This window comes from Colossoma macropomum, unplaced genomic scaffold (assembly GCF_904425465.1).
Source record: "Colossoma macropomum unplaced genomic scaffold, Colossoma_macropomum, whole genome shotgun sequence".
In the NCBI taxonomy this organism is placed as follows: Eukaryota; Metazoa; Chordata; class Actinopteri; order Characiformes; family Serrasalmidae; genus Colossoma; species Colossoma macropomum.
This window is the reverse complement of record NW_023494791.1, coordinates 20,788,636-20,858,177: the sequence shown is the minus strand read 5'-3', so window position 1 is coordinate 20,858,177 and position 69,542 is coordinate 20,788,636. Positions and strand designations below refer to the sequence as shown.

At 37.9% G+C, this 69,542-nt stretch overlaps 9 protein-coding genes across 14 annotated transcripts in view; 8 read left to right on the top strand and 1 right to left on the bottom strand.

Moving 5' to 3' along the window:
- Positions 1 to 4,684, top strand: part of gsto1 (glutathione S-transferase omega 1) — a 5,026-nt gene extending 342 nt beyond the window's left edge. Inside the window, exons 2-7 of the mRNA XM_036574330.1 lie at positions 18 to 63; positions 1,624 to 1,732; positions 1,875 to 2,097; positions 3,143 to 3,244; positions 3,410 to 3,516; positions 3,952 to 4,684. Coding sequence (XP_036430223.1) covers positions 33 to 63; positions 1,624 to 1,732; positions 1,875 to 2,097; positions 3,143 to 3,244; positions 3,410 to 3,516; positions 3,952 to 4,102 — 723 coding nt within the window. The 5' untranslated portion in view covers positions 18 to 32 and the 3' untranslated portion in view covers positions 4,103 to 4,684. The remainder of the gene's footprint in view (positions 1 to 17; positions 64 to 1,623; positions 1,733 to 1,874; positions 2,098 to 3,142; positions 3,245 to 3,409; positions 3,517 to 3,951) is intronic.
- Positions 4,685 to 4,897: 213 nt separating this feature from the next.
- LOC118810514 (inositol 1,4,5-trisphosphate receptor interacting protein) lies at positions 4,898 to 11,499 on the bottom strand. The gene is made up of 2 exons (XM_036574329.1): positions 11,149 to 11,499; positions 4,898 to 8,607 (listed from the first exon to the last, which is right to left on the bottom strand). Exon 2 carries the CDS (start codon positions 8,591 to 8,593, stop codon positions 6,980 to 6,982), a length of 1,614 nt encoding a protein of 537 aa, XP_036430222.1. The 5' UTR covers positions 8,594 to 8,607; positions 11,149 to 11,499; the 3' UTR covers positions 4,898 to 6,979.
- Positions 11,500 to 18,313: 6,814 nt separating this feature from the next.
- Positions 18,314 to 20,397, top strand: calhm3 (calcium homeostasis modulator 3). The gene is made up of 3 exons (XM_036573463.1): positions 18,314 to 18,600; positions 18,763 to 19,018; positions 19,951 to 20,397. The coding sequence occupies exons 1-3, from the start codon at positions 18,314 to 18,316 to the stop codon at positions 20,395 to 20,397; spliced, it is 990 nt and encodes a 329-aa protein (XP_036429356.1).
- Positions 20,398 to 22,890: 2,493 nt separating this feature from the next.
- Positions 22,891 to 29,393, top strand: calhm1 (calcium homeostasis modulator 1). Its single transcript, XM_036573567.1, has 2 exons — positions 22,891 to 23,483; positions 28,944 to 29,393. Exons 1-2 carry the CDS (start codon positions 22,935 to 22,937, stop codon positions 29,391 to 29,393), a joined length of 999 nt encoding a protein of 332 aa, XP_036429460.1. The 5' UTR covers positions 22,891 to 22,934.
- A 352-nt stretch (positions 29,394 to 29,745) lies between these two features.
- LOC118809945 (calcium homeostasis modulator protein 2-like) lies at positions 29,746 to 34,148 on the top strand. 2 transcript variants are annotated; one of them, XM_036573462.1, is made up of 3 exons: positions 29,746 to 29,915; positions 30,460 to 31,084; positions 32,865 to 34,148. In XM_036573462.1, exons 2-3 carry the CDS (start codon positions 30,539 to 30,541, stop codon positions 33,279 to 33,281), a joined length of 963 nt encoding a protein of 320 aa, XP_036429355.1. In that variant the 5' UTR covers positions 29,746 to 29,915; positions 30,460 to 30,538; the 3' UTR covers positions 33,282 to 34,148. The 2 variants fall into 2 exon arrangements, with proteins under 2 accessions (XP_036429355.1, XP_036429354.1); XM_036573461.1 differs by having other exon boundaries at positions 30,278 to 31,084.
- Positions 34,149 to 36,386: 2,238 nt separating this feature from the next.
- On the top strand, positions 36,387 to 43,368 carry si:dkey-51a16.9 (RING finger protein 122). 4 transcript variants are annotated; one of them, XM_036574326.1, is made up of 8 exons: positions 36,443 to 36,939; positions 37,501 to 37,571; positions 37,801 to 37,961; positions 40,640 to 40,790; positions 40,994 to 41,036; positions 41,109 to 41,150; positions 41,346 to 41,428; positions 42,550 to 43,368. In XM_036574326.1, the coding sequence occupies exons 3-8, from the start codon at positions 37,922 to 37,924 to the stop codon at positions 42,668 to 42,670; spliced, it is 480 nt and encodes a 159-aa protein (XP_036430219.1). In that variant the 5' UTR covers positions 36,443 to 36,939; positions 37,501 to 37,571; positions 37,801 to 37,921; the 3' UTR covers positions 42,671 to 43,368. The 4 variants fall into 4 exon arrangements, with proteins under 4 accessions (XP_036430218.1, XP_036430219.1, XP_036430220.1 ...); XM_036574327.1 differs by lacking the exon at positions 37,801 to 37,961 and having other exon boundaries at positions 36,445 to 36,939; XM_036574325.1 differs by lacking the exons at positions 37,501 to 37,571; positions 37,801 to 37,961 and having other exon boundaries at positions 36,387 to 36,584.
- A 4,722-nt stretch (positions 43,369 to 48,090) lies between these two features.
- LOC118809944 (ATP synthase membrane subunit DAPIT, mitochondrial-like) lies at positions 48,091 to 50,509 on the top strand. Of its 2 annotated transcripts, none has more exons than XM_036573459.1 (4): positions 48,091 to 48,174; positions 48,506 to 48,603; positions 49,318 to 49,412; positions 49,755 to 50,509. In XM_036573459.1, exons 2-3 carry the CDS (start codon positions 48,517 to 48,519, stop codon positions 49,402 to 49,404), a joined length of 174 nt encoding a protein of 57 aa, XP_036429352.1. In that variant the 5' UTR covers positions 48,091 to 48,174; positions 48,506 to 48,516; the 3' UTR covers positions 49,405 to 49,412; positions 49,755 to 50,509. The 2 variants fall into 2 exon arrangements, with proteins under 2 accessions (XP_036429352.1, XP_036429353.1); XM_036573460.1 differs by having other exon boundaries at positions 48,108 to 48,174; positions 48,509 to 48,603.
- A 3,526-nt stretch (positions 50,510 to 54,035) lies between these two features.
- On the top strand, positions 54,036 to 54,458 carry atoh7 (atonal bHLH transcription factor 7). Its single transcript, XM_036573458.1, has one exon. The coding sequence runs from the start codon at positions 54,036 to 54,038 to the stop codon at positions 54,456 to 54,458; it is 423 nt and encodes a 140-aa protein (XP_036429351.1).
- Positions 54,459 to 58,177: 3,719 nt separating this feature from the next.
- Positions 58,178 to 69,542, top strand: part of pkd2l1 (polycystic kidney disease 2-like 1) — a 12,107-nt gene continuing 742 nt past the window's right edge. Inside the window, exons 1-14 of the mRNA XM_036574319.1 lie at positions 58,178 to 58,563; positions 59,024 to 59,137; positions 60,525 to 60,652; positions 61,410 to 61,663; positions 63,855 to 64,079; positions 64,182 to 64,410; positions 64,508 to 64,678; positions 64,809 to 64,990; positions 65,124 to 65,244; positions 65,527 to 65,625; positions 65,745 to 65,866; positions 65,944 to 66,061; positions 66,264 to 66,379; positions 67,965 to 68,112. Of these exons, the coding sequence (XP_036430212.1) occupies positions 58,272 to 58,563; positions 59,024 to 59,137; positions 60,525 to 60,652; positions 61,410 to 61,663; positions 63,855 to 64,079; positions 64,182 to 64,410; positions 64,508 to 64,678; positions 64,809 to 64,990; positions 65,124 to 65,244; positions 65,527 to 65,625; positions 65,745 to 65,866; positions 65,944 to 66,061; positions 66,264 to 66,379; positions 67,965 to 68,112 (2,319 nt within the window). The 5' untranslated portion in view covers positions 58,178 to 58,271. The remainder of the gene's footprint in view (positions 58,564 to 59,023; positions 59,138 to 60,524; positions 60,653 to 61,409; positions 61,664 to 63,854; positions 64,080 to 64,181; positions 64,411 to 64,507; positions 64,679 to 64,808; positions 64,991 to 65,123; positions 65,245 to 65,526; positions 65,626 to 65,744; positions 65,867 to 65,943; positions 66,062 to 66,263; positions 66,380 to 67,964; positions 68,113 to 69,542) is intronic.

Genomic DNA, 69,542 nt, shown 5'->3' with positions numbered 1-69,542 from the left:
TTACTTTCATCTTCCAGATCCAGACAGTAATTATGGCTGCGACTCAGAAATGCTACGCTAAAGGTAAAAGACTGCAGAACAGGGAACTTACTTCTTTACTACTCTCTCTCTCTCTCTCTCTCTCTCTCTCTCTCTCTCTCTCTCTCTCTCTCTCTCTCTCTCTCTCTCTCTCTCTCTCTCTCTCTCTCTCACATACCATGCGGGATTGAAACCAGTTGTTCTGGCCACTGAAAGTGCCTCATAACGGTCCGCTGAGAGGATGCGATGCGTACGAGTCTGTGGAGAGTGTGGAATCTAAAAGCACTAACAGTTCATTTTTAACACCTGTAAAAAGTGGCAGCGTAGAAAATGTTCTGAGAAATGTGTGGATATTCTGTCAAACACGGACTCAAGATAACAACTATGAGAGAAAAAAGTGTGTAGATATTTAACTCTCCTCTGCTCTGATGCGGTCACCCTGTGTATTTCATGCTTTTTCTTTCGAGTTAATCACCTTTACACAGTGAAACGGTTGCACTGACTTAATTATTTGCTGAAAAAAACGAATACAAATCTAGTAAAACTTATTATCTTATATAAATCTAGTTAATATCAGTTCATTTTTCGAAGTCTTACAGGCTGAAGAGTCCTTTGCCCAAAATTCTTCCCAGCATTCCTAGCGGTTTTGTTGGTTTTATTTTTATTTCTTGTTTTTCTAATAATTCTCTTTGTAAAATGGTATTTTTGTGTCATAGCGTACTTTTGTGTTAAATATTGAGTTTGGATGCAGTTTACTGGTTTTGTTATTTGTGTTCAGCATTGACCCGTGGTGTGGTAACAGGCTAGTGTTAAAGTGTGAGAGAGGTTAGAAGTGACCGATTGAAAGTCCTATTTACCCAGTATTAACGTCGCTGTATGAAACAATTGATTTAATAAAATGGACGTGTTTTAATTAGCTAGATTATTTGGTAACTATACTAATTCAAAATCTCAGAGTTTGAAACAGTAGAGTGCTGCCAGGTCAGTGGGCACCATTGTAATGACTTGGCTATTTGAGTCATCCTTGCTGCAAAAGTGTGAATCACTGACAATTAGAAAGTAAATATAACTCATAAAGTTATGCATGAGTTATGCATAAGTTATGCAAGTGAACTAATTGAAGTTTACAGTGTACAGCAAAAAACTGAACATAGAAAGTATATAAAATTTAAAAAAGCAGTCTTTGAAATGTGTTTAAGTGATGCTAATTGTAAAAGATGCATATTTTGCATGTGTCAAAAATTGCTTTCATAATGTTAAATGACTTAAGACTTCTTCATCATGACTCAGCTGAATAGCCCACCTGCATGGAGGAACACCACCTGGGTGGGGTTATTCTGCAGAGTCATAGTGTACATAGTGGCGGACTACTTGAGTTAAGCCTCCAGGGAGTCTTTCTGTTGATAAGTGTGTGATCAGGCCTATTGCATGGTCACTACAGCTGGCTTCACACTGGCTGATGATTCAATCTAAGTCAAGTATCATTTTGAAAAATTAAACAACTTTGCATATTTCGAGATATATTTATTGTTCAAGAGCTCAGTGTTGTTTGGAACAGTGTGAAGATTAGGTTATTCAATTCTTATATTGATTTTTGTTCTACAGGAAGCTGTGCTCCTGGTCCCGTACCCCAGGGCCAAATTCGGATCTACAGCATGAGATTCTGCCCTTTTGCTCAGAGAACCAGACTGGTGCTCAAAGCAAAGGGTATTAAGTAAGTTCACATGTATTTTTTAAAGAAATAGTGCATAATATTTGGTGTCTGTTAGACACTAATTAATAGATCTGAACAGATGTTTGTTGAGAAAGCAGGACTTGCCTACATTTTATATTAACTGTCCACAATTTCAATCCAGCCATGAAACAGTGAACATTCATTTGAAAGAGAAACCTGAGTGGTACCTGGAGAAGAACCCCCTTGGTTTGGTGCCGACATTGGAGCTCCCCAGTGGTCAAGTGATCTATGAATCGCCGATCACATGTGAATACCTGGACGAAGTGTATCCTGGGAAAAAGCTGACACCCTCTGACCCCTTTGAGAAAGCCCAGCAGAAGATGCTGCTGGAGGAGTACTCAAAGGTAAGCCCACTGATACCACCATGCAGGGACTAGCAGGCATAGACAAAACAATGACAAAAGCAAATAAAAAGTTACTATATTTTGATAGATTTTGCTGTCTGTGATTTCAGTTTTCTTTCCTGCTGATTTACGAAGTGTTTCACTTGTCAAATTTTCCTCCTATGAATTAAGCTGGAATGTATATACTTAAAGCAAGCTTAAAGTTGCCCACAGTTGCAATATATCACCACTAGATGTCACATCATTTATGTGATTAATCTATTATCATTCTCAAAGAAATTCACAATGAATATAAGCAGTGTGAACAGACTGATTATAGACGAGCAAAATCACTGCAAGGCCAGATGTGATTCTGACTGAGGCACAGAAACTGACAGAAACAATTCTGTTCTAAAACATACACAGACACAGCCCAGCCTTATTATACAGAAGATTAAAATGAATGCATTTTGGAAGTAAATTGTACAACTGGAAGTGCTGAAGATGAAATCACTTTATCATCCATTATCTACACTTTGGCTAAGGGATGTTGCATTGTGATAATTTCTCACAAAGCCAAATTAGGGTGCAAGAAGAAGGCACAGGTAATTGTTTAGGACAAAAATTTGTTGTTAAAAAAGGGTTAATCCTGCCCCTTTTAAGACACCCTGTCATATGAGGCACCAGCTATAATGACAAAGGCCTCCAGAAACCACAACAGTCCACCAGGGAGTCAAAAATTAAATTTTGCTTATTAATGCTTGGGAGAACAGTTTACCCTTCCCCCTTCTAACAGTGATCTTAAAAAAATTTACATTGAAAAAACTGTATATTCATGAATAAATGAGATACCGCAGAAGAAGCTCCTGTTTTAATCATATGACTAATTAATCATACACTGTAATTTTAAAATACAAATAATAGTCTTATTTCATCCTCCTTTCATTATTTTTTTTCTATTTAGAAATATCTTTTAAGGCTGATAAAAGTGAAACCATTAGAGATGAATATGAAATGATGTAAAAACAGAAATAAATGTCTGTCTCACCCATTCTGATTGTTTCAGATCATTCCATTGTTCTACAAGATCCCTGGAAGCAGGAAAAACAGTGAGGATGTGTCTGCATTGGAGGCAGAACTGATGGAGAAACTCTCCAAACTGAATAAGGTAACTTGAAATATTCAAACTACAAATGACACCATTTTGTGAAAGACAAATGTCAGATGTTCATGTATACTCACATTAGCGAAAGCTACAGATGTGTATATTTGCTTCTCACTAGCATGGAATATGAATTCTAACCTGTGAATTGTGCCTCTCTCACTTTGCCAGGTTCTTGTGAACAAGAAAACCAAATACTTTGGTGGTGACTCAGTCACTATGATTGATTACCTGATCTGGCCGTGGTTTGAGAGGGCCGAGGCATGGCAGCTGAATCAGTATGTTTTCTTTACTACAAGATTTAAACAAAAAGCTGGCATTTGTGTTGCAAGACTTGAATACAAGACCACAAAGAGAGCAAACAAGCTCCTTTCATAAAAGAACAACTGTGCAAGTGATCTAAAGCACAGCCGTTGTATTCCCTTTGTGGTGGCAGTTATAGGGCAGGTCTCTTATTCAGAAATAGTGCAAAGTCATCACAGAAGTGCTAAGTTGAAAAGTCAACATGGTCAGTGACTCACCTAGGGCTGGCTTGACTCCGCGGTGAGCCAAATCCATGAAGGTTGCGTAACATTTATGCGCTGTAACTCAGCACCTTTTTACTTTTGTAAATATGCATTTGGAAGGTGTATAGATTTGTCTGTACAGTACATGACAGTATATGCATGTGGTTTCTGAAAGCTGTGCATATAAAGACACTCTTCTTTTTCCAGGTGTCTGGACGGCACTCCGGAGTTGAAGAAATGGATTTTGCTCATGCAAGAGGATCCAACTGTGAAGGCCATCATGTTCGACGCAGAAACACACAAAGCCTTTTTCAACTCATACATGGCTGGAAATCCCAATTATGATTATGGTTTATAGATTTATGTACATACTGAAGTTGATGTGACCATCATGTTAATTTTGTAGTCAAATTTTTCCACTTTCCAGTCATATTGAGGATGATATGCTCTGTATAGCATTAGAAAATCAGAAGGACAGCAATAATGGAATGGCAATATTGGCATATAAACAGTGTGTTTTTGGTGCTTGTTTTGCTCTTTGGAGGTGTGGAAATGTTTTATCCTTTCAAGCATCTACATGTTCTGGTCTTAAAGCAAATAAATTTTGTATAACCAATAATGTCGGCAATGTTAAATAAATGTACTTTCTATAGGCAGATGTACTTTGGCTGAACTTATAATCCTTTACTTTTATAACATTCATCACAAAAAGTGCAATAGATTTTTATTACACTAGGAAGGAGGAAAAAAACAACTATTCATTATTTTTGCATTACTCATTATGCAGTAAGTGGCAGGTGTGTGGCATTTGGAGAAACTAGACAAAAAGAAGGAAAACAACATGTACTGTGTATTATGTATTCATGTTGAGCTTTTAATGTTTTATACATTTTATTGCAAATGATAGGAATATAAATTACAGACATTCTTGTAACCTCAACATCAGGTTTGTTGTTGAATTCTCTCATCATCTGCAAACTTTCTCAAGGCAAGTTCTTCATTCCCTAAAGCTTAGTCATGTGTTTGGTTTTCTCTCTTCCTTTTTTGGTTTATGGCTACTGATAGGAAAGAAAGATTAGGCGACAAAGACTCTTTACCATACAGTTCCCACTGCAAAATAAAACCCCCTAACTGAAGAAGCAGTTTCTATATATAGTATTGCTTGTATATATTTCTAAAAATTACTGCAATTCTAAATCTTAATTTACAAGTCTTGTTTGGTATGGACCCATGAACGATGCCCAGCCCTGTGTATCACTTTATCTCATGCAGTATGTCATGAGACAGAATTGGTATGACTGGAATGTGGTATGAGGAGTCTTAGTATGTTTAGATAAGAAGGACTCAATGCCCTCCATGTCACCTTCTAAACTTACTCTGGCCTAATAAGTCCTTAGAAATGATGTACATGTCCTCAACTTTGTCAGAGCATACTCCTGGCCATAGCCAAAAACCCATGAACACAGTCAAGCTTGTAAAGTCTGGTCATATTTAACATGTAATGTCAATATATATTTGTGCCTTAAATCTGGCTTATTCTAACATCTATTTGTTCAGCTCTTCTAATACTGTCATTATCGTGTACTAGCTATACATATACATTCTCTTTTGTACATGTATGATCAGTCCACCATATCTAGGAAAAAAAGGTTCAAAATTGTGAGACACAGTGCTTGAAGTTGGCTTTTTTAGGAGATAACTTTTCCCCTCTCAATTTCTACAATCAAGATCAGGGCTGACAGAGGGCAAACATCAATGTTGACTGTTGGTCAGCCAGGCTCCTTTTTACTTCATTATCCACTAGGGAAATGCTGTTGATGGTCTAACCTGAGGTTATCACTAAGGCTTGGTATAGAAATTCAATACTATTATGGTGTCGTCCTTTTTACTTATTACTTCACCAATACCAACTTGCGGAAGATTCCATGTCGTTCAGTACTAAATTTCATTACCTAATTAGTCTTTTCAGCATCAATGAGGGTTCAGGAGTATCTATAGTCCATCATGGTCAGTAAATACACTCACTTTCAGTTTGTAATTATTCAAAAACTATAAGAAAAACAAGTGTTCAAGAACTGGTGTCAAAGTTAAGGTATCAGTACTGTTACAGGCAGTGAAGATTTTGAATGATACACAGCACTACTTATCACTTGTGCATGCGTGACACTCCTACAATACTGCATACCACAAAGGAAGGTACATTCTAAACACTTCTTTGTATATTCTGATCCCTCTTACAAGCCTTTCAGAGTGGCAGCAGCTGTCCACTCTTTGGGCACAAAAAAATCCAGCTGTACTGTACAAGTGCGCTGTCCAATGGTAGACGGACATGGATAAACTCTCTTTTCAGATTGTTGTTTCCTCCTGAGGTTTCTTCCCCATCTTGTGCCAGAGTTCTTCTCTGCTATTGCCACTGACTTTTAGCAAGTCAATGGCTTATCATCTGATCCAAGCACCTATGTTTTATTCTTACTTCAACTTCATCTGTGATTATAATTTCTGTCCACTGTCCTCCTCATGTGCTTATGGATTTTTATTTTTTGTTAGTGGAGCTCCTCACCAGACCAGGTTAAATATTCCTCGCTGTAGTTAAGTGTGCAGCTGTACTGGATCAGGGGTTTATAATGTTAAAATAAAGCTCCAGTGATCACCCATGTTTGTATCTGTGATTGTATTCCTGAGCCCCTGCTAGGTGTGCCAGTCAGGGCTTGGTCTGGGGCTGCTTTGTTTCAATGTCTGTAGTAAAAAGCTCTACACAAAAAAAAGTGACTTGACTTGACTTGCTCAATGGGTGTGTCAGCCCTGGACCTCTGTAAACTTTCTATAAAAGCTCTTTATAAATACATTTGTACATCCTGCATTTGTCAAAAGGAATGTTCCTACACACAAGTTACAAAAGCAGTTTAAAACCGGAAGATAACCTTTATGCTGATGATGTACTATAATACTAATTTTCAAACTCATTATTGCATGTTTAATGTGACACCACATCTAAATATGCATTTGCCCTATATATGTGCATGTGGTTCATTAGGTACAAACCCACATTAAAAGCTGCCTAACAGTAAACGGAATGCCATCTTAATGTAGAAATCTACTAGACTAATTCTTTCAGTGCCAAAAAAAGCTATTTACACATGTGAAAAAAATCACTCTGCAATTATGGTCTGAAAGTCCCCAGGACTGAACACTGAGCTATTGAGTCTGGTAATTTCCATCAGCGCAGTGCGTCAGTCTATGACTCAGTTGGTGAGCTGAGTTCATGATAGATGTCGCCATTAGGAAAGTGAGGGGTGTACTCTTGAATAAGCACTGGTGCATTTCTGAGCATCTCCTGAAAATGCTCCACCATCTTTGCATATATTTGCCTCTGCAACACCAGAGGCCTGAAAAGATTTATAGGTTCTGTGGTCAGGAACATTGTAGGAACCCCAATGGCAGCTGGGACGAGATGATTCCCGACGATAATATGACTAAGTCTTTTTTCTTGCAAGCTTTTTTGTAGGAAGCCCAACAAGTCCTGCAACCGCCGGTCCAGACACTGTGGTTTCCATGCTGAAGGTGATTTGCGCAGCAGCAGATGCAAGAGAGCAGTTTTTAAATGGTAGTTTGTGAGAGCACTTCTACCTGTCAGGCCTGTCTGCTTCCTGTGTAAGAAAGACGCAAGCTGAAGGCACCGGAGGTGGCAAGAGTTGTCTGGAAGGGTCTTTGCCATGTGCTTAAGCAGGTTTCTCTCATAAACAGTGAATGAAAGATGCCAATGTATGTCTGAGATATTGGCAGTATCTGAAGGACAATGAGAGATGAAGTAGGCGTCGGTGTCCTCAAGCTGAATAGCAGGTGTAATGTTTAGAACAATAACCTTTCCTGACCTGAACCTGACCTTCAGCGCCCCAGGGAAGTCTAGGTTGCGGAAAGTGAGCTCAAACTCGTACTTATGAGAGATTCGTCCCCATGCTTTGGTCACCGAGATCTGGAACCACTTCATGACTTGATCTTTAGACAGATAAGGAGTGTTTCTCGAGCACAGCAGCTCCTCCAAGGCATGGTCGTCAACTTCACTGCTTTCGTTTCTGTTGTGAAGCAGGCACAGCATATCCTCGCCGAGGTTGGTTGTGCCACAGAGGCAGTCTGGGCAATTCCCACTAATTTTTGTCAACTTAATCCTGCCACATCCTTGCAGGTCCAGTGGAATATCAGAGTATGCACCACACCACAGCTGGAACTGGAAAGAGTAAGGCTCTGGGGTTGCAAAAGGCACGATCAGATCACACATGAGAGGCTTACATACTCTCCAAGACTCAAATATGCTGCCCACTCCAACAAAGTCCTCAAGCTCCATATCAACCTCACGGTCACAAATGCTCCTCAAAGCCTCCAGCAGGTCATCTGCAAAGCCCTCAACAAACTCCCGCACCCTCCCGCTCTCGTGGATAAAGGGGTGGAAGCTGGTCTCGCAGAAGTTGCTTAGGACACCTTTATCTAAAGTCACAACCTTAGCACCACCACTGGTGTACCCTTCTTCATCTTCTGAGGGGTCAGGAGTTTCTCCAGGGATCAATTCCTGCCGACAAACCTCAATAGTGAAGAAAATGACAAGAGAGAGGGCACTCCAGAAATACCAGCCATAGCAGTCAAAGCTTGAGTCCAGGGCCTCTTTATCTGCTTTAGAGATCTCCTGCTCAAGCCGCTCCCGCTCAGCCTCCAGCCTCTCCTCATGCTCCTTCATCCGGGCCAAAATATCTTCATCCTGTTCTGGGATGGTAGTGTTTTCCTTGGGGAAAAGCAGGGGGTGGTTGAGAATGGCAGCTACCACCACCATGCAGACCTTCGCTATGGCACCCTGCATCACTAATTGCGGATCTGTGGAAAAAGTAACATTACAAGATGTGTACATTTTTTGTTTGCTAGTTTGAAATCATCACTCATGACAGCAATCTGTATTTTTCACTTTAACAGATTAGACAGATCACATCATAATTTGAAACTTCACAATTTCATTCATGGCACAGGTTCTCAAAAGTGCCCCAGCGCAAAGACTGTTATAAGACAGTTATAAGAGCAGCTTCGTACTATACTGATGATGATGATCTTGTTGCTACAATGCTTTCTGTAGAGCTCATATTAGACCATCAGCTAAACTAAAAATAGAGATTGCTTTGAGTCCTGCGATGCACAGGCCACACAGTGTGGAAGGAAGTCAGATAACCCCTGTAGAGCATTTTAAGACACCTAGCCAGATAAAGTAACACGCACTGATATCGCTGTTTCCATGTCTCAATAGGTTATAAGCTAAAATAACTCAAACACATTGATCTTCTGCTGATGAATGTTCATCCTATTCCTTGTTGAAAACAGTAATTATGTTCTTAAGCATAAGCACTGTTAAGTCTTACAGTCTTATAATACACTCTTCACTGACAGTGTGAGGCCAGTGAAGTTAGAATATCATCTAACCCTACTGGGCTGCTTCTGAAGCTTGTCAAAAGAACTAAAACACAGGAAGGAGCCTAATTATAAACACTGAAGGAAGTTATGTAATTTGCAGAGCTCTATCCATGAGAAACGGTTGAACTATTGCATAAGAAATGTACAACAGTTGGCATTATTTGTACAATGCATGCCACTTCAATTGACAAAAATTAAACAAAAGAACATGAAGGAACACTGAACAACTATGAAAAATGCAAAACTTTGCAAGACTAAGAAAAACACACAGGGCTTCTCAGTGCTTCCTATCTATATCTATCAGTACCTGGTGCAAAATGTCGCGCAGCTGTTACCCAGCAGTTGTCAACATTTAACAGCAATAAATAAAGACTACATGTCTAAACTTTCATTTGGTTGTTGCACATTAAATTTTTTAATGGCTTAATCTTTTTATTATAAGCTGAAAGTTGGCAATTTGCTATATTTTGCAACTTATTATCTTGTGATGATTAGGGCAAGAATTCAACTGTTAGAAATATGGAGATTGAAATACTCTAAATAACCTTCTGTGCCCTTGTTTCCATAATATAATGACAGAAATTGTGTTTGAATGCCAATGTAAACAGATGACTGTGGAGCACCCCTCTCTAAATTAAACTGTATAAATGTGTTCTGTTTTACAAACTGTCAAGAAGCCAGGTTGAGTCACACTGCACTCCACATTACAAAGCCAAGTGGAGATTTTGCCTTCGCATGCGAAGATTTAGACTCTTCGTCTAAGACTATTAGTCTAAATCTATTAGTGGGAGTATCAACTGGAAACCAAGAACTAGTCTGCAACATTGTGTGAAGCTCCAGCCCTGGAGGCAGAGGTGGGTGATGTGGCGAAAATATAATATTGTGATACTTCAAGAAATATTCATGATACATGTTGTCACGATATTTATTTTTCATACATCTGATCACGTGGAACAGTGAAAAAAGAACCAGTAGTGCTACATTTAAAAAATACTATCGGAAACTGTGAACACAATCATTTTTATTCAATATTTGGTGTAATGTTGAATCATGCACGATATGTTCAGAAAAGTATATTGTAGTGTAGTGAGGCATGATTTATCATGATAACAATATATAATGTCCTATTGCCCAGCCCTACCTGGAGATCTGCAGCCCTGCTCAGTTCTCACACCGCCCTGCTTTAACACACTTTAGACCTGTTTTGAGATTTGTATTCAAAAGTTAGTTGGCAGACTAGCATTTTTTTGTACTTTAGACTCGACTCATGCTGGACTCTTCTCTTTCATATGAGGAATCAGTTTCTGACAGCTGAGCAGATGTTAGCCAGATGTTTTGCACAATTGTACATAAATACTTTTTTAAATATGCCAACTTTTACTATTGTAAGGAGAAAGTGCACGTTTTGGACGGGCCCCCTCTGAACATCTCAAAGTGTCTTTAACCAGTTATTCAGGAAGAAGCTGACTGACATTCATTTACCTCTACAGTGCTGGAGTTTTACATAATGTTGTAAACTATAGACTGAGAATGCTAACTTATGTTCTCTTAAATGTTACTGGCCCAACTCACGTTGAACAAATATGAGATTAATGTAAAATATTGTACCCACAATTTTTCACCATGACGCATAGCGGGCTAATAACAGTCCTGAACAACTTCCCCATTTAGTCTCCGTTGCTAAACAGCATTGAGCTAGCATCCTATAAATAAGATACTGTAGCTGCAAAACTCGTGTTTTTCTTGTCTTGCACGGTAGATGAGGATGATGTGCGTGAAAGTTGGAGGGGAGGGTTAAATGAATGCCATTCAGCTTCTTCTCGAGTAGCTTGGCTACACTGATGTGGCTGATGTTACACAGCGTAGCACAGACAGACGTGTCCGAGTTTTAGACTAGCATGATTCAGACAGGAGACAGAGAAGAGGTGAACAACATGTAAGAAAACACAAACTTGCCTTTTAGTACGAGAGTTTGGTCCTTGAGTGGTCCATTGTGTCGGAATAAGAAAGAGAAAGTGGCGCCCTATAACAGCGGAATGAGACTTGGCTGTTTCCTCTTACTCTGTTTGTGACTCGAGGTGGAGAGGCATGATGGTCATTTCCTGGAAACGTCTGTTCATGAGGCCTGTTTTCCCTCTGCTATAAAAAGATCACGGGCTGGACCGGCACGGTTTACTCAGCCTGGGCTCCATGTGACACAAACTTTGACTTACGTGTATCCCCCTCATCATAACACAACACAGCACAACTGCTGAAAACACAACACAACACAGCTGCTAAACACAGAACACAGCACAACTGCTGAAAACACAACACAACACAGCTGCTAAACACAGAACACAGCACAACTGCTGAACACACAACATAGCACAGCTGCTAAACACAGAACACAGCACAACTGCTGAAAACACAGCACAACTGCTGAACACAGAACACAGCACAACTGCTGAAAACACAGCACAACTGCTGAACACAGAACACAGCACAACTGCTGAACACACAACACAGCACAACTGCTGAACACACAACATAGCACAACTGCTAAACACAGAACACAGCACAACTGCTGAACACACAACACAGCACAACTGCTGAACACAGAACACAACACAACTGCTGAACATACAACACAACACAACTGCTGAAAACAACACAGCTGCTAAACACAGAACACTACACAACTGCTGAACATACAACACAACACAATTGCTGAAAACACAACACAGCTGCTAAACACAGAACACTACACAACTGCTGAACATACAACACAACACAACTGCTGAAAACACAACACAGCTGCTAAACACAGAACACAACACAACTGCTGAACACACAACACAATTACTGAACGCACACACAACTGCTGAACACACAACACAACTGCTGCACACACGACACAACTGCTGAACACAACAACTGCTGAACACAACACACAACACAACTGCTGAACAATTTTGAGCAACTGATAAATTTTCATTTGATACATCACTATGGCTCATTAGTAACAGAGGAATAAAATAAGGCAATGGTATTTCAAATTTCATGAAAGATATAATGCAACACACACACGCACACACACACACACACTCACACACACACGCACACACACACACACACACACACATATATACATATATATATAAACTAATTCTTGATGTTATATCATTCTCTCAGTTATTTTAGAATTATCTAGAGCTGTTCATTCTGCACAAAAAAAATATGAAATTACACACGACTAGCCAGGATTAGGATGTAATAGAATGCAAGTATTGGGAATATATAACAGAAATGAAGTGTCTGTATTCAGTCCAAGTTTCATTTTGTTAAGACAGTATTCAGAATACAGTTACCTTTTACATTTTTGAGGTATACTTTTAGAATACTTATCAACCAAATTAAAAAATGAATACACAATCTTTAAAAGAAACATCATCAATACTGATTCATTAATTATTTTAAAATTATGGTGTGTAAAAGATAGCTTCTTTACAGACATCTTAGATCCTGCTAAAGCCTGAGTAGACTGATAAATCAATGTGATGATCAGTTATTAATCTCAGTGTTACTGAGCTCTTTTGAGCGATGATGGAACTGAACTCCTCAGTAGTTCACTAGTGATCAACTTGGCATTGGTGTTGCTTGCACATCTGGATACACACTGTGACTGAATGAAAACACCAGTAATAGATAACTTACATAAAAATCCCAGAATCCGATTCCATTCCTTCACAGCTATAAACATATTCCCATTGCTTCAACAAAGTATGCAGTTCTGTTGCACTCTTTCTGCAAAAATCCACACAGGCTTCTCAGTGCATTAGTGCACTTTGAAAATACACCTTTAATCATTGGGAATACACCTGTCTCTTTTTCATAAACTTAGAGTGCTAAAGCCCTGTGTAAACACAATGGTGCGGGGACGCAGGAAGACATTTTAAGTTGAGGGAGCTTGTGAACTTCGACGTCATGCAAAATGATTTGCCTTTTTTCCATTTGATGTTTTTTTTTTTTTTTAATACTGAATGTGTCATACTGCACTATAATGAGGTGAGAGATGATAATAAATACATAAAACCGATATGTCAGACCGATGTCCATCCTCTATCTGCTCTCTCGTTCTGGATGAACTTTATGCAAAATAACTAAGTGGCGGCCAATCAGACTGTTGATGTGTGGCATGGTAACCAATTGTACCACGCCCACAGTCACACAGTGAGCAAGTACACTGAGCGGGAGAAATAACGTTTGATAAAACTTTATTATATTAGATGCTTTTTTTAAAGTTTAAAAACAGTACTAAGCTGCTTTGGGGTTCAGAACTGTCTCTATCTCTGCATACATGCTCTCTCTTTGCACCCCAGCCTGCATGTGTTTTAGCGATGTGCCCACAAAGCAGCCAACAGCCGTGGAGGGAGGTGATTTGACTCGCTTAAACAGTGCACAGCTACTGCAGATATTGAAAATATATAAATAAAATAGAGAGGTGCAAACCCCTCTCTAAAGCAAGCATGTTTGTACCACACTCAAATTATTGAAAATTTCAGATCTCTGTATTACTATTATTGTTTTTAGCAGTTGCAGTCCTGAAATTAGGGGGTGCTGCAGTACCTTCAACACCCCTACTTGCCGCTTCCCTGATAGTGTGTATAATAAGGAGTTTTATTTTGTGGTTTTGCAAAATGTGTGTAATGTTTTGAGAAACGTGGATAACCAGTTGGTAAAAGCTTTATTTCTAACAATATTCATCAATCATGTCCATAAAAACATGATTCATGTTCATTTTAGTTTTCTGTTTAGACCTTTCTGAGTGTGAAGTTAAATCAGTGTATCAGAAACAATCATTGCATTCCTGTTAGTGTGAGCCATCTTGGACTGAGAGTGTCAGCACCGAAGAAGAAAATTGAACTGATTATAATGCTATGTTACATTCTGGAGATGGGTTGATAACATCTAAGTCATGACTCAAAGCTAAGGATGCATTCCTCAGCTACGATTCTTGGCTGTTACGTCATTGAAGGCTGTTCCTTTTTGAAGGATCCTTCCAATGCGTCCGAGAAATGTGTCCTCTGTTTGTAAGAAATGGAAAATGTTTCCTTCAAGACATTCAGTCTCCCACAATCTTTCATGCACAGCTCTATGTGAAAAACGAAATTTACGTCAGTACGTTGTAACTGTGTAAAACATAATGACAACATCTAGTGACAGCTGATAGAAAATACTCTCATAGTCATATCTACCTTCAGCATCCACATGAAAAACGTCATGCACAATTATTAGCTCAGCAATCAATCGTCACCAGCTGCTGATTCTAAGCATGAATAAAGGCGACTGTAGACAAGTATTTATCAAATAGGTGACAGGTAAGACTGTCATTACATAAAACTGATTTACAAAATGACTGATGTGGATTTTTTCATAGAAACTTTGATGATGGGTTTCACAGCATTTTACTGCACTTCCCCCTCCATCCAAAAAAAAATAAAATAAAATAAAATAAGAAAAAGAAAAAAGAAAGATTTCACTGAAGATATTCAGAGACATTTGTTTCTGATTTTTTCCCCACACACGGAAAAGGTGAGAAACAGTGACAAACAGTGATGAGTGATGACAAACAGGAGACAGGAGACACTATTTATGAGCAGAGGGATGTGTAATAGATATGTCTGCTGTTCTGTAAAGACTTAAGCAATGGCAGATTTACCTAATAAGCTTGTTGAAAAGCTGTACAATGGATATTACAGTATGCCAATTTAGGTTAGACCTTCTTCCCCCTTCTGTAATATACAAGCCATAATTGATGACAGGGTCTATACTTGTTGCCTGAATTTTACTGGAAATTTCAGTTTAGTATGGTATGTACGCCAAGGCCTTCTGTTTGGGAGCCTCTGCCAAATACTCAAATACTCAGCCCTGGGGATTGGCATCATCTGTAGGTACAGTATAGTCCTCCATCACTCAGCTTATGTATGGAAAAAGCAGAAGTTTGTTAGTGAGTCTATTTTGCACAGAAACTGTTATTTTGGCCAGCAAGCCTCTGTTTAGTGTTGTTTGTTGAGGAGAATGAAGTAAATCTTGTAAATAAGTTGTTATTGTGCTGTTACTCTAAGGTCAGCTATGTTGGTTACTGTATCTGCTAAAAATCATTTTAATGTAATCTCTAATGATACATAATGCTATAAAACAATGTTAAAATTATTTAGCTATCGAACTAAACAGGACTGTGCAGTGCTCACATTTGCTAAAAACATTATGTAAAGATAAATTGTACTTGTATGCATACTATTGTATGATTTCAGTAAGTCTGCTAAAGATCCTTGTGCACAAGATAAGAGGTCCTCCACAAAATACACCATCTCACACCATCAAGCATTAGCTTTAGCATTAGCTCAACTGAAGGAGTACCATCTATCACTCAAACCTCCTCCTTATTAAACATAAAAACCACTTTAACACTCAGTGACTAAAAGAGTTCCCTGCTTTAATTATTGTTAATATTTAAACTATTTTCAAATGTTAAATGTCACAAAATCAGTAAAATGGCATGTCCCTGAGCTTTACTGAGAGAAAACAACAGTTTTTAATCGTAAAATGAACTGATACTTAAAAATGAAAACATTCTAAAGTGTAAGTTATGATTTTACCCATCAAATTTCAGAAAATTATTTTTTAATTCATAAATGGTGCCAAATATATCATTTTAATTGTGTTCTCAGTTTCTCACCAACCCTGTTATAATATTTTGCCTTGAGGCACGTGACTCAGGAAATCACCTCATTTCACTATAAAGAACAGCATGCAAAGATGGCAGCACTTTTCTTGGCACCTTTTTAATCATGTCTTTGTGCATTTGACACTTGTGGACAAACCTGTCAAAACTGTTGCACTTAAATCATGCTGTAAAATAATATGTATGAAAATGTTATTCAAATCATATTGGAGTAGATGAGCTGCCTCTGAATTTGCTTCACCACATAGTTAAAGACTGCAGATGTAGCATGCTAATAACCCTGCTATCAACACCGTTAGTGCACTTTTGTTACAGCCTTGACACTATTACATTGTGTCCAGTGCTTGGACACAAAAGCATAGTTTTATCCACATTAATTTCAGATAAAAATTTACAATTGGGTTGTTAAATACCAAGTTAAATAGATTTAGTGCATTTGATGTCATTTTACAGAGTAATTCAAAAAGACTCATCCGATTTCAAAATGATTTATTTCCCTTGTAAATAATTACAGAACAATGCAGTACATTGTAAATGGTTTAAGTGAGCATAAAGTTTATCATGTAATTTGAATTATTAAGTGCTCAATATGGCCTCCTCCAGCTGTACGGACAACATCAATGTGATAGTCAAAGTCGAGTCCCGTACTCGATTGAGCATGTCGGGTGTCACTGCACTCACGGCTCTTTCAATGTAATTTCGGAGATCATCCAGTGTTGTTGGGAGTGATGGCACATAGACAGAATCCTTAACGTACCCCCACAAAAAAGTCACACTGCGTGAGGTCTGGTGATGCTGGTGACATTTTTCTTGGAACTGCTGGTACCAACGACAAATGCTCTGAACTGTGGAGGTTCACTGCCATACTGACAGTCAGAAACTCTATGACCCCCTCTTTCAATTGGTATGTGTTTGGTTCCTAGGCGCCTCACGGTTGTAAAAATATTGTGCTTTGAAGTCAGATTAGTCTTTTTGAATCACCCTGTATATACACCAATCAGGCATAACATTATGACCTCCCCATGGACTCTCACAGAGCAGGTATTATTTGGGTGGTGGATCATTCTCAGCACTGCAGTAACACTGACGTGGTGGTGGTGAGTTAGTGTGTGTTGCGCTGGTCTGAGCGGATCAAACACAGCAGTGCTGCTGGAGTTTTTAAACACCTCAGTGTCACTGCTGGACTGGGAATAGTTCACCAACCAAAAACATCCAACCAACAGCGTCCTGTGGGCAGCGTCCTGTGACCACTGATGAAGGACTAGAGGATGGCCAACACAAACTATGCGGCAGCAGATGAGCTATCAACTACAAAACTACTATCAACACTATAGTAAGTGGAGCTGATAAAATGGACAATGAGTGTAGAAACAAGGAGGTGGTCATAATGTTATGCCTGATCAGTGTAGACTGTTTTTTGTTGTTTTTTGGAAGAATAGTGTTCCATCTCTCTAGCACAATTTTAGACACTTGGAGAATTTATACCAAGCTGCATTGAAGCTGTTCTGGTTGCTTGTGGTGGCCTTACTCATTAGTTTATATATATATATATATATATATATATATATATATATATATATATGTAAAATATATAATTGACATAATTAGAAAATGTCCATTTCAGTCTGTTTCCATGGGCTTACATTAAAAGTAATGTATGTTTTTTCCTTCTCCTGTAAAGTTACCATTCGGGAGATATGAGGTTCTGTTCTGACAGCAGCAAGATATATGTATATATACAGACTATCAGGAAAGTACATAACTTCAAACACTCACTAAAGACTGGCCAATTGGTTTTAGTTTCACAGGTTTCAGCCTTCATTAGTGCTGTATATCAATGCTGTACTACCTGCTAATACTTCACTGTAAACAGATTTGGATTGTGCCATGACTGTTGTATATAATGACAGTCTTACCTATGTTTTCCTTTTATTTTGCAAAGTATCCAATGAATTTTTTGTGTTTTTGTATGTGACCTGTGCTAATTGTTCCGTAAGTGTTTGTGAAAATGACTGAAAGCACCAATGTATTGTTAAGTGCACAGGCGCCATCTTTGCTGCTGGGTGACTCTGCACCTGTTGGGTGTGGCAGATCAAGCAAAGCAGAAGCATTTTGTTCTGTGGTCAATGTAATCAGCATGTGAACACACTAGGAGGAGTCAGCACGATGGACTTACTGCTGTGACTTCAATGACATTCTCACTGGAAAAGCCATTGTGCACGGATTCTCTAAAAACGCATCATCTCAGTCTAATATACTCTCTCCGCAGAGCATTAGCTCTTTTTCTTTTTCATTATACCAGACGCTGGCATTTATCCTGTTTTCATAGACAATCTTGAATTTGGGCTCTATATAGTCTCTGTATACGACTGTCTACGCGGCTCAAGCTTTATTATGGATCGCCTGAAGCTGGTTCTGCAATATTTTCAGTCAAATTCCGAGTCCATCTCTAATGGAATCTGTGTAGTCTTAGCACTGATAAGTGTGAAGCTCTACACTAGTTTTGATTTCAACTGCCCGTGTATACCTCAGTATAATAAACTGTACGCCCTGGGCGTCATGTTCGTGCCTCCTGTGATACTATTCTTATTGGGAGTAATGATTAATCGACATACTGGAGTGATGATGGAGGAATGGGCCAGACCTCCAGGCAAGAGGACAAAAAACCCAGCTGTAGTAAAGTAAGCTTTTTCTCTTTTAAGCAAAGACAATTTCTTATTTACCTATATCATGTCATAGCTGTATTTTCCATATAAGGGTATTTGTATCCTTTGAAATAGTCACTCCATCAGTTTAGGTGCACTACACCAATTATTTTTTTTAAAAAGTCAACTCTTCTGCAGGTATTTGTTTTCAGCTATGATGCAGCGGGCCCTGTTAGCTCCCATGGTGTGGATCCTAGTGACCCTGCTGGATGGAAAATGTTTCATCTGTGCATTCAGTATGAGTGTGGATCCCAAACATTTCACTGGCTTACCCAACAACACGGGTCTGGATCTGGTCAAGATCATGGCCAAGGTGCCCTGCAAGGAAGACAGCATCTTCAGAAATACTACTTTCCGTAAAGCGGTCACACGCTATGTGCGCTGTTACTCCCAAGTAAGTAGACTTTTTAATGTTCATGTCTCAGAGCCTATTAAGAGAATCCATTTCTGTATGAAGTGTTAAACATAATTATTAATAGTGTGTAATTAGCCATACATCTTTGGAAGTACTGATGGGGCTTAAATTGTCCTGATTATACCAAGAGGTACAAAAACTAATTGTTGATCGAAGATATTGAAGATATTACCAATATGCTGTAGGCTTACAATGATGCAAAGTCTGTTCTAATAATCAATAAAAGTTTTCTAGTATTAATATTAATTTTACACTATTAAAAATGATGGTTCTTCAGGGGTTCATTAGTAAAGGCAATGAGTTCCTTGTACAACCATTTCATGCTTGAATGGTACCAAAAGGGTTCTTCTATTATTAGAAGCTTGATATTGTAACAATAGAAGAACCATTTTTGAACCATGTATAACACATACTCCATCAATTTGAAGAACGATTTCTCCATGCCAAGAACCATTTAAGCATGCAAATGGTTCTTTGAGTGTTCATGGTTCTACACTGTTAGAAATAAAGGTTCTGTGCAGGTACATTTTTCGCTCATCAAAGTGCAAACAATGTAAATGTTCCCTCAATGGTACAACAGTGGTTTTAAGGTCCAGTTGTGTACCTTAAATACAAAAAGTAGATATTTGTGGAAAAGTGTATATTTGTATAATTTGTTTTCATAACCTAATGTTTTAAAACAGAACAATAAAATAAAAAGCCTGGAGACGAGATGGGGTGTGTGGAGTCAATATAACTTGGAAAAGAGAATTTCAGTGGATTATGGCACAATTATTTTCCCTTAATAAAAGTACTACCCTTAAGGGCACCATCCCAATGACAAGAGGGGTACTGCCCCGGTGACAAAGAACCCTTGAAGAACCATGTTTTTAAGAGTGTACATCTAATCCTTGCATTTTGCTTTCTTCCAGGCCGTAGGATGGTCCATCCTCCTCCTCCTCATTCTTGTGGGTGCAGTGGCTCGAGTCATTAAACCATGCTTCAATCATGCTGTTTTCCTCCAGACACGTTACTGGAGCAACTATCTGGACATTGAACAGAAGCTCTTTGATGAGACTTGTGTCCTTCATGCCAGAGAGTTTGCCAGAAAATGTGTAGTGCAGTTCTTTGAGGGTATGCAAGATGATGCAGTTCTAAGGCTGCCCCTCTCACACACTCTCCCATCCAGAAAAACCCACGATGAATATGAGGAAGAGGAGCGACTCCATGGTATAACTAGAAAGGAGCAGGTGGATCACTTGCTTCAAACCTGGTACCAGTGCAGACCTGAGCTGGATGTAACCAAAATAGCTCATAGGCCCACTCTGTGCATTACCTGGGAGGACTATAAGGGACGCACACTTTACTCAGATGTATGAAATGACAATAAAAGGAAAAAATTGCACATCTGTTTGAAAATTTCAGTTTAAAACCTTAAGTTGGTAAAACTAGAAAAAAATGAATGTAATTATTAGTGTTTACTGGGAATGACAACAGGAATCAACTAGATATATATATATCCTATTTGTTTATATACTGTTTTTAAAAGGTTTAATAAACCTTCATTGAAAAAATAAAATGCCCTGTATTTTGTGCTACCTCAAGATAAACTTAAGATTATTAGCCTGTGTGTGATGTCATGACAGTCAGCGGAGAAGCAACATTAATTAACTGATTAATCTCATTAAAGTTATGAATCTCATCAGATAAATATGTCAAATCCTTCAAGGATTGTAAAATTAAGGGAACCTAAAAAGAGTACAAGGTGTAGGGTTCCCAGCACTGGGATTGAGACATTGTAACTGCATGGCATTTCCAGGTTCCTCAAAGTGGATACTGTTGCAGAAAGCTTTAACTACTTCATCATGTCATTTTAATTTACTATTTTTGCATGTCCCAGGAAGAAAATGAAAGAACTTGCATTTGATTTTGCATGATTTCCAATTTGGAGCTCCAGTTATGGAGTTCATGAAAGTTTATAACACATGTACATGAAACTCCATGTAAACAATGTTCACAGCTTACCAACAGCTTGCAAATAACCAAATGTGCCCTTACAGATTTCCATAGATTTTCTAAATTTATGCGTCGTTTAATCAATAAGATGTAAACAAAGCCATTCAGAGTGGTCTGATGTGAAATGGTGCCTTGAAGAGAAATTTACAGACTCAAATTCCTTTACAACAGTAGTGATAGGAACCAGGAGTTGTGATGTCGATGCCAAATATATACTCATTTTATTTAGTATTCAAATTCTCCAGTCAAGTTTTGGAGGCTATTTTGCCTTACAGTACCCTGCATGTACCTCTCTGGCATGAATATATGTAAAAAAACATACATTTTAGGCCAAAACCACATCTAAATACTATAATAAAGCAATGTCTTATGCATCAGGTAGCGTATTCATAACCATTTCGTGTAACATTTTAATTGTGTAACTTTCAGAGGCATCAAACTCTTCAGACGTCTGGTTCCTATCACCAAAACTGTAAACAGTTCTGTCTCAGTAAGTTTTTCTAAAACAGTGTATTTCACATCAAACCATTCTGAATGACCTTGATTACACCATAATGGTTTAATTAGGCACATTTTTTTTTAAATAATGGAATTCCCCCTTAAGCTAAGTTTTAAAAAGATACAAGTAACTACGCTTAAAACTAAGCAGCTTCTTGCCTTTTTAAACATTGTGGGAACTTTTTACAGTATAGAAAAGAGATTTAATGTAATATTCCTTGTCATATAGCATATGTATGAAACACAAAACTGCTGGTGATCGGCTGGATTGCTTTCGCCAATCAAAATAGCAAATTTGCATGCTGAGATTTGAATTCCCCAGGATTTTATTTGTTTAGTTTTGCATGTCTCTCTACAGAGACATTACTCAGCATTGTGGACATGGCTATGATGCAAATGACACTGGATGTTCATCAGTCAATAACACAGTGGAAAAACTTAAATGTCTAACATAGTCCTATTTCTTGATATGCGGTTCCATTTAAGATGGCATTCAGTTTTAACACTGATCTACATCTGTGTGCTGTGTGTACAGTTACATTATTTACGTTTTGTTCAACTCTCACAGTCTTGAGGATTTAAACAAAATGAAACGCTTGAGTTAGTGTGACAGGTTGTGGGTCTGCAAGGTGTGTCGTGTTGAATTCAGTCTTACCCTCCACACGTAGGAACACATTGTGCACTAAACCATATTATTGTGCTTTAAACCATATTAAATGAGTCTGTTTACACCGACATCAAAGCAGAATTCTGAGGGCTGTCAAAACTTCAAACAGCAGTTAAACAAAGGCCTAACATTTGGATAAGGCCACAGTGGTACAGTGAAGGAAAAAAGAAAGGAGGGGCCAGAGCTGTGGTCCTCAGTATGTGTGTCATCCTGCCTAGCTCATTCATGGTCAAAGGCAGCTGTCCATCCACACAGGCTTTCTTTCATCTACTCTGGTATGCTATACGCTGTAAAAAATCTCTAATTTTAGCAGTAATGTACTGTATTTGAGCCAGTATTATACTTTAAATGTGTTTTGCGGTTTTATACAGCATCTTGTGTTGAATTCTGGGAAATATTTACAGTACAGGCAGATTATACTATTAAATTAGTGCTCTTCCGTGTCCTAATATGTGTGTGTAAATATTTAAAAATGGATATTGTTGATTACAGTAATAGACTGCTGTATGTAAACTTTTGTACTGCATTTAAAATTCAGTAGAACATGTCTTTACTTTTCCTTGCAAACGTTACAGTAAGTTACTGTATTTTTTGTGATTTTGTGGGCACAAAGGAGAAACCATATTATGGGAAACATCATATTTAATACAAGAGAGAAATCTGAACTACTTGGCTGATACTAAGCCTTTCTTTCTTGGTCAGTTTTCAGGCTTGAAACAGGTCTTTCTGGGAATAATGGATAAGTTTCGGATGATGTTCCAGTTCTTGCAGGCCAATCAGGAGTCGTTTATGAACGGTATCTGTGGTATAATGGCCCTGGCCAGCGCTCAGCTTTACTCCTCTTTCGAGTTCACCTGTCCGTGTCTCCCGGAGTACAACCTCGCCTACGGCCTGGGGATCCTGCTCATTCCGGCTGTGTGGTTCTTCATCCTGGGCTTTGTGCTCAATAACAACATTTCGATGGTGACGGAGGAGTGGAGGAGGCCCGCAGGAGCGCGCAGGAAGGAGCCGCGCGTGCTGCGCTACATGCTGTGCTCGATGACGCAGCGCGCGCTCATCGCGCCCTCCGTGTGGATCGCCGTGAGTCTGATGCACGGGGAGAGTCTGCTGTGCGCGTGCAGCGCCGCCGCTGACCTGCGCCGCTTCTTCAACCGGAGCCGCGCCGCGCCGCCCGAGCGAGAGCTCGCGAGATTACTGGCGCGAATTCCCTGCGAGAACGTGTTCGACGGGCACGAGCTCATCTCCCGCGAGGCGGCGAGCAGGTACATCCGGTGCATGTCACAGGTAATGAATGATCCGAGAGCGCGCGCGCGCACACACACAAATACACACGCGCTATGCACGAGCTCTACATCTTGGAATCCACCACGTACAAAGTTTTCATTTAACACAAATATGTAACTTCTCTTTTATTCCACTAGCAAATTGTTTCTCTTTATTTAATGTTTTTAAATGTTTCTCTCTATTGAGGTGGTTATTATCCAATTTAAAAAATCATCTTACATGATATTTCCCATATGCATCAAACATATGTAACTATACACACTTAAAATTATGGTTGTTCAAGAGTTCTTTAGTAAAGAAAATGGTTCTATATAGCACCAAAACAGAAGAACAGAAGAACCCTTTTTGGTGCTATTTACCATTTTTGACAAGGTTCTATATAGAACATTCTCTATTAATCCGAAGAACACGTTTATGATGCAAAGAACCCTTTAATCATGCAAAGGGTTCTTTGAGTGTTCATGGTTCTATACAGAACCATTTCTTTGCTAAAGAACCCTTGAAGAACCATCATTTTTAAGTGTGTATGTAACCTTAAACTTAGTCCTACACACCTACACACAAAGATGATTCTTCAAGGGTTCTTTAGTAAAGAAAGTGATTCTTTATATTGTTATATTGTGGTTCTTCAGATGGTTCTATATAGAGCCTTTTCGAAAAGGGTTCTGTATAGCACCTAAAGGGTTTTTCTATTGTTACAAGCTTGACATCGTAACAAAAGATGAACCCTTTTTGGTGCTATATAGAACCCCTTTCAAAAAGCTTCCATATAGGACCATATATAAAATATTCTTTATTAATTTAAAGAACGATTTCATGATGCAAAGAACCCTTTAATCATGCAAAGGGTTCTTTGAGTGTTCATGGTTCAGATATTCCTTCTAATGGTGATCTCAGCTGTTTTAAGTTGCACCAACGGCTAACACAGCTGTTCAGTTGTGCACGCTTAGCTTATATAATCTCCATAGACAAATACTAACCAATGGAATGGCGCTCTGGGCCAGCCACATATGAGCCTAAGCTCACCATTCCCAATGCCAAGCATCAGATAGAGGGGTATAAAAGCTCCCCAAGCATTGGGCTGTGGAGCAGTGGAGCTGTGTTCTCTGGAGTGATGTGGCTCCATCAAATACCTTTGGATTGAGTTCTAGGGGCATTTCTGATCCAGAATCAATACCTGGCCACACTAACACTCTCATGGCTGAATGCAATCAAATCCCACAAAGAATCATCGCTATGTTCCAACATCTAGTGTGAATCCATCCCAGAAGAGTAGAGGCTCTTTCTGCAGCGAAGGGAGGACAAGTGATGTATAGATATGTACCACTACCCACAGCCTTCAAATGAACATGGAATACTAAAATAGCCCCAGTTGACTAAGATTATGCACAATGAACATGCATTATGATAAAATAAGATAAAAGAGCACATAACAGCTGGATAATAAAGTTTGAATTAGCAAAGTGTTTCTAAAAACACTCTTATTATCTTGTTTTCTACACCGTGGAAGCCTATGGGACATACCTTTGCACTATGTCTTACTTTCGAAGCATATATTTCACAAAAATCAAATAATAATAAAAACTCTGAAACATCATCTAGAAGGTAAATATATAACTGTTTCTCTCATGTCCTTACAGATCAGATTGTTATTTGAAGAGCTGAGCATGGTCATGTAGGCATGTCGCCATTCCCTGCAATATTAAATAGCCAACAGGAATGTTGGGTTGACACTCAGTCTTTCTGTCAGTGCCTCATTCAAATACTGGAGCTTCTGGTGCTCAGTCCCAAATAGCACACTAAGCCCTGCAGTCCTCCTCAAAGTCAGCATTTTGGTGACAATAACAATGTGTAGACCTATAGGGCGAGAGACTTTGAGGGTGCTTGGTATAAATTGGTGCATTTGGATCAGACTTGTGTGACGTGCAGGCCTTGCATGTGCCGCACATCCGCATATCAGTCGCACTGTTTTTTTTTTCTAAAGTGATTGTCTACAGAGTTCAGATTACAAGCAAATGCAGCTGAATGACAAATTAAATTAATATATAAATGTATTTTTACCCAAATCCGAGTATCTTCCTGTCTGCCCTGTTGGTCAGACAGCTGTAAACAAATCAATCCACTGGTCCTCTCCTCTGTGTTATGGAATTTTTGGTAGTAGGCCGCAGCTGAGTCCGCACTGATGCAGTCCTTATTGAGGGCTGGAGTAAGAACGCTTAGAGGGCACTCCTTAACACACGTTTATATGGCAAAGTGACGACTGGGACACCCTAGGGCAAGGGTTCTTAACCTGGGCGTCACAACGTTTGCCCACAAGAATGGTGCTCCAAGACATACCTTATCAAACACAGAGAAAAATAATTTTGATGAGGGCATACAAACTTTACTTGGCATTACAGGCCATGGAAGACGGAAATTTCAGGCCATGGGTAAGCTTGTTACTGAAGGACGGTCTTGATTAATCGCTAAACTTGGGACTGGGCTCTGGTTTAATTTGTGCTGTTTTAGAGCCTGTTGTGTTGACTTTAATCTGCTACAGCACTGGGGCAAAATCTGATCGTACAGTGTGAATTACATGCATTATATTATATCATAATACACTTAATTAACTATTTATCCTCAATTATTATTTGTAGGATTAGTATTGTTGTTGGGTTTATGTAAATGCTGTAATACTTAAAAACAACAAATGCACAGCTTTCTGTTAATTACGCAATTATACACATTTCTCCTTCTCACAGGGGGTTTTGTTCAGCACCATCCGACCAATAGATGTCACTGTGGTGCATTGTTTCAAAATGTTTTCGTTTGAATTTTGTTTCAGTTGTTTCAGTCCCTCAGAAGCCCGCTTTAAGCCTGGGCCATCATGACCAGATATCAAAACACATAACATACTCAGATACAGTTTCAACTCTCCAGCCATGATCTGTTCCTTTTCTGGGGTCCGTTATGTGTCTAATGGTGACACGTAGGACCAAGACTGCCCGTATGACATGAGAGGTTATCATTCTGTAAATCCAGTCGTGCTATATTTGTGTGGGGAGTGTTATTTTCTACTCTTGCACTTCATTTGTAACCTGAATACACTGCTGTAGAGGTCTGTTATGTGTTTGGGAGTGAAATGAGAAAACATAATACATTTATCAATGAATCCTTTACATTTACATATAGCTACATTTCAGATTAAAATGAACAGTAAACATTTCTCTTATCTTGTTTTTGTTGAGCTGGTTTTCTACACAGTTTTGCAGTTTTGAATCAAGGACTAAATTACCAACGTGACTTCATCTTAGATCTACTTGCGTGTTCCTGCATTTGAATATGCACATATTTGTTATGCAGATACTTTGATTTACATTGCATTAAATGCCTCAAGCGCTCTCACCAAATAAATATTGGAAGCTAAGCTATGCAGTTTATGCAGTTTTGCATAAACATAGCTGTTACTTTGCTTTGTTCATGTGCAAACACCTAAAATATAAAGAGTCAAGTATAAAATGATGATTAAAATGTGATATTGATTTGTTCTTTTACTCCTTAAACTCTAGACTTATTGTTCATGTATAAATCTTAAGGCTTATTATCCAGTAGCTACTATGAATTATTCAGTAAGCTAGGTAGATACTGCAGAGTGAGTAATGTAAGGCTGGACCAGTTGACAGGTCCTTAGAGTTTAAAAGCCTTAAATTTTTGTGACACAAAATGTAGCACCAATACTGTTTTCTGGAAACCTTCTAAAATGTTTTCAAGCCATGTTCTATATGTATTTACATTGTAATAAAGCATATATTATCCACATTTCATAACAACCACAAAATCAGAATTTGGTGTGAAGGGATTGTTTAAATTTTTAGCTTGTAGGGAGGGACATCATCAGTTATTTTACTTGTTTGTTTTTTGTTTGTTTTGATACTTAAATCCAAATATTTGAAATTTTGAGTCCAAAATGTACTACTTTGTATATTTACTGATGTACATTGTATGTTGAAAAGCTTGTAGACAAATGCTCAACCGATGTTTCTCTTGAAGTCAAGGATATTAATAAGTGCATGGTGGCTAATTTAGAGCATTCCATTCTACTGGCAATGCTTTTCTATGGAGATTATACAAGCTGTGTGTTCACAATTAAACATCTGTGTCAGAGTGGCACCTTAAAGAGGCTGAATTCACTAATTAGAAGCAGTCTGGATATGTGTGGACATAGAGTGTACCTGTATTAATTCAGATTTTCTCTAATTGCTACACACCAACACTGTTAAAATAAAAAGAACTTTAAATTATACAATAACTGATTACTTTTCTTGAGTTAACTCAACTTGAGGACACTAGAGTTCACCCAGCTCAAACTTCTTAGGTTAGTCAGACGTTTTCCTAACTATTTTTATTATCTCCTTACCCTTGCTATTATTAATTTTTTACTTCTTCATCTCAGTTATGTAAACAATGCATATTGCTGCATTGGGGTTTGCTGGAAGAAAACCTTGTATCTCCATCTTTGTCATTTTGAGTTTTGACATAATTTGAAAATACCTGTTGCCCTTTACATTGTGTGTCAATTTCATGAAGAATGGACCAAAAGAAATGGCACAAATTGACTTGGAAAAATGTCTGGTTCCATTGACTTACATTAAAAGTAAAGTAAGTTTTTTTTCCTTTTTCTGTAAAGTTATCATTTTGGAGATGCAAGGTTTTCTTCTGACAACAACAATATGCTGTTTTTTCTGTTTCCCTGCTAGGTGGGACACCTTCCATCAGAAAGTTCCTCCAGGCATTTTCTCTCCCTAGGCTTCCAGTTATGCGGTTCAAACTCATAACTGCTTGGTGGGGGTGAATGCTTAGTCTGTTGCACCACGTGAAAGCTCCTGAACTTACTCAGATTTCTGTGTCCTTAAATGTTTAATAAACTGTAGAAAATATCTGCTTTAACTTTGAAAAATAATGTTGCAATGTGGTGCAATGGTCTAAGAATTCTGCCTAAAATCAGGAGATTGTAAGTTTGAACCGCAGCGATACCACAGCTTTCTATATTTGGAAGCCCAAGAGGACTAAATGGTGGGATTGTGTGATAGACTGAGTCCCAGCTCTAGCGGAACGGAATAAAAAACAAATTCTGTGTTTACTTAACTGAGTAATTACAAATGAGAATTGGGAGAACTTTTGACCGAACTAAGAAGTTTGAGTTTGAATGACAGCAGTGTATGAAAAGTGATATAAATAAACCTGCCTTGCCTTGAGTTCAGTGAATTCTAGAATTAACTCAAGTTGAGTTAACCCAAGAAAAGCAATGGCAATGAGTTACCTTAAGTTTCAATTGACCTGACTTTGAATTTTTCACAGTGAAGATATCAGCATTTTACTTTTGATTGGTAATTGTATTTGAATGCCAACCTGCTGTAACTATAAACAAACTGTTCACACGTTCTGAGTGCAAAATGACACCAGGTATCTTTGTTCCCTCAGGCCTGTGGATGGACATTTTTGCTGATTGTCACTTTGGTGGCCTTTATGGTAAGAGGGATCAGACCATGTTTTACACAAGCAGTCTTCTTGAAAAGCAAGTACTGGTCCCATTATATTGATACAGAGCGCAGGCTCTTTGATGAGACGTGCAGAGAACACGCCAAGAGCTTTGCCAAGGTCTGTATACAGCAGTATTTTGAAAGCATTAGTGGTGAAATGGTGGTGAAACATAATGATGAAGAAACACACACAAATGAAGAAGAGAAGCTCCTAGGCATCCGTGAAAAGGAGGACATGAACAGAGTTCTGTGGAACTGGCATACCTGTAAACCCCCGCTACACCTTCACAAACGAGGAAAAGAAGAAAGCATGAGTGAACACTCAAGCATTCATGCTCACAGTAATGACTGTCATAGTCACAAATCGATAAAGAATGGATATAAAATCTGAGGCTACATAAGAGCAAAACATCACTGTTATGCAGATTTTTTACAGATAGTTTAATATTATTTATGTTACTCTTATGATTAGGAGTGTGACACAAATGTTTATTTTTTCCTCCTGGACATTTCTTTGCTTGGTACTTGCCTCACTATTCTTTGCTTTGCTAAGATTTGTATGTAAACAGATAACCTTTACAGAGCCTCTGCCCATGCACAGTGGTTTAAAGTGGTGAGCTTAGCAGCCATGTTGTGCTTTGAGTTGTCTCTCCACATGTTTTAAATACTCTTTTTTTTCCACTGGGGAGGAAACCAGACTCCAGTTCCTGCTGATGATTCAGAGCTTGTGCCCGTAACAGACTTATATGGACGCTTTCTCTTTTTCTTTTCCAACTTGGGCATGGCATTGTAGAGATGCTAATAGAACCGGTTTTTGTGCATTAGACTCCTTTTATTTAATGCCAACCTCAGTGCTCTGTTTGAAACTCTGTGGATTTACAGCGCAGAGAGTTGTACCCCTTAGCCATGGAACGTAAGTTTGCATGACATTTTTTTTCCAGTCACATGTCTTTGTTTTAGCAGCTTTATCTTAGAGATACATGAATACACAAACAGTTGTTTTGAGCATGTTACTTTTGTCCATGGACTCTCAAAGTTCTAACTGTGTGGTTACTCTGTACAGCTGCTCACCAAAATATTCCTCAGTGAAACCTGAGCTGTTTCCAGTGAGCACACTTTTTTGTGGCTGCTGCACAATGAAGTAAAGGCTTCTGTGTATGTCACTTCTGTAAAGCCTGAATTTGTGTGGCATCGTCAGTAATTGTCCTTCATTGCTCAGGACTGTTTCTGTCACGTGTTGCATTTCTACCCAGATTTCTTAACCCTTTTCTTCAGGTTCTGCCACCAGGTTCCTCTGTGCTGTCCATGTTTTTGCTTGCCTTGGGGATTACATGTTAGAGCTTGTCTAGGGTTGCTTTGAGGAGATTCAGCTGCATTGTCTTTTCTGGATTTTGTCCATTACTGGAATCTGCAAAGTCTTGTCCACAGATGTGTGTTTGAGACTTTTTTTCATTTAGTATTAAGGATCCTTAAAACTCCTGGTCATCATCTGCGTGCAGACACCGAGAGCCGGGCTTAACGCGAAAGCAGGATTAAATGGCTGCGCTTATTTCGGAAAACTTCAAATTTGCTGCTCTCTTCTTCAAAAGCAAGGATGTAGTGATCTTCAATGGCCTCATAGCCTTGGGGACAGTGGCCAGTCAGACGGCGTACAACATTTTTGCCTTTGAGTGCCCATGTTCTTCAGAGAGAAACTACCTATATGGGCTAGCTGCTATTGGTGTTCCTGCACTGGCCTTTTTTATCATTGGGATTATGCTTAATCGAAACACATGGGACCTTGTTTCTGAGTGTCGTATCAGAAAATGCCGGAAGCTCTCCGTGGCTGCTGCCTTTGCTCTGCTGGGGTCAATAGTGGGCCGAGCGGTAGTGGCCCCTATTACCTGGTCTGTCCTCTCACTCCTCAGAGGAGAGGCCTATGTCTGTGCACTCAGTGAGTTTGTGGACCCTCTGTCTTTGGAAAACTTCCCCTCCACTCCTCAGGGCCCGAATGTCATGGCCCGCTTTCCGTGCAAAGATGTACCCACAGATTTGCTGCACTTCTGGGGAGAAATTCAACGTCGGCTCAAGTATGAATCTCAGGTACTTATCACCTGTACCTTAAAGCATTTAGTGTTTTAATATTTTAAAAAATGCACAAAAATGCATTTAGCATTTAGTGGTGAACTGCATGTAGAACCTCTTGCTTACAACTAAAGACTCATGCTGACATTGTACTAAAATAGGTCTTTGAATAAATCAAACATCATGCCATTCACTTTTCATTCCTTGAAATGTTCTGTAATTATACAAGAGGTACATTTAATAGAGTGATTTCTGGACAAAGAGTAGATTCAGGCACAGATTCATGAAACCAGATTTACACATTTGTGAGAAACCCTATAGAGGTCAACAACTTTTTCTTGTGCCTCACAGTTTTATGCCAAAGTTTGGACAAATTACATATGTTTTTGTTTTTCTGATTTTTTAAGTGAAAAGAAGTAAAACCTCTACAGCAAACTATTTTAAAAAATAAACATTTTCTGCCATGTTAATGCATAGTTTCATTAAATTTGATGAATAAAAACAAGAAATAATAAATACATTAAAATAAAACAGTAATTGGGGCATGTGCAAAAACTCATTAGGCCTTGATAGTCTCACTGAGACCAGTTAAAAATTTTCGGCTGATGACAATTCCAAAGCGTAATAACTTTTGTGACTTTTCAAACCTTGTGTTAACACTCAACAACAATGGGCTCCTCTAAGCCTCTGGCAGATCTGAAAATGAAGCTAATTGATGCCTGCTAAGCAGGGGGAGGCTATAAAAAGATATAGCACTTCCAGCTCACAATTTCCTGTCTGAAATGTAATTAAGAAAGGGGAAAGGGCAGTTAAGTTAAGCAAGGCAAGATCTGGAAGGTCTAGCTGACACAAGAGTGGCAGTACAGCCTGCTAGTTTGATAGCACTGTTTGCACAAACATGATCTGCATGGAAGAGTCATCAAAAGTAAACCTTACTGGCAACCTCATCAACAACATCAGTGCCTAAAGTATGCAAACCGACGTCTAGTTAAGCCAGAGGCATTTTGGAAGCAAGTACCATGACCTGATGAGGTAAAAATAGAACTCTGGGCACAGTCACCAAATGTTTGGAGAAAAAAGGAGCAGCGTCTGATGAAAAGAACACCTTGCCAAATGTTAAGCATGGGGGTTGGTCTGTTATGCTTTGGGGTTGTGTGGCAACCAGTGGCAGATATTACACGGGTAGATGGAAGAACAGATTCCACTAAGTTTCAGCAAGTTCTGGAAGCAAATGTGACACAGTCAGTCATGAAACTGAAGGGGAAATTTGGCTGGTTTCCACAACATGACAATCATCCAAAACATATCTTAAAATCCACCATGAACTACTTCAAGGAATGCAAGCTGAAGCTTTTGAAACAGCCCTCACAGACTTGAACATCGTTGAAAATCTGAAGGTAGATCTTAAACATGCCTAAGAATAGCCCAAAAATATAAAGGTTTTGCACATGCCACAATTGGTTCATTGTCTGTTTTTTTTTTTTTTAAGTTGATCAGATATACAGTTAAGGTGCTTTAACTCTGACAGATTTATATATACATATATCTAATATTTTTCTTTTCATTTCACAAATCTGAAAAATGTGTATTTAGTGTTCCCAAACTTTTGCACACAACTATATGTTTTTGCTGTAATGCATTGAAAGTAATGCATCATAAGTTACTTTTTATAATCAACATCATCATTAGTGTTTTCTGCTCAGTATTTTTAAGACATTGTGGCATGTACAAGGTGCATGCTTCACTTGCTTGCTACTTATAATTTGTACTCCTTTCCCTTTCTGCTGTTTGTCTCCAGCTGCTGGGATGGCTGATGATAGCTGTCATCTCGCTCGGTGTTTTCCTGATACTGTGTCTGAAGCGTTGCTGCTCTCCCCTGGGATACCAGCAGGAGGCGTACTGGTCCAGCTACCGTTCCAATGAGCATGTTCTCTTTCAGCGCACTGCTGATGCTCATGCTAAGATCCATGCTGCTGAGAACGTCAAGAGCTTCTTTGGGTTCGTGGCCCTGGAGAAAGAGGAAAAAGAGCTTCTGGTAGAGTGCCAGGGAGCTAGAAGTGTTATTTCCAGCCAGGAGTGGAACCGTGTCACAGGTGTTTACTTATACAGAGAGAACAGAGGAGCTCCGCTGTATAGTCGCCTCAATAAATGGTCCCAATACACAGAGGAGGACAACCATGAGGGCATTGCGAAAGAGATGGACATGTTATGTTAGGGTGGTAAATCTCACTGACCATAATAGTCTGTTTTTTATAGATTTTTGTTGATAATAGTTCATTGAACCACTAGGATATGGTGTATATTAACCAAAATGCTATCAAATCTGTTATGATATAAGGGTATTTTGGCCCTGCTGTGGAACTGAATATTCTTTTTTGCCATTTGCTTTGATGTGATGATGTGATAACTTATTTTTGGAGATCCTTAGTGATGGCCTAGTGATGGTATGCTTTTTTTAGATGATTGTACTTTAAGGCTTAAATACCATCAGCAGTTTTTTAAAAGCCTGAAAAACATTTATTTTACTGCTCTAAAGATGGGCTAGTTACTGACAATGTTTCCAGTTTGATTAATGACTGTGCTGTGTGTTAAACCATATTTTTATTAGACTTTAGGTATATCTCAAGGATGTTTGGCCATGGTGTCTACTTGTCTACTTGTCAACTATTCTCTCAGGGCTAACTAAATGTAAAATACACATAGGTTGTTGCAATAAACTGACTTTTTATTTCCAACAGTGGATGTTTGCTGGTGGTAGAGCTGTATCATATTTCAACCATTTCATTCTCACTATGTAATAAATGCTTCTGAAAAAAAAAGAGTTATAAAAGTATTTACAGAAAGTGTGGTAATGTTAGATTTGAAACGGTTAATTAGGTTTCCATTCACATTGCCGGTAAGGCGGCTCCAGATGGCTCTTGCGTTTTATCACTTGAAACACTGGCAGGGGGTAAAACTGTGGCAAACACAACATGAGGAGGCTGCTAAAAATAGCAGTAACAAGCCTCCAGTTCACCTTGGTTTTTAGACACCTCTTTTCAAAAACACTTTCTTCAAGCTGTGTAAATATATGATGCCTTTTACTTTGAACTTAAAAGGGATTAACCTAAAACTGTTGCAAATTGGCATAAATAAAATGGAATAAAATGTTTTAACATCTCAACTGCTTAGTATTATTTATAAAATGACACAACAGCTGCAAAAGTAAAGCTAAATGCAATCATTCAGGAAGGCCTGTGTAAGATAAGCCCTGACGTAGCCACAGATCCACTATCACATGCTTTTTATTTGCCTACTTCAGTTTTTCACAGAGCTCTCCAGCTTTAGGTTTTACCCACATGAACCATATTGTCTGATTTTTACCCTTAATGGACCTCTAATGCACTGGCCACTGAATCAAGGAGCTGTTGTTTCTAAAGCTGTTAAGCTACATGTTTACAAGGTGGTCACAGGTCATACTGGGCGTTCTCTTTTCAGGTTGTTAGTATTAAAGCCCATACTGAAAGCTATTTTCAAAGGATGATGGCAGAAACATGGTCTGAAAAATATGATCTGAGTTTATCCCTTTGAATTTTAGGCTTTTTATTCTGTTATTACCATTAAGACTTACTATTCAGTGACTACCATAGATTTTCATTACATACTATGGATCTAATGTAAGTTATGCAGATGGAAAAACACATAAAGTGTATCTCAACACAACACAAGTATCTTATAAACACATACAGTATCATATATCTATATATATCTATCTATATATATATATATATATATATAATATATATATATATAACCTACTGTCTTAAAATAATGAGATACTATCTCATAATAATCATAATATCTCATAATAATGAGATACTGTCTGATAATGGCTTACAATGTCAGAATGAGGAACATGTGAAATGTTTCTCAACACAACAAAGTATCTCATAATTGCATAGAGTGTCTTAAAGATAATGATATCTCCTAATAATAATAATAATAATGATATTTCATAATACTATCTCATAATATTGAGATACACACTCATGACTAATAATAATGAGATACTATCTGATAATTATGTCTTACAATGTTAGCGTGAGGAACATGTGTATCTTAACACAACATATCATCTCATAATCACATGAAGTCTCATAAAGATAGTTTTATCTTATAATTATAACTTACTATCTCATAATAATGAGATACTAACCCAACTCATAATGATGACATACTGTCTGGTAATTATGTCTAATAATGATAGAGTAAGAACCATGTGAAGTTTATCTCAACTCAACATAGTATCTCATAGTTGCATACAGTATCTTAAAGATGATCATGTCTCATAATAATGATACTAACTTATAATAATCATAATAATGATAACTCATAATGCTATCCCATAATAATGAGATACTAACCCATAGCTCATAATCATGAAAATCTATCTGATAATTATGCTTTATAATATCAGTTAACACTTTATTTGGATAGTCCACTTCAGATGCTTTGTAGATACTTAATTTACTTTCAAGTTACATTAAACTAAATATCTACTAAAATAACCATCATTTTCTTTAACTCTAAACCTAACCCGAACCTTAACCTCAACCCAAAACCTAAAGCTAACCCTCACCCTGGTCCACCACTGTTTAGAATCCCCTAGTTTCAACAGATAGTTTGTTAACAATTTGAACATCTGTAGATAATCTATAGGGGACTATAGTGGACTATCCAAATAAAGTGAGACCCAATATCACTATTATGACTTACTATCTCATACTTTTAGTATTTTCATAGCTGTGAAGTACTATCTCATAATAAAGAGCTAGCATCTCAGAACTATGAGTAAGTAGTTCATAATAATGTCTGTTACAATAGTGTTATAATATTGTATGTTAGCTCACTTTGTGATTTGTTATCTCATAATTAGTATCTCATCATTATGGGAAGCTTTTTATTAGTATGACTTAGTAAATACTTTTATTTTTAAAGTCTCAGAAATTGGCTTCCAAAGTTCTGTTTTTATTACTCTCTCCCTCTCTCTGTATCTTTTTCCTTATCTCTCTCTGTCTTACTCACTCTTTCTCACTGTGACTGATCTCTGTTTATATATTGTGTAAGTCAACAGAGCAGCTAATCGACCCCCATTCCTTTCACAGCCTTGCAGAATACACCCTGTGTGTCTGCCTGTCTGCCTGCCTGGCCACTGTCACCTCTTAATAGCCTGCAGCTGGAGAGGGGTAGGAGGGCGAGAGAGCATGAGCCAGGGTGGGAGAGAGTGTGTGTGAGAGAGAGAGAGAGAGAGAGAGAGAGAGAGAGAGAATGCGCGACGGGGGGGAGAGAAAGAAGGGAGGGGGTGGGTGAAAGGAGAGCTGTGATGCAGGCAGCAAATCACATGAGCAGAGATATGTTTACAAACTGAGAAGGAGAGGAGTGCTCGGCACCATTATGAGCAGCCAGGGGCTGGAGCAGAAGACTGGTAAAGCATTAGAGCTGAACAAAACACACAGAGGGTGGACCCTTTCTTCTCAAGGCAATCTTTTTTTCCAGTTCCTCCTCTCCTGTGTGCTTTTTGGAGGACAGAGAAAGAGAGAGAGAGAGAGAGAGAGAGAGAGAGAGAGAGCAGGGCAGATGGTGAAGAGGAGACAGAGCCGTCACCAGCACAATGCCACTCACAGCTTGAAGGAGCTACATTCACAGCTCCATTCACACTGAGACTGCACTGAGCCTCAGCTCCTCTCTTGCTTTGGAAAAAAGGGGGTGATAAGAATGAGAAGACTGTTCTGAAGGACAAGAAAAGCAGGTGGGCTTCAGAAAGGTGGGACAAGGTGTCACAGGGACAGGAAGAACCTCGTGACAATGTTTTGGAGGTAGACAAAGCAAAGCAAGTGAGTGCACTTCCATGATCTATATATATGCTCAGACTGAAAAGCATTAGACTGCTGGTGTTATTGTAACTGTGATTCCAATGAAAAGAACTATTTTAAACTGCCAATAATAATAAGCTCTTAATGCAATCTGACCTGTGTGAAAGGCACCCTACAAAGCAGCCTTCTTGAAGTACCAAAATCTGGACTTTGGTTTTTGGACAATGACTCTGGACAAAAGAAAAAGTCAAAGCAACACTATTTGTTAGGTGTCGTTCTGCCTGTATTTCGTGGAACGTTTGAGATCACAGAAGGAGGGCAAAACATTTTGATATCTACGCCAACCCTGAAGTGGACATTGACCGACTTGTCTTTTTAAGTGTTTTAACCAAGTCGTCCTGCTTTTACACAAACACTGAAGGGAATGTGGTGGGTGCTTGCAAGGCTGTGAAGACTTCTTCAGCTGTGGTATTGTTGTAGGAGTTTTTCCAGCGAGGACAAAGCCCAGATTATTTATCTGACATTGTTTGGGGGGGATCAACCTAGCTTGCTGACCCATTTTAACACAGCCTTGTGGAACAGATCACTGATTGACTGGTTCTATTGGAGCAGCCTGACACCTAGTTTCATGAACCCTCTCCAGTGGTGTAACGGTGAGTATGAATCATAACACCCTCCCCACATCCATGCATCTGAATCCCCGTGACCTGTTCTACGTGTTATGCTAGCCGCGAGGCACCCTTCCCTAAAACATGTGTTATTCACAGCGTCTCCAGCCTTCTCCATGGCTTTCTATCAATGATTCACTAACATCCTCCTAAGATTACAAGTGCCCCTGCTTTAACCCAAACAAGTGAAAGCCCTTTACCTTTCTCCTTGCAGAGACAATCTCCTGCATGGCCTGAACTTGTGCACAGACTGGAGAGAGACTTATTGTCTGTGTGTCACTCTGTGTTCTATTGTTTGAAGCGAATGTATGCTGTTTGGCAGAGTATGACCCCTGATGTCAGCCGCCATTGTTTTCCATGGTGCTTCCTTCCCAGGTTGGTGAGGCCCACAAATGAACAGCATGGATTGGATGTGCCCCATGCCCTTGCCTCCCCCTCTACCCCCCATTAGACTGAGCAGATGGTGGCTTCATGGCAGAAGGGGCTGCGGCTGCAGCCACTTGTGTTTGCCTTTGTGCACGGACAATTGCCCAGGCTTCACCCAGGCTCTGCCAACTGCTCTACCTTTCTCTCCATCACTCTCTCCTTGTTTGTCTCCTCCCCTGCACCCTTTTGCCTCACTCCTTTGTTTCATGCCCTTCCCATTAAGGCAAAGCCACTCTTATTTTGCTCTATTTCTCTCTCCTTTCATATTGTTGCTGTGGTAACAAAACCTTGTATCTCCAAAATATTCAGCTTTACAGGAAAGGAAAAAAGCATTCTGGACTAATGATTATTGATGCAGCAGTATTTTATTCTAAGCAATTGTTAACCATTTTTATCATACTTGTAACATAATGTAAAGAACAGCTGGCTATTTCAAATGAAAAATGGCAGTGTATCCCAGGTTTTTTGTCTTTGGTAAGTCAGCAACACAAAATGTATACAGAATATTTGACAACTGCCTATGTATTTGATTGACCTGACAGAAATACACACATCAATTCTGTCAGCTCACAGCCAATACATATGGAATATTTATTGCATAGCGCTGTTGTACATGGGAAATGCTGTCTGTGTGTTAGAGGAATTCACAAATACACTTGTCATAAACACAATACATTCAAAGATAATAAGGTAATCCGTCTTAAAAAGATTGGAGCAGATATTTAGCAGCATGTGTAACCAGTACTTACAGAATGTGGAACTGGGGAAAGCTAAAACTTGTTGAGTTCATTTTTGGCATACTGCTCAACCTGCCAAGAGTGCTCCAATGCAGTTTAGTAGAGAACATGTATCTCTTCTAGGAGTAAATAACAGAAAGTCTTTCCAAAGAATTTGCTCTCTGTCTTGACTCACAAATGCATCAATAGAGGGGAGTGAGGATGAATACACAATAAACAGTGTAGAATGGTAGAGGTCATTGTTTTGGGGACAAAGAGAGGGACACAACTTTGCCTTATACAGTGTTTTCCTTCTCATTTAGTAGTTAATGTGAGTAGTTTATTGTACAGTAGGAATCAGACAGCACTGCAGAGATTTCACTCAGTCTGCCTTCTTTATGGCTTCCCATAGTGGAGGGTTTCTGTTCAGCCTTTTGTTTCACCCACATGCAGAATGCTCGAGAGATGTCCACGGCAGTGCTGGGCCAGGCAGTATGCTCAGCACGTTGCAGTCAAACATAATAGGAATACATTCACTGTTTTCTCTATTGATAATGCTTTCTGTTTAATAGATTATTTCAGTATTGATTGCAGTAAAGATGCATTACAAAATTCTTCATTGGATATTGCCAGCTGCCTCTGATGATATACTGAGTGTAGACGACCATAGGCTCATATCTCATTACACCAAGAAGGACAGCTAAGCAGTGAAATTATGCAATAATTGTAATTGTGTTCTCATTGGCCAAGTAAAATCAGCGAGAGATCTACTTGTTGCTGAAGGATTTTTTTTTTTACTTTTTTAATGTTAAAATTTTGTTAATGACTGTTAAGGTTGCACAGTAGTTTCCAAATAAATATAAATAAGGTAAAAAATAACAAGAAATTCTTACTATGAAAAAAAAAAAGTTGACATCAAACTTTTCATCCAGATTCCTCCTTGACACTCTGAACTAGCATATGTTTACGTGTGTATATGTGTACATTACAGATAAAACTGTTTTTATCCCTCTCTTACACCCTTACCATTTGGAGATACAATGTTTTGATGTGTCAGCAACTACATAAATATTATAGGTTGTCTTTCATTTATTAATTAAGCATCATAAGCAAGTAGTTTTCAAAACAAGTTATCAGATTCATCAAAATGTGATGAATGTGCTATGTGCATATTTTTAATGCTGCAAGCTAACAGTCGAAACAAGAAAGGCTGATCATACAGTCTCAACTGTTAGCTCTCCAGAAGTTCAGCCTACTGACAACAATGTCAGAGTCTGAAAGGAAAGTGCCCATCACTTCTGCTGTTTCTCAATAGTGCTTTGCAGAGCTGTTGAAGTCGATTAATAAGATACCACAGTGACATACTTCTCTTGTTTTCAGTTTGAGTAGATGTATTACAGTGAAAAGTTCATGCAGCTCAGTGAAGTCCAACAGTGAGTGCACTGTTACGGCAATATGAGAAACATGCAGACGCTCCACAGGAGTGTATGCAATATGCATGCTGGGGCCACAGCGAACTGTACACATGAGAGTCATAGTGGAGTGTGTGGGCTGCCAAGGGCCTCGTAAAGACGAATATGTGATCCACTCACTCATCAGCTGAGAAATGCTAATTTGTGATTTATGCTGAGGCTGAAACTATTTGGAAAACAATACGAATGTTACTTGCCAGAGACCTTGAACTTCACCTACTTCGGTCATTTCATTTCAGTCAAGCTCCAATCAGGAAGTGCCAGAACAGTGAAACAGCCACGAAAATGTTAGCTCTAAGCATGACAAGCAGAGCACGACAAACATATTGTGTCTTAGTATGGGCACTGTTATTACTTGAATTCCTTTGTTGCATGAAAAACAGATTGTGGCTTTGAATCTGTCAGACTTTAAATGAGTCTTGTGTTTGTGGTCATGCAGGATGTCTGTGTGACTTGGGATTGCAGATTTCAGACTGCAAAATGAGCACCGACACCACATACCGCCTTCCATTGAATGTCTACGTCATCATCCTTGGGATTGGCCTCTTCATCTTCATGTTGAGCATGATCTTCTGTTGTTACCTGTTCAGGTAATCTTGTAGTGTTGAACCAGGTTCAAAATCAGAATTTACACTTAGAAAATAGTAAAAGTTTTGAGTGAAGCATGGAGACTAGTAGGTCAATGGGATGCTTGGATAATTAATTTATAGAACTTATGGAATTTATGCAGACATACATTTGTTCTTTTCTGGATGTAATCATGTAAAGTTAAACATACTGTATTCGTTCACAGCCTGAGACGACAGGGCACACGGGAGCAGTATGGATACAATGAGGTATATTTCATTTTAGTTTTATGCTTTTGAAAAATAAGTTCCTTCAGTGTCAGTTAACTTGTCTCTTTGCAGGTGGTTCTAAAAGGAGCAGGAAAGAAGCTCAGCCTGCTTGGAGTAAGTCATCTTAACACAAGCATTACTCTTAACAAAAATCTTTATGCTCAAAGAGAAACTGCATCTAAGCTTTGCTGTTATGAAACACTGAAATGAACTGGAATGAACTGTAAGAACCTGTTCGCCTCAAATACTGTTCAAATTGTAGCAAAACCAGGAGATACAAGCTCTCTCTTTATGTCTCTTGCCCTGTAGCAGACCTGTGCAGTTTGCCTAGAAGAGTTCAGGAGTAGGGATGAGCTCGGAGTGTGTCCTTGCTCTCATGCATTCCACAAGAAGTAAGACTAATTCCCATGCTGCCCACCATAAACACCCAGACATACATACATCTCTCGGCAGACATTCGGCAGGCTCCATTATACAATGTACTGTCCAGTATATACAATGTACTTTCATAATACTTTAATTCCTGAAACCACATACTTTTAAAAATAATAGTGCCAGAAAGCGTTCTTTGAAGAACTACTTTTGGTTCTCACAAGAACTGCATGGTTCTTTAGGGAACCAAAAGTAGTTCTTCAAAGAACTACACCATTTTTGTAAAAGAGATGTGTGAGTGTGAAAAAACTTTTTAAAGTTTAAAGAAACTTCACATAATGTAAACCTTCTAGGAAGAACCCTTAAATTGGTATAGGGCTTTTACATTACCTGCAGCACTACCAAATCTCTTTTTTAAACATGGCTGTTGAGGGAACCAAAAGTTTGTCTTCTATGGGATTGCTCAAAGAACGTTTTGTGGCGCCTTGTTTTAGGAGTGTAGAGGAAAAAAATATTTCGATAGTAGAAAAAAATCAACCTGTCTACCTATGATACATCACAAGGGAACTTCACGAGAACACTGAAGGAGGTGCAAAATGTAGATAACAAGCTTTCGAAATGTAAAACAACTACAAAAACATGCGTGCCATTCCTGACTGTATTTAAATGAGGGAGCTGGTTTTAAGCACTAGAACATTTCATGGTTCAAAGTAACCTCAGCCTGCAAGCCATGTTCTGTTTTGTGAGTGCAAAACATTATATACAGAGAACATTTGGTTTTGCTCTTATTTTGCAGAAGTTTGATATTGTGTTGTGCTGCTACATATGGTCACAATTCTGTTTAACAACCAACCCTGTTTCTGTGGAGTTTAAGTAAAAAAATTTTATTTTTCTTCAGTATAGCTTATAGATTATAGCTTATAGATTTTAGCTTATAGAACTACATATCATCATTGCAGGAACAAACCCTTCAGTGTCCAAAATGGACAAGGAAAAAATGTTCTTAACTATTCTGAATTAGATTTTAATCAAAGTTATTTTGGACTATTTCCAAAAAAATTGTGTTTCTACAACAGTGACTAATATATTCTCTCTCTCTCTCTCTCTCTCTCTCTCTGTCTCTCTCTACGTGCATGTGCAGGTGTTTGGTGAAATGGCTGGAAATCCGAAGTGTTTGCCCCATGTGTAACAAACCCATCTGTAGGCTCCAGCCTGACCCTCCACAGGGGGCCGAGGGGCTGCAGAACCCCCTAGAGGTGTGAGCGAGAGGGCTGGTGTCAGTAAGAGAAACAGGAGACTCTCGCTGTGTGGAGCTCGCTCAGCTTCACTCGAGAACAATACAAAAAACACACAGTGTCACATGTAGCCCACTCCCATATCCAGCTGACCCTCATTCTACCACTAAAACAGTCCTCTAATGCAGCAGCGAGGAGCTTTCACATTGACACGATAATGTTTTGAAGTTCTGACTTAATGCACTATGCATTCAGCCTTAATAAAAAGCATCATATAGATGCCCTGGGCTGAGAAAGAGAGATTTTGGCTATTGAGACTTGCACAGAACCTGAATACTTTGTGTAGGCACTGCGCAATATATATGCACACAAATGCCATCGGAATGGCAGAGGACATTATAGTACCACAGACCAGTAAAGGATGATTATATGACGGAAGCGTCAGAATGGAGCATTCTGTGTCCTATGAAGGCCTATGATCTTGGGATCTCGCCAAAATGTTTTCAGATTTGTCAAGTAAATCAAATGTATCAGTGGATCACAGAGACGTTCCTGGATTTGAAGAACCTAAACGATTGTTTAATGCCTGCCCTCCCAGCACTCCCAGGCCAGGTTTGGGTGAACTGGAGTTTTAGGTAATCTTTAAGTTATTTTGAAGTTGTTATTTTATATTGTAAAGACCTCTCAATAAAGTGTAACATTTCCTTGATGGCTTAACATCTGTATTTATGGTTTGTTTACTGGACCACAGAATTTCTTCCTATTTAGGACCATAAGTTAGACTTGCAAATAAGACATGCTTGTCTGTGTAATGCAATGATGTCATGTACGATTTGAATTACATTCATTTTTGTCAGAGCAAACACCAGACCCATTCCTAGTGAATCTCCACTTATGTGAGGCTGAATTACAATTCCAACAAAAGCTCTTTTCATGGCTAAACTCAACAAATTCCTGTGGCAATGCTTGCTATTTTACATGGCAGTGCTTGCTATCTGTGTTAATGGGCCAGCCTTGTGACTGTCGTCAACAGTGCATTCCACTAAGTTTATGTCAGTGTGGGCTCTGTACGGCTGCCTGAGAGATGTTTTTGTTAGCAAAGCATTGATATCTGTGCTTTACATTTGTTAGAGGATCTCAGTATAAATTGACCCCCACAGACAGAAAAGAATGTTTTGTGTAGAACACTGTATAGGCACGCGTTAATAACACTGTGACCCCCACAGGCATGCTACTATCAAAACACACAATGAAAAGTGAACACTTGTCTTAGGAACAACAAAAACTTATAATGGGTCACACAAGGCGTTTAGAGTTATAGACAATAATAAAATATGGTGACATAGTAAAATAACAAAGTGCATGATACACTTCAGGTCGTTTCCATTTTCCATTTATCCACTTGTGTGCTTATGCCATTCATGGTGCTTCACCATGCAAGGAGGAGAATGTGAACTGTTCCCTGGTCTACATATCCAGAATTAGACCGGACTGGCCTGTACACAGAAAGTGAGGCTTACGCCAGCTTGCAGATCCCATATCATTTTGAATTGGAGGGCACTACAGTGACTTACAAGCAGGTCTCAGAGTTTTGGTGGGAGGGCCTAAAGGGTTCCAAATCTCACCTTTCACCCACTTATTCTAACATTAAACTGATGCAATAGTTCATTATCTTGGCCCTTATCTTGGAAATCCAAATTTTCCTCAGGTTTTGAAATAAAAGAGTTTGATGTGGTTTGTAAACATTGTTTAAGTTTCAACTCATTTCAAACTTCACTCTGTCGTCTATACAGTCCATTTATGACTGTATATTAAGACTAACCTGCAAAACCAGCTGGTTTTCAATTCATTGTTTTTGTTGTGTCACCAAAACCAACACATATCTGTATAACGTAGCCTATTCAGCCAACACCACTTTAGCACCACCCAATCACGTTGAAGTTAGAAAGTGTCCTGACTGCTTTTTGAACGAGGCACAGTGCACAATCAGAACATAGCTCATTTACATACATCAGTCTTAAAGCCTGTTTAATTTTTAAGGGATAAAGAGCAGTTAGAAAATGGTCATGTAAAAATGAATTATGACTGCTTTTAGTACATAAACCCACACAAACATCATAAATCAAAAACCTTTTTGGTATATGGGCCCTTTCAGTACACATTGGTTTGGTTATGTGTAGTCAAATTAGCACATTGCCGCTGTCAGAATAAACCTTGTCTCTCCAAAATGGTAACTTTACAGAAGAATGACAAAACACCATTAACTTGCAATGGAACTTAATGTAATGTGATTTTTAAAAATATTCATCATGAAATAAGAGGCTGTTCATCTTGAAATGTGAACACAATGTAAAAGTAATGTGGAATTTTCAAATTGTGCAAAAATGACAAATAACACAAATTGACACACAAGTCAGCAACAGCAACAATATGCTGCTAAATCTGTTTTGTTGAAGTATATTTTGGGACAAAGTTAATGTAGATTATGTTTCAGTGTGATTGTAGAAACGTAAACTGCATAAGCAGTTAAGCATTAAGGAGAAGAAAGAGAAGAAAAGTAGCCGCCCTCTTAATTATACTAGTCACTCAGAATGATAGCTGAGTAGAAACAGTATGGCACACATTTCATTTCAACCTCAGGCTGATTTTCAGTAGTTATGAAGTCATGACCTGAAGGCTAACCGACCAAAACATGCATTAGAATTTCAGAGGGCATTCTTAAATGCTTAACAACAGTTTAAAACAGATAAGAGCTTGACATTTAAACATGATACATAACGATTTGGCTCTTTCAGCTTTGAGACAAAAATAGAAATGTTTCTCTGGAGAGCGGACTTACATGAGGCAGTGGCAGAGGCCTCAGACGAGCTGTGTTCTACATTAGCGTACTGAACCCCTTAAACTCTAGGGGCTGTATGTGGGTCCCACACTTCAGTTCTTCATTCTTATGCTTACATAATGTACAAATTACTTTCACAGTAGCTACAGGATTGTTCATATTAGTCATTGTATTAAGCCAAGGGTGTAAAAGTTTAACTGATATTTTCCTTGTTGGCATCTGTGTGAGCTGCATGTTGAGATACGATGTGTGGTCAGAAATTAGATGGTGCGATTTGCACGTTGCAACTCATCCCAGCTTATCTAACAAGTTGCTGAACAGAAACTAGAGAGAGGCAGAGTGGAGAGATGATTACAGCACTGCACACATCAAGAGGCTAATAAACTACACAGTATAAATCTACAAAGCATTTCTGCTTCAACCAACACTGAAGCATTAAAGCTTCTTAAAATGTTTTCTATTATTAAGGTTTTTACTTGATTGTGAATTATTTCACCCCCTTAGTGCATTCTAGGTTTTCTGTTTAGAGTTTTTTTTCATTGTACTTTGTTATTTGTATCACATTGTATACCTGTGCAATTATATATATATACAGGACAAAGAAGACTTCCTTGTCCAAGATATTGTGGGTAAGCATGAAGCAGTGTGTTCAAGTCCATAAAATTTTATGAGGAGCATGAACAATATCTGCACAATGGAAATGACTTTTTTTTGGACAAAAATAGCACAAACCAACATGAAGTGGAAGAATGACCAGACAACTACTTGAGATGTGTAAAACCTTGGAAATCACAAACATCTAATTCAAGGAGTTTTCTTTCTGTGTGAAATTGTGTTCACACACAGTAAGCAAAACGCTCTCTGCTGACCAAAAGCGTTCAGTACAACTTCACCATCATCCCAAACAGGCTAAATGAGCACCATCTAGGGAAGAGGAGAGGAACTAGCACTGTCTGAATTGTATTAAAAGGAGGGGACTGAGTAGGCCTATTTCCAGTAAACAAATTTGGGTAGTAACGAATGGATTTGTAGTAATGGATTTGTACTTCTGAGTGTTTTCAAAACAATGCTACTTTTACTTCTATTATGCAAGTGACCAAATCTGTCCTGCGATGTGACTGGTTACCACCGTCACTCTGGAGGTTTATTTTAGTTCAAAAGTGCACCAAAAACGAACATACTTTCTATGCTAAAACATTTCTATGCTGAATGCTTTATAACATTCCATTGTGGTTCTGTAAGTTACATATTTTTGAGCTGTTTCTTTTGTACTCCTACTCAAATTGTTTTGGGAAACATATTTTCACTCGACTCATAAAAAGTATGGCTTAGGTAGCACAGAAGAAAAGTACAAATCAATATTATAATTATAAGAAGTACTATAATGGAACAACTATCTGCTTAGTAATGGAATGAATAAATAAAATCAATTAAACACTTTAAAAATCATTTCATGTTATTGCTGCATATAATTAATAGATTATACAGAAGGTGTTTTTAAACTTTGTTATTGTACCTTATGTCAATTTTATCACATGAGGAAATACATAAAGCATTTGAGATAAGACAGTGAGATGAATATGGAGAAAAAAATATTATTTTGGTTCAGTTACTGTGGATCAACAGAGTAATGTAAATACTACTGAATGCAGAGGCTAATGATTCCCCTCATGAAATTTTTCACCTCCCAGAAAATGCTGCTATGTGTCATCGCCTGTATGGAAATCTGATATATGGCAATATATGGATTTTAAATATATGACATATAGTAGCATATAACATAATTTCCATTTATCCAACTCCAATATGTCACATGTAGACCTGTATGCCAACTTATTTGAAAATATGGGGAATATATTTCAGCCGTATCACCATAAATAAACATATATGTGTAACAAATATCAATTAACATTTAACAATATATGCCAGAAAACACTCATATATGGATGCCATATGTTACTCATATATGCCAGTATGATGTTATAGAATATAAGTTTTTATGCATCTTCTTTGTTTCTTTCACAAACGTTGGAATGAAGTGAAAATTAGTATAATAGCTACATAATTACACTCTAAAACATGCACATTGTAAGCCATGGATGTATGTATCAGACATATGTGTAATATATCGTCACTGTCCAATGAAAAACAAGTATCTCCAAAACAGTAACTTTACAGGAGAGGGCAAAAACGTTCTTTACTTGCAATTTAAGTTAACAGAAAAAGTTTTTATTCTAAGCAATTTTGGAGCATTTCTGTTGGTCCAATCATCATGAAATTTTCACACAATGTAAAGGATGGCTGCTGAGCTTAAATGACGCAGAAAAGCAAAAATCGCAAAAAATGGAGATACGTTTTTCATTGGACAGCGACGATATATATATATATATATATATATATATATATATATATATATATATATATATATAATATATATATATATATATAAATTATGAATATATTTATATTATATTTAATAATAAATAAACATTAAACATTACACATGAACACACTTACCTCTCGTTTTCTATCTTTAAGAAAAGGTAAGTATTTACAGTGCATTAGTTTGAATCCACAGCAACTTCCGTCCTTCTCCGGCAGGTGGCGATATTTACCACATGGAGAACAGTTTACGTCAAGTCGAGGACAGCAAAGGAAAGCTGACATCCTTCCACTCACCCACTGTATCCAAGTAAGATGATTCACTCTGCTATGTATTTTTATTTGTGTTATTTCTGTTGCCTCATATTTATTAGTAGGGTATAAATCCACACATATGCGCTCGATCAGCTCCAACATCCTAAGACTGGAAGCTTTTTCAACCGTCATGTTAACCGAGCTGATTTAGCCTATGACAGAAAATTATAAATGAACACGCTTAAGTTAAAGTCTGTGCTGGCAGGCGAGCGATACCAGATTCATTATACGGTGATACAAAAATATGGCCAGGATTTCTCCATCACACTCATCACTGAGGGGACTGAGTGACCCACACTGACTGACTGAGAGGTGCTGTTTTCCAGCAGGGCCAGCCATGGCAGGGCATGACGCAGGAAGTCAGCACCAGTTCACAGGGGTTGCCAAATATTTCAATTCATACACCATCACAGGGAGGAGGAACGTGAGTAGAACATACTGATCTATTCTTGTTCAGGTTTCTAAAAGCTGTTACCCTTATGCTATAGTGACCAAGGGCTTCTAGCGCCCCCCCCCCCGGCATTGGGCTGTGAGAACTCTGTTCTCTGGAGGGATGGAGTTCAGTCGAATAGCTTTGGGATGAGGTGGAGTGGCAGCTGTGATCCAGAATGAATCAACCAACATCAGTATCTGACCTCACCATTGCTCTTTTGGCTGAATGTAATCAAATGCTTACAACAATGTTCCAACATCTAGTGTAAAGCCTTCCCAAAAGAGAAGAGGCTGTTACTGCAGCAAATGGGGACGATCTCCCAATTAATACCCTTGATTTTGGAATAAATGGTGGATAAGCAGGTATCTGCAAACTTATAGTCTATGTATTGTCGCTGTCCTAACAAAAGCATCTCCAAAATGGTACTTTTATAAGAGAAGGCAAAAACTTTCATAACTTTTAGTGTAAGTTTTTATTCCTATTTTATTGGAATAGGATATATAGAGTATAGGATATTTTATTAGAATACTTTATTTCTGGTCATTTTTACTGGTCCATGAATTTCTACTTTGAACATTCATCATGAAATGTCCCCACACTGTAACCTTCTGATCAAATGTTGTAGAAAAATAAAAATAAACAAAATAGACATACATGGTTTTGATATGACAGTGATGATATGTGATATGTTAAATGTTTTTCTAGTGTGTGCTGGCCACCTACGCAGGCATTGCTATAATCTTCCTGTATTTCAAATTGAAACCCAAGAAGAAGCCTGTTACAGCAAAGTGATGACAACTGTAAGTAACTTTGTGCTTTGTAAGTAACTCTGAAGTCTCAGTGCCACTGCCAAGATTACACATCTTCAGAATAATTAGCTTAAATGTCCTTTATATTTTCATTGTGTGACATTTTCAGTTGCATTGTACAGACAGTAATTTCTATGGCACTGTACTATTCTGATACTGGATTTTAAATGACTTCTGATTTGAGTTGCTTGTAGATTTGCATTTTATAAGTGTAGATAAACAGCACAATCTCTTGGTAAACCACATACGCATTTTTTTTTCATTTATTTAACTCATTAATGCACACCAGAATTGCTTGTGAGTTAATTGTGTTTTGTGTCTATCTGTTTATAGGCTCTCTGTGGCCAGCTCCAGTGCAGTGCATACTGGCTGCATTTCAAGTTCCATATGCTTCATCTGCTTTTGCCAGTGCTGTGTCCAGTTCATTATCATGATAGCCACAGCAGTGAACACATGTAGAGCATGAAACAAAAGTGACTCATTTCAACTGATTAAATTCTATCAACAGCTGCAAATTTTAATAATAATGCCAAAATGTTTGTGAGGCATATAATACTTTGAAGGCAATGGCATAATTTGTAATTCTAAGGCAGTATAGAAATGATTCGCTGAAGTGTGTCTCTACAGGTCTGTCACACAAACAGTTAGAAATGTCCAGAGAAAGCCTGCGTTGAAACTCGCAGCAGTGGAGAAAAATCATTCAGGAAATTAATCATCTTTTAGGCTACTTTTTTAAGCTTTCTGTGCATATTGCTTGCTGCTCCCAAGTGCAGAGGAACACTTTCATTTTCAACAAGATGTGGTGTATATTGTGTAGCCCCAACAGCAATTCAAAAAGGACTGAAAGTAAGCAGTCCAAACCAGTTATGAATGTTGTAGCCCAAGAAAACGTTGCTTCCAATATTTTAGTCTATACTTTAATGAATACAGCATAAATATCACAATAGCTGATTTGTTTCTGATGATTAACATTGCTTTGTAACGTTGCATACTAGCTGATATAATACCACAATGTGGAATTTCATTTCACAAGACCAGATTCACTTCAAGTTCACAACAAATAATAAATAAACTAATGATGACCTTCATGCTTGTCGTTTTGATCTATGACATTTAATTTTGTTGCTGTTTTTGTTTGTCACATGTAAATATCTGTCTCAAAATATTCATTTGATTATGTTAAGCATTTTTTTAAAATAAATTTTACAAACATACATTTTACTTTTTGAGCACAATGGAAAACATGATTAGCTAATTAAGCATACTAATCATACCAGCCAGGAGAAAAAAATGTTCACACAGGCATGAAATTGCATTCACCTTGTGTGACCTAATTACAGTCACCAGCACCATCTCACCAGATGCCACTTTTTAGGCTGTTTTTATGTCAAGCATGGAGGGCAGTGTTTTCATTTAACGCTTCACGTCTCTTTTAGTGACCTCATTGGCCAGTGTGTATTTATCTATTAACCAAACCAGTCATTTGAGTAGACTTAGGTTATTCTTGATTGTCCTAGCAATTTATTGGCACAGTGTGATGAGCTTTTATAAGTTCAACCAGAAAATGAGATTTTCTGTTGACCCCATGCTGTGTATGTTGTGTTTTCTCTGCTCACATGTGCCTGAATCAGTTTATTAAGAGCTTAATAGTTAACTGATGAGGCATAGTGATACAGCCCAAAAAAAGTAGTCCTCAGGAGTGGTAGTGGGAACTGATGATTTCTATATTACAAATACAGTGTGTAAGACTGAATTTATGTTAAGTTTCAAAATGATTCTGTTTCATACAGACGATAAAAAAGCTCAGCTTATATCAAAGCTCCAGACTGACTATGTGTCATCTATAAAAACAGAAATCTGTCCGTATTTCAGAAGACCATGATTAGAACAGGAGGCGATCTGTAAAACCGTATTGCCTTGTATAGTGTAGTGAAAAGTGTATAGTGGTTCTTTAGGTGTAGTACTGTTGTGCCTGCTCTACAAAATAGACATTAAAGGGAAATTCTACCAATTTTAAAATTTCTGCATAATGCAATCATTGTGATGTAAACATAGTCATTCAGAGCAGTTTGATGTGAGATGGTTAATTGTAGAATTTTTTTTTATTTTTTTTTCAGTGGTGGTGATGGGAACCAGGGGTTGCAGTGTCTGTAAACACAAATATAGCCCTGGGAGAGTGAATGTAGTGTATCTTTAAAACTAATTTTAGAACACTAGGACATTAAGAACCATGTTGTACCTTTGACCTTACATTTACATCTTCTGGATCTTGGAAACTAAAATTTACCTGGACACTACGCTTTCCCTGAAAATGCATTAAAGTTTGATGCTTATCATTCCTCCATGACGTCTACTAGTGAAAATCAGATTTGCTAAATCCTGCCTAAGCACATTACACAGATAACAGACATTCTCACTTTCCTTTTTTAAAGGAATTAAATCCTTGTTCACACTAACACTAATCTGCACACACAGACCCTTCTCTGCTTATGACATATGGCTGGAGAGGGTAGCCTCTAGCTCCAGACAAGCCCATCATGTGACTGAGGTAAAAACAAGGCCGTTCAACATGTCTGGGCCAGGCTTTTTAGACAAGACATGGAGCAGCTGGCCAACCATGCCAACCTGCAATCAATGAATCAAACTGGTAGATGGACTTTATATGCCTAATTGAACAGCACAATTACTTGTTCGGTGCAAAACGACCAGACAGCATGAGCTCATGTGGCCTGACTTGTGAACAGTGGCTCATCTGGGACATACATTATTTAAAGAAGTGGGAGATATTTGATTTATATGTCTGCGTTTAGGCTACAGTAATGCCATTAAACATTAAAGAATCTATTTTTAATAGACCAGGTAAATTTAGATTTATAAAAAAATAAGCATCAACATGATCTTTTGAAATCTATTTAAAGTTTATTGGAATGTTATGCACATACATATAATCATATGCAAATGTTTAGATGCCCCAGTGAAATAAAAAATGTTTTCTTGATTTTCTTAGTGAAACTAAGTACACATCCTGTATGGAGAACAAACCTCTGAATATTGTGCAATTACTGTTATTTGCTGAATTTAACATATTGGTAAAAAAAACATAAAATGTGGCCTGTGCAAAAATCACAGCACATTTTTTATTTTTTTATATGTTGAACTGAGCAGATAAATCGAAATTGTGCAGTAAAACTTGCACAAAAATGTCATATTTAAGTTTGTTCCCTGTAGACGATGTGTTAACTTATTGTCACTTAGAAAATCAATAAAATGTCTTTTAACCAGAAGTGTGTAAAACTTTGTATATGACTGCACATTATTCCTATATGATGTACAATGCATAATGTACAATGAACTGATATTTAAAATGATGTATAATTGTGAACGTAGATAGACAGATAGATAGATGGATGGATAGATAGATAGAGAGAGCACTGCACCCTATGTGGGCTGGGGAGGGGTAAAACAATAAATTGGGGTTGATGACCTGGCCTGAATCAAATCCTTGCTGTCTGCATTTACTCTTAACAGATGGAAAGAGACATCTAGCCAAACACTCCTGTCTGCTTTAGTTCCTCCGAGGCACCCAGATCAATTATTTATTTCCCATGTAGTGTAGCTCCCTGTATGTGACAGCCACTAATGCAAGCCTCATACTGTGCCTCATTTAGATAGACAAACCAGAAAACAAAACATGCATTCATCTGTCACCTGACGTATGAGCACATGAGACAGTAAGACTGTTAAATGTATCTCAGTATAAAAAGAAAACCACTGGAAAAACTTAACATCAATAAGTCATAGATTAGATCACATTATCAACGCTGGGTCAACAGCATTGCTATTATTATTATTTTATTACTATTAAATCATTGCATCAGCAGTGTATTTACATGTCATGAGTAGGAACATCAAATTAATTATCGAGTCCTGCTTTTCATCAGTCCGGCATAATTTTGGTGTTCAATTACAAATGACATAATTATGAGGTACTGAGAGGCCTATTTGCTTTTTGAGTCTACTGAGACTGGCTGAATATGAACACGTTATCTTGGAAGAAAAGGAAATAATATTCCATAGATGTTCAAGATGCTCATGGATTTAATCAAGTAGTCTCCTCTGTCATTGACCCCCAGTGTGTTAAAGTGCCTAGGCCAGATGGTAAGTTTTGTGCATTTGTAACGCATGGCTTTCAGTGGATTCTAAGGCTGATAGCCCTGCCAAAGTTAATTGGAATGTCATTAAAGTTTGAGTGGGTGGAGTAGGAGGGGTAGGGTGAGGGTGGGCTGTGTGTTTTTTGCTGTCGATTAGGGCCGAGTCTGTATGTATGTGTGTGTGTGTGTGTTTCAGGGGTAATAATGTTCAGATGGGGCAATAGGATGGGGCTCCACCTGCTGCCACCTGTCAGTACACCAGTCCTATATAAGCATCCCCTTTACTCCTCATGGCCAAACAGATTTGAGCTTGCTGCTAATACATCAGTCTGGACTTGTGTAGTAGAACAGTCCATACCAGCCCCACTGGAAGGACACTGTTTGTTCATCCCTTAGGAAACCTCTCTTAACTAAACGCTTTACATCTCCATCCTTGAAGGACAGTGGCATCACTTGTGGAAGGATGAAGCCTCGCAGACCAAGCTGTGCAGATTCAGGCTCTGAGTCTGACTCCAGAGAGCTGGAGAAATTTGAAAGTGCGGCACGGAGGAGGATGGCAGCCAATGCTCGAGAGAGGAAGAGGATGCAGGGCTTGAACACGGCCTTCGACAGACTCCGCAAAGTGGTTCCTCAGTGGGGTCAGGACAAGAAATTGTCAAAGTACGAGACCCTACAGATGGCTCTGAGCTACATCATGGCCCTCAACCGGATCCTAACCGACTCCAGCACGCACAGCACCCCTCACAGGCAGTGGCTGGACCTGCAGTTTGACAGCATGCAGTCGGAGAGCTACCCTTGCATTGTGAGATACAGCTCACCCATTGAAACAGAAGACATTCACTCCTCCTTCTCCTATCATTATGAGGGCTTTCAAGTCCCTACTTAGACTGAGATACGATGGATTGTATCTTTTATTGTGAAGATACAGGAGTGAGTAAATACATTTGTATTAAAGTTCTGTATTATGTATTATCCTACATTTTACATTGGTCAGATGAACTTTGGATTACCTTGGAATATTTCTGACAATTTGGTTTCAAAAAAGTGCATTTATAGTGCCTATAGTATTTATAGTATTTATTTTTATAATTTATTTTTGTAATCAAAAGAAATTTTATTATGGTCAGTATTTTCATGAAGTAATGAGAATTGTTGGTGGATCTGGTTCTCTTAGCCATGTTCTCAAACCTTGTACTACTTTGTATCATATACATTTTTGAAGCCCTGAAGTGCAGAGTCTGTATAAAAGCTTAGTCAAAGCTAATGTACCATAAAAGCTGTTATCTGAAAATTGTTTTGGCATCTTAATTTTTTGTTTGTTTATATGTTGTTTTTTTTTTGTTATTATTGAATTGGTATTTAAATCTGACATATCCAGCACAAGATGGATCTTTAAAGAAATATTTGCAAACTATTTGCGCTCTGTCTCTGGACACATTTCTTGTGTATTATGTATAGTTTCTAGTCCTACTAGTGCTTGAGTACCATAATAAACTTGAAAGATTCACTTTCTTGTGTAATTTTTTGCTTTGGTTATATTAAACAACACCATCAAAAAGTAAGCAAATAAAAAAATACAAAGAAACCAAACCAAAAAAGACAACAACTAGATACCATAAATGCATGATTCTTATTTATTTGTTATCTAAAATTTACAGCAAATGCCAGATGTTATGTAGAAGCAAAAGAAAAGTTATTAATTACAAACAATCAATGTATTTAATGTCAATGTATATGTCTTCATAAACATTTTAGATATGATTAGAATAAAACAACAACAACAATAACAACAACAACATTGCAATGTCACTTTTCTACATTGTGGCAGTAAATCTAACTGTTGGCTGTGTGTGTCTGCTCTAATGCCCACACTGCCCAGATAAAAGCGTGGTCATTTCAGCAGAGCCCAGTGTGTCCTTAGATAAGACCGTTCTAAGCAAACATGTCTCTGCGGTTTCCTCAGGGAAATGCTAAATCATGTTTAAAGGACTGCAAGTGACGTCACATGTGAAGCGCCTGTTTACATGCTGAAATCTGTTTTGTAACTGGGTGCAAATGAGAGGCTTAAGTATTTAGGATGTTTTTTATACATATATAAAACTCTTGTTTTTATATATTAAAATTTTTATATATAAAAAACTACTCAATGTACTAAAATTATCCAATATTACATTTATTTGATGATCATTGACATTTTCCATTTACCCAGTAAAAGCTATGCTGTTCCCATTTACCAGGACTGGGTCTAGCAAGGTCTCAAAAAAAATAAAAAAACAATCAAGAAAACAAAACAAAACACAAACATGATAGTTGACTTTAATGAATTAAATGGATTGAACTGAAATGTGCCACAGCTTCTGATATGCCAGACTTTCCAACCGCTCTTGATCAGGAAAAGAAAATTAAACTCTTTGTTGTGCACTGACTGTGGGTAATGTGACTATTGTGCAGCAGCGAGGCGTGAGGAGCCTGCACTCAGGTCAAGGCGTGTACACAAAGCCACAGAAAGCAAATACACCCCTATTAATACATGTAGTTTCAACTGTCATAATCCCACTCATGCCATCTTTATAGCATTTAACATTGCAAAATAATAGTAATCACCATCAATAAGCTCTTTAATCTTTGAAAATGTTTCTAAACTATTATTGCAGGCTGACCCCATAATACTGTGGATCGTATTTCCCCCAAATTCATTAATTTCCATTAAAAATATTTGATGTGTGTTCCAAAAGGTTACAATTTTTAACAGTCCATAACTCAATTTTTTTCTTCAGCCTTTTTTTAATCAATATTTTGAATTTAGAGCTACATGAAAAGCATACATATGTATTACATCATTTGTTTCTTTTATGATCAAGAGGACTTTTATGATTCAACTGTGATATTGTATTGCTTTTTATACAGATGGTCTCAGTGAAGCTTGTGCTGTGTAGATTGTTTGCACACAGTGCTGTGCAGCTCTAATGTATTCTCAGTGCTTTCTAACAGGTGGCCGTCCATACATTAATGCGTGTCATATGAACATCTATATGTTCATTAGCATAGGCCATATAGTGAACACATAAATGTTTAGTAGATTACCATAAAGGCAGCCTTGCAGTTGTTAGTGAGGCACATGCACTCATAATCAGTTGCCAACTGACATATTGCTTGTATGTACTCTATTCATCCCCAATCTATTGTTTTGGCATTGTTAACAAATGAGTAATGAGTCCATGTTTAACTATGACAGTGCCATAAGTATGGCACTAATTAAGTAGTCAATTGATAATTGCTTGCAAAGATACATAAGGTGTTCTTACATCTGTAATTAATTTACTGTATTTCAGCATGTATGGTAAATACTGTATACTATAAATTTAAGATGTACTATTCTGTATGTTCTAAAAACATATTTGCCACATTTGTCGTCAGGTCTTTCTATTTGAATAGAATATTTGATTGTAATTTATGTAATCAAAGACATGAAGGTAGTTTTTTTATATTATTTATTTTTTCCTTAACAGATCAACTTAGTAATTAAGGTCAGTCAAGCCCTTTATTACTGAAGCAAGTAAAGTTCAGGACTGAAAAATCACTGATCAGTCAAATTACTTTATATGTTAGCACTTCCTTTGAAATAAATACAGTTAAATTTGAATGTGTCTGGTTTAATAAATACTAATTTAAACTATTTCATAAACCTCATTCTAGTTTATATACAGTACTGTGCAAAAGTCAGACACTGACTCAAAGAACCCTTTGCATCATTAAAGCGTTCTTTGCATCGTAAAATGGTTCTTCAGGTTTTATTCTGAAGAGAATGCAAAGGACCCTTTAATCATGCAAAAGAGTTCTTTGAGTGTTCACAATCCTATGTAGAACCATTTTCTTTACTAAAGAACCCTTGAATAACCATCATTTTTAAGAGTGTACAGTAGATAACACCAGTGCCCTACACACAGGAGTCCAGTGTTCAGTTCCTGACCCCAAACACCACCACCATACCAGTAAGAGCTCTTGGGTAAGAGTTCTACATATGGTCTAAATAGAACGATTGCCTTTACTAAAGAACTCTTGAAGGACCATCTTGTTCAAGTGTATAACACTACAGTCCACTGCTTCTGTATTACGATTAAACTGGATCAGAGCATCTACTGCATGCCATAATATAAATTTGTTAAATATATATCCCATTGTAACAATTTCAAATATAACACATTTTTGAAAAGAATAACAGTTGAGATATAATGCTAAACACATTTTTATTCCTCTAATATAATAAAAGTGACATTTTTAACAACATAACACTTTTGTTTCTTGTAGTAGTAAAGCTCTTTCCCAGCAATGTATACCTTGAAAGAAAATAACATTCTTGAAAGTGGTCTATGATGTATTTTGGAACAAAACGCTTCATGTGTAACATGTATGCTTTTCATGTATAGCTAAAATTCAATACATGCATTTTCTGTATTTACTAGTTTTCCTGCTTTTACAGCATCTCTGTCACAGTTTCTTCAATGGTAGGACAGGTTTTTATGGGCTGTGTGAACAAAAGAGTGCTCCCTCCCTCTTCAAAAACCAGTGCTATATTCTCTGTGACTGCTGTCTAAGAGGAAGGTATAAAAGCAGGTGGTACCAAACAGCAGTCAGAAGGCTTGTTTCAGTGTTCTATGAAAGCCACTGAGCTACACACAGGACCTCCGCGACCGACAGCATGCAAAAACTCAACAACCGGGCCGAGAGCCACCTGAGCAGTCAGGTGGAGTGTGAACTGGAGAACCTGGGGAAAAGAGCTTGGGTGAATCAGGCCTACTGTGGCACTCCTCCACCGGTGCAGCGCTCTATCAGCACTGTGTATAACCCGCAGCCCCTCTTCCACAGTCCCCTGGACAGCATGGATAAACTAAGTGCACCCAACCCGTACCCAGCCGAGGACAGCGTGATGAACCAGTACTCTGAGAAGAAAAGCTCTGGATGCTGCTCCTCTATCTTACGAGGTATCAAAGGTAACATTGTGCGTTCAATCTGCACAATTTTGCAAACCAGTTTATACAGTAGATCTCTCACAGTGTATATGCCATAAAACCCTCCCTATTCTTACAGTTTAATTATTTTTTATTTGTAAAATTAAAACAAGTGGAGAAATGATTATGGAAGTGTGATACAACATTTATGTTTACTAGGATTTGAATTTGAATTTATTGTTGTGTGTACAGTCTTGTTTATAGAAAGAAAAAATCTTTACATTTTTACCATATGTTTGTAATTTGACACTGGAAAAAGAAATGCAGTTTTAACCCTGTTGATGTATGTAACCTTAATGCAATAATAACTAATTACTAATAAAAACTAATTTAATGTGTAATTATGCAGCTACATTAAACAGTATAGTAAAAACAATAATACATATCTAAGGGTTAATCCACATTTTTGTTTTGCTTAAAAAAGTTGATTCTGATTCAATAGGACTGTGGGGAACTACACTGACGGAAGATACGACAGAGAATCGTGAACTCTTTGTAAGAACCACCCTCAGGGAGTTACTTGTCTACATTGTTTTTCTAGTGGACATATGTCTGTGTAAGTATGAAGGTTCCTAATGTACTATAATAATTTACTTGTATATGTTTCAGCACAGATGACTACAACGCTGGAAAAACACCAGTAGAAATTTAGAAATATACAGTACTGAAAAACTGTTTTAGAAGATTCATTAATTGGGTCAGGGATATATTTCAAAATATATGGTCATATCCATACATATATATATATATATATATATATATATATATATATATATATATATATATATAATATTGGACATATATGCATAAAATATCAATCGCATGTATGATATATTTCTCATACGAAGACAGAAAGATTTTAAAGCAAAAAATCAAAATGAGATACAAAAAATGTACATAACATGAAGCTAGCATATATGAGTAATATATTCCAGCCATACATTAATAATGTTTTCTATCACATCGCTGCTGTTGGAAGAAAACCTCGTATCTCCAAAATGATAACTTTACAGGAGAAGGAAAAAACCTTGTAAGTCAAAGGAACCAGACTTTTTTCCAGGTAATTTTGGGTCATTTCTTTTGGTCCATTCTTCATGAAATTTACATAGAATGTAATGGGTAACAGGTATTTTAAAATTATGTCAAAATCTGAAAAACGTCAAAAATGGAGATACAAGGTTTTCTTCAGACAACAGTGATATATTTTTAAATAGACATGTTATACATACATGTTTGTAACTGTTGAAACATGGCTGAAATAAATGTCCCATATTTGTATAAATGTCCCAAATGTCACATTTACATCCATAAATGACAAAATCTAAGTTGAATGTAAGAGATGTTCATATATGCAAATGTATGTCATATTTCAAATCCATATATTGCCATATATCAGATTTCCATATGGGGCTCTTATTTGTGGATGAGAATGATGAATGAAGAATGAGTGAACATTAGAAGAGCACAGTGTCAAAAACATCCTAACCCAATGGGTTATACTACCACTAGATTCTATTATCTTCAGTGATCTGCCTCAGCCTAAGTGCCTATTATGAAACCCTGACCCCTCCCCTGTGATATACAGAGTATTGTGCAGAGGAACATCAATACTGAAAGCAACACAAGCTGCACTCTGCTGTCTTTTACTGATAAGAGCCCAAGCCGGGCCATTTAGGCTTTGTATGTGTTGGAGGTGCATTGTTTAGGGGAGCTATTTGTGTTCTCCAGTGTTCTCTTTCCTCAAACAAATCACTCTCTCTTAATTGAAGCATTTGGCTTTTATGATGTGTCCATTACAAATGAATGAATCTTGCATGAAAAGCATGTCTCTGGTGGCTCTTGTCTGTGTTCAGGTGAACAGAACAGATAACCAGCATGAGCTCTGATAGGAATCTAACTGTGCTATCATTACTATGATTAGTAATCATCTCGTTGCCTTTCAGTGACCTATGGGATGACCAGCTCCACCACCTATTACTACACTAAAGTTATGACTGATCTGTTTGTGAATTCACCAAGTGACAGTGGGGTCACATTCCTGTCCATTTCCAACATGGACGATTTTTGGACTGTGAGTAGTTCCTTTCATTTCTAGATAGAATAACCTCAAGTTCTCAAGATACCATTTTTTTTTTGCCAGCCAAATGTCGAAACTCCTAATGTTTTCTGAAATTCTGCAAAAAAAGGAATGCACCAAATTTAGATGGTTCAAATATACAAATAATTTCCACATATAAATAAAATTTCATTGTTGACACCTGATTTTTATTTTTCTATCATTTGACCACATTGGCTGCTCTTCACATTGTGTGGAAATTTCATTATGAATGGACCAATAGAAATGCTCTAAAATTACTTAAAATAAGACCTCTTTGCATTAACCTACATTAAAAGTACATTTTTGCCTTCTACTGTAAAGCTACCATTTTGAAGACACGCCTTTTTGTAGACAGTGATGATATATTGCATCAGCACAATTACTGCCAAAAGTATGTACAATGAAGGACAAAAATATGTTGCTGTAACATATTGTATATTCCTGGAGATCTGTCTTTCTATGAAGTCCAATGATTGGCTCCAGCCAATGATCTTCAGGATTGTAGGTAAGGAAAGTAAATCAGTAGATCTCCAGGAGGGGTTGGTGATCACTGATATACAGCATTTAGATTATAGTGAAGGTGGACATTGTCAGGTCATGATAAGTTGTGTCATAGGTGTAAGCAGAATGAATGATGGTCAGTGATCACTTGTTTGGCCTACAATACCTGCTAAACATACAGTGAAGTCACAATGAATGAATTAGTACTCCTCTTTCTTTATCCTTTTAGTATACGCAAGGTCCATTGCTAGATGGCCTCTACTGGACCAGTTGGTACAATAACCAGTCTCTTGAGACTGGGACACACTCCTTCATCTACTATGAGAACATGCTCCTGGGTGTTCCCCGCATCCGTCAACTGAAAGTGAAGAACAAGTCTTGCAAGGTGCACAGTGACTTTGAGGAGGAAATCACTGACTGTTTTGATGTGTACAGTGACATAAAAGAAGATGACAGCTCGTTTGGACTCATCAATGGAACAGCGTGAGTGATGCCTCGTACTGTCACTATCACTGTCAGCTAGCTTGATTGTCAGGGGTTAAATCCTATTTATCAGTAAACATATCAAGTATGACATCCATTCTATAACACTTATGTACAAGTCTCTCCTGCTGGTTAGAAGAAGGCCATAGTGGATGTAGTCTGAAAAGGTCATTTATTCAACTATATCTGCATATGAATCAGAAACAAAAATAATAAGAATCAGGGCTGGTATTCACAAAACAGCACCTATAAAACAAGAACTGGGGAGGGGAGTGGTGGTGGAAAGGCCAGAAGTGCTGGGATGAAAAAAAAAATCACATATACGAATAAAATAAAAATAATATTTACAAATGTATATATAAAATTATTTAATCTTGTGCAACCTCATGGTTTTTAGACAATTAGTAGGCATCTAGGAAGCTATAAAGGACATATGGTTTGGCTGATCAATACTTCATTATGATAAACTATACTAATGATGGAATTTAAAAAATCCATATAATGGATGGCTATGAGCGTCCAGGACACATCTGGAACCAAACTATGTTTTTCAAACTAGCACACATGATATCAACTGCTACTACAAAAAAGAAATTCTAGTTACTGTATTTATGTTTGCATTTATTCTAATGGTAAATAGTGGTTGTAGAAACAAAAAGCACACTTAATGCCAAAATAAAAGGTTTTAAACGATGTGCTTAGCTGCCTGACATATAAGTCATTTAGGACCATTCATCATGAAATTTTGACACAATGCAAACAGCAGCTGGTATTTACAAAATGTGTCAAAAATTAAAATGATGAAAATGAACATACCATGTATGGCCAAAATTAGGTGGACATTTCTCCTAATTATTGAGTTCAGGTGTTTCAGCCACACCATTTGCAAACAGGTGTATAAAATCAAGCACATAGCATTGTAGTAGTAAAGTAGACAAACACTGGCAGTAGAATGTGTCATACAACAGAGCTCAGTGACTTTAAACATGGCACTGTCATAGGATACCGCCTTTGCCACAAGTCAGTTTGTGAAATTTCGGCCCTGCTTGGTCTGCCTTGGTCAAATGTAAGTGCTATTATTGTGAAATGGAAGTAACAACAGCTTAGCTACACAGTGATAGATCACATAAACTCACAGAGCATACAGTGCTGAAGCACGTAGCACCTACAAATTGCCAGTCCTTTGTCGTATCTATCACTAGAGAGCTCTAAACTGCCTTTGAAAGCAACATCAACTTAAGAACTATGTGTTTGGGAGCTTCACAAAATGGGTTTCCATGGCTGAGCAGCTGCACTCAAAGCTATCACTATACGCAATGCTAAGCATCAGCTGGAGTGGTATAGAACAGGCCACTACTGGACTCTGGAGCAGTTGAAACATGTTTTATGAAGTGATGAATCATGCTTTACTATGTGGCAATCTGATTGATGAATCTAAGCATGGTGGATGCCAGGAGAACGCTACCTACTGGGATGCATAGTGCAGTAAAGTTTGTTGGAGGAGGAATAGTGGTCTGGGGCTGTTTTTCAGGGCTTGGGCCCTAACCTCTTAGTTGTAGTGAAAGATAATGTATGCTATTATATACAAAGATACTTTAGACAATTATATGCTTCCAACTTCGTGGCAACAGTTTGTGGAAGGTGTAAGTCCATGAAGACACAGTTTGATGAGTTTGGAGTGGAGGAATAGTAGACTGCGATGAACACTTTTGGGATGAAATGAAACATCGATTACCTGACTTCACAAATGGTCTTTTGACTGAATGGGTAAAAATTCCCACAGACACATTCCAAAATCTTATGGAAAGTCTTCCCAGAACAGTGGAGGTTGTTATAACTGCAAAAGACAGGCAACTTCATGTGCCCATGGCTTTGGAATTTTGGAATGGAACGTCCAACAAACTCGGTGTGATGGTCAGGTGTCCACATACTTTTGGCCAAATAGTATACGTACATACAAAATGTTATGATCATCAGTATTTATATACACCATATAGGAGCACTTTGAAGTTGTAAAATTACAGACTGTAGTCCATCTGTCTGTAACTGTAGAACTACCCAGTTCACCTATATGGTTAATGGACCTGATAAAATCAGACAGGCAATTATTCAGTACCTAGTGATTAGATTTTTCACTACATCATGTGTCTAATATAAATCAGCCATTATGTTTGCTTTTACTCCTCTTCAGCTGGCAGTACCACACAGAAAAAGAGCTGAAAGGGTCAAGCCACTGGGGAATGCTGGCCACATACAGTGGAGGAGGCTACTACCAGGATCTGGCCATGACAAAGGAAGAAAGTGCTGCTTTACTGACCGATCTTAATAACAACCTGTGGCTGGACCATGGAACCAGGGCTGTTTTCATTGACTTTTCTACATACAATGCCAACATCAATCTCTTCTGTGTTATTAGGTAATAATATAATAGGATCTCTTAAATCTTAAATATCCTAATGCATTTGTATGATCATTCTACATTAGAACAAGTAAAACAATTAGCTTTCCCTGCTTTCAGATTAGTGGTTGAATTCCCAGCCACTGGTGGAGCAATTCCTTCATACCAGATAAGGACGGTGAAGCTGATTCGATATATTACCATGTGGGATTACTTCATCATTGGCTGTGAGATAGTATTCTGTGTGTTCATCCTTTACTACATTGTGGAGGAGATACTGGAACTCCGCATACACAAGTTCTCCTACTTTAAAAGCATCTGGAACATTCTGGATGTGGTGATCATACTGGTAAGGCTAGTCTAATATCTGCCCCTATATTTTCTTTTAAATTTAAGTTTAAAAAATGTATAGTGGAGTTACAATAATGGTGATGTCTGTTTCCCAGCTTGCTATCGTTGCTATTGTCTTCAATGTATTTCGGACCATCAAAGTGGACAAACTACTCGGAAAACTATTGCAAGAGCCGGACATCTATGCCGATTTTGAATTTCTTGCATTTTGGCAAACACAGTATAACAACATGAATGCTGTAAACTTGTTTTTTGCTTGGATTAAGGTAAGATATTTCTATAGTTCACTATTGCAAACAAGCATTTCATAATACCTACGCAAAATGGACAGCTGATTATAATCTATATAAAAAATGGACACTAATTATAATCTATTGGTGATCTTTATCTCTGTAGATATTCAAGTACATCAGTTTCAATAAGACGATGACTCAGCTGTCCTCCACTCTGGCCCGCTGTGCCACTGACATCCTGGGCTTTGCCATCATGTTCTTCATTGTGTTTTTTGCCTATGCTCAGTTGGGATATCTTCTTTTTGGAACTGAGGTTGAATCATTCAGCACATTTCACAAATGCATGTAAGAGGCTTTCTGATAGTGTTTGAAGTTGAAACTTGATACTACACTGATAGTAGATACAATATAATATAGTCATAATTCTTTTGCAACCATACTTAAATCTTTTTACATATTTTTGCTTGATCTGTTGCAGATTCACACAGTTTCGGATCATCCTTGGAGACTTTGACTATGATGCCATTGAACGGGCGAACAGAGTCCTTGGACCGATATATTTTTTCACATATGTGTTCTTTGTCTTCTTCGTGTTACTGGTGAGCCCAGTAAACCACAATCTAGATCAATGGTGTCCACTCATATTTGTAAAGGGCTGCAGGTTTTTAATCCAAACAAGCAGGAGCACACCTAATTCTGATAGTTTAATCAATTGTTCTGTCTTCAAACAACTAATGTGTGCTCCTGCTTTGTTGGAATGAAAACCTGCAGCCATACTGGCCCTTAGCAGATAAGATTGGACACCCCTTATCAACATTTAGTAATCCATTTAAGCAAACTATGACTTAATCCCAACTGATCTGGCATCTTTTATTGCACAGAATATGTTTCTGGCCATCATCAATGATACATACTCAGAAGTAAAGGAGGAGCTCGCATCCCAGAAAGATGAACTCCAGCTCACTGATCTTATTAAACAGGTGTGGCATAAAATAAGACTTCTTTGGTCTCACAATAAAACTTTTTAGTTAAGGGTCAGAGAAACCTAACTTTACTACTTAATGCTAGTAACATGTCCTGCTGTTTCTTTTCATTTCAGAGTTATGCCAAGACCTTCATGAAGCTGAAACTCAAAAAAGAAAAGATTTCTGACGTCCAGAAGGCCTTACGGTCAGGGTCAAAAGAGTTGGAATTCAAAGACTTCAGAGAAACTCTGAAAGAGTAAGTCATACTTCTATTTAGTAGGAGCATGCCCAGCAATGATAAGTGACCATGACTGCTGTTGTTTTTCCATTCAGAATGGGTCATGCTGATCATGAGATCTCAGCAGCCTTCTCCAAATTTGACCAGGATGGCAATCAGATTCTAGACGTGGAGGAGCAGGAAACTATGAAACGAGAACTGGAGGAGAAAAGGGTTTGAGATTCTTTCCCCACGTTTTTTGCTGTTTTTAATTAATAGTGTACTTGTGTGGCATAATCATTTTGATGGACAGTTTGAATTCACGTAAATTTCTGTATAAGTATTTTGTTTATTGTGTATGTTCAAAACATATTTCTGTGTCGCCTCTACTGATTGGATAAAGCAAAAAACTAAAAATAAGTATTTGTTTCATCAGGATGCTCTCAGTGCAGAGCTTCATAATCTTGGACTCAATTATGGAAAGAGTGGAAATTTAGCAGAAGACAAGGAGAAGACAAGCTCCATCTCAGTGACTCAGGAGCAGTTTCAGATGTAGGCATGCACACACACTGCACTCAGCAAATCAGTGCACCTACCTCCATGGTACTATCACCAAAGAAACTTGGGACCCAAAAATTATTTAGCCGGATAATCTTTTTTCATCATTTGGTTAACCTATCAACATTAACCCACATTTTCCAGGCAACGTGCATAGCTGCCCTCTAGCCTTTACAACTTTGGAACAGTTTATCTCACAGACATCACGCATGTATCACAGCAGTCAGCAGACCATGCACAATCTAGCCAGAACATTGAGGTGTGACAAAGCATCAGCGAGAAATCCAGCTTGAAAAACCACCTACTTGTGATCATTTTAAATATCTGTTTTCAGGCTTCACAACTCAAAAACAGTCAAACCTACAGACGTAATACACATATAACAGTCTGCAAGACTCACGTTCTCTAGAGTGGTTTCACTGAGCTACAGAGAAGTATCGGCAAGTAATTCGGCTCAAAAACCACTCAAAATCCGCTTTATATCCCGGTATGATGTCTCTGTTTGGACTCCTCATAATGCTATATATTGTATGTGTTTTGATCCAGCATGCTCTGTAGTGTCTGTAGTGAGTAATCAGAGCTCTACAGTCCTCAGAGCATTCAGAAAAACCATGAGGTGCTCTGTTTACACTGTATTTAGACTGACTGGAGCTCAAAATGCAGAGCACTTGGTATGAACACCTGGCTCTGTTGTCATAGATACCGATAGGGGAGGGGCTAATCAGGAGAGCGCATTAGATTTATTCAAACAATAGCACATGAACATATAATTAATTATATTCAGTTTTATCTTTCAAGTTCAATTGATTTCAAGTATTATAAACAGTTGACAGTAATTATTACAACTGATGGTTAAATGTCTGTGTCAATTTGAATAATAAAATTATGTACACACACTTTTTAAAAAAGTTTTTATCTTGCCCTGAACAAAATATTCCAAGGTCTGCCTTGCTAGATGTTTCAATGTTTTAGCATTCAGCATGGATAATTTTGATGTGACTTGTTCTATTATTTACTATTTTACTCAATAGTAAATAATAGAACAAGTCACATCAAAATTATTGCATTTTTTACTTCATAAACACTCTAAGAATTTCTGAAAATGTACTTCAGTTGACAACTATTTCCAAAGCTTGCATAGGAAAAAGTTAAAAGAAATAAGCAGGTGTGAAATAAATTATTGTTCAAAAAATGGCCAAATTCATATAGATATCAAAGTTTGCATTATGTTTGCATTGACATGTCAAATAATGACATATCTGAGTAGCCCAGGGTCTCTGGAAAATAACAACATATGGCATGTGTGACTGTCTCATGTAAATACTTTGTAATTGTAATTGACCAAAATACCAAAACCATTATGCAGAATTGTGGGATTGTAAGAGTTAATACATTAAGAAAAAAGAAAAGATGACACTTACGTCAATTAGGAGCCAACAGCGATTAGACTCAACAGTGTATTATATAAACAACTGATAAATTAATTTTGCATGCTTTCATTGTGTTCTTTCTATTGTAATGTAGTAGCACATTAGTTCACACTGCACCTGCTCTGATGGCCATTACTGCTCTCTTCTAGGTTGGTCAAACAGGTGGTTGAACTGGAATGTGCATTAGCCACCACAATGGCTAAGATTGACATGGTCATGGAGAAACTTGGGCTTCAGGACGCTGGTAAAACAAACAAAAAAGAGACCACAGGAAAACACCTGACTATCAGAAATGAGGTATCAGCTTTATACCGATCATGTTACTCTGCTTTCTTATATAAATAAATACAAGCAAATAATCCATTTCAAAAAGAGATTTCACAAACAAAATGTTACTATGTACAGTGAGGGGGAAACAGGTATGCAGACTTTTGTTTTTGTCATTTAATGTACTTCAAATATGAACAAAAAAGAATGATTTGTAAACATAAATATTTGTTTTAAACAAATGATAGGGAAAAACGCATTTGGACACCACAAATTAGTAACATTAGTCCTCAGCCATTGCTGGCAATTACAGCTTCAGGGCTTCTAGGGTAAAAAGTAATTCACGTATTGTAGAATTGTGGTTTACTTTTGGCCCATTTCTCTTGGAATACAATCTTCAATCCCCCAAGCTTACAGTGGTCTCTCTAATGGTCTTCAAAATCCTCCCTAAATTTTCAGTGCGATTCTAGTGAGGAGGCTGACTAGGCCACACAAGCACCTTCATCTTCTTTTTATAGAAACCAGACTTCAGTTATTTTGGGGGATTTTGGTCTTTCCAATGACATGTAAAGCTTCAGCACCATTTGAAAAGAAGCAGCCCCAAATTATGATGACCCTCCTCCTTAGCACTGTGGGTATGGTGTTCTTGGGATCATACACGTAACCCTTCTTTCTCCAAACATGATGAATTGAATTATTGCCAAAGAGTTCTAGTTTTCTTTCGTCTGACCAGAGAACATTGCTCCAAAAGAGTTCTAAATTCTCAAAGTGCTTGTGTGCAAATTTTAGATGTGTATCTTTGCACTCCTTTTTAGGAATTTTGTGTGGAATGTAGGAATTGAGATGATTACACTGCAGTTCATTGCTTATTGTTCTCAGGTCATCCTGCAACTCTTTTTGAGAGACTGCTGACTCATTTTCCTCATCATTAGTCTAAGAGCGCATTGTGAAATGTTGTGTGGCACACCTGCCTGGGAACGATTTATTATAATAATGATAATATCATGAACATGTTGTCCCTGAGAACTTTGAGATACTCTTGTATCTTCACCATGATTGCCATTGTTTTAAATGTATTTTAAAATACAATTTTCCCAGTATTAATGTATATACACTATTTGGCCAAACGTATGTGGACACCTATACATCACACCTATATGAGCTTGTTGGACATCCCTTTCCAAAATAATGGCCATTATTATGTAGTTGCCCCCACTTATCCCCCTGTACTGCAATGACAGCCTCTACTCTTTTGAGAAGGCTCTCCACAAGATTTTTGGAGTATGTCTGTGGGAATTTGTGCATATTCAGTCAAAACAGCCTTTGTGAGGTCGGGCACTGATGTTGGACAAGAAGACTCACAATCTCACAATCTACATTCCAATTCATCCCAGAGGTGTTCAGAAGGGTTGAGGTCAGAGCTCTGTGCAGGCCACTGGAGCTCCTCCACACAAAACTTA

Excerpts from the sequence above, each read along its gene's own strand:
- LOC118810514 (XM_036574329.1), bottom strand. The coding sequence starts at position 8,593 with ATGCAGGGTGCCATAGCGAAGGTCTGCATGGTGGTGGTAGCTGCCATT.
- calhm3 (XM_036573463.1), top strand. The coding sequence starts at position 18,314 with ATGGATCGCCTGAAGCTGGTTCTGCAATATTTTCAGTCAAATTCCGAG. Across the intron at positions 18,601-18,762 it reads AAAAACCCAGCTGTAGTAAA|GTATTTGTTTTCAGCTATGA; the intron begins GTAAGCTTTTTC and ends ACTCTTCTGCAG. Across the intron at positions 19,019-19,950 it reads ATGTGCGCTGTTACTCCCAA|GCCGTAGGATGGTCCATCCT; the intron begins GTAAGTAGACTT and ends GCTTTCTTCCAG.
- calhm1 (XM_036573567.1), top strand. The coding sequence starts at position 22,935 with ATGGATAAGTTTCGGATGATGTTCCAGTTCTTGCAGGCCAATCAGGAG. Across the intron at positions 23,484-28,943 it reads ACATCCGGTGCATGTCACAG|GCCTGTGGATGGACATTTTT; the intron begins GTAATGAATGAT and ends TTGTTCCCTCAG.
- LOC118809945 (XM_036573462.1), top strand. The coding sequence starts at position 30,539 with ATGGCTGCGCTTATTTCGGAAAACTTCAAATTTGCTGCTCTCTTCTTC. Across the intron at positions 31,085-32,864 it reads GGCTCAAGTATGAATCTCAG|CTGCTGGGATGGCTGATGAT; the intron begins GTACTTATCACC and ends GTTTGTCTCCAG.
- si:dkey-51a16.9 (XM_036574325.1), top strand. The coding sequence starts at position 36,500 with ATGAGCAGCCAGGGGCTGGAGCAGAAGACTGGTAAAGCATTAGAGCTG. Across the intron at positions 36,585-40,639 it reads GTGGACCCTTTCTTCTCAAG|GATGTCTGTGTGACTTGGGA; the intron begins GCAATCTTTTTT and ends GTGGTCATGCAG. Across the intron at positions 41,037-41,108 it reads AGCAGTATGGATACAATGAG|GTGGTTCTAAAAGGAGCAGG; the intron begins GTATATTTCATT and ends GTCTCTTTGCAG.
- LOC118809944 (XM_036573459.1), top strand. The coding sequence starts at position 48,517 with ATGGCAGGGCATGACGCAGGAAGTCAGCACCAGTTCACAGGGGTTGCC. Across the intron at positions 48,604-49,317 it reads CCATCACAGGGAGGAGGAAC|TGTGTGCTGGCCACCTACGC; the intron begins GTGAGTAGAACA and ends ATGTTTTTCTAG.
- atoh7 (XM_036573458.1), top strand. The coding sequence starts at position 54,036 with ATGAAGCCTCGCAGACCAAGCTGTGCAGATTCAGGCTCTGAGTCTGAC.